Source organism: Populus nigra, chromosome 2 (assembly GCF_951802175.1).
Source record: "Populus nigra chromosome 2, ddPopNigr1.1, whole genome shotgun sequence".
Taxonomy (NCBI): Eukaryota; Viridiplantae; Streptophyta; class Magnoliopsida; order Malpighiales; family Salicaceae; genus Populus; species Populus nigra.
In genome coordinates this window covers 24243445-24312342 of record NC_084853.1, presented here as the reverse complement: position 1 = coordinate 24312342, position 68898 = coordinate 24243445, and the positions used below count along the sequence as shown (strand labels likewise).

General features: G+C 35.9%; 2 protein-coding genes and 2 pseudogenes across 3 annotated transcripts; 2 read left to right on the top strand and 2 right to left on the bottom strand.

Annotated features, from left to right (window-relative positions):
• Window positions 1–21809: 21809 nt before the first annotated feature.
• Window positions 21810–25881, bottom strand: LOC133682417 (uncharacterized). 2 transcript variants are annotated; one of them, XM_062105762.1, is made up of 5 exons: window positions 25607–25881; window positions 23646–25225; window positions 23422–23447; window positions 22686–22899; window positions 21810–22598 (listed from the first exon to the last, which is right to left on the bottom strand). In XM_062105762.1, the coding sequence occupies exons 2-5, from the start codon at window positions 25063–25065 to the stop codon at window positions 22300–22302; spliced, it is 1959 nt and encodes a 652-aa protein (XP_061961746.1). In that variant the 5' UTR covers window positions 25066–25225; window positions 25607–25881; the 3' UTR covers window positions 21810–22299. The 2 variants fall into 2 exon arrangements, with proteins under 2 accessions (XP_061961746.1, XP_061961747.1); XM_062105763.1 differs by having other exon boundaries at window positions 25619–25881.
• A 2328-nt stretch (window positions 25882–28209) lies between these two features.
• LOC133683147 (3-ketoacyl-CoA thiolase 2, peroxisomal-like) lies at window positions 28210–30601 on the top strand. Its single transcript, XM_062106679.1, has 9 exons — window positions 28210–28312; window positions 28399–28497; window positions 28592–28659; window positions 28769–28876; window positions 28994–29071; window positions 29170–29302; window positions 29384–29480; window positions 30059–30182; window positions 30269–30601. Exons 1-9 carry the CDS (start codon window positions 28285–28287, stop codon window positions 30401–30403), a joined length of 870 nt encoding a protein of 289 aa, XP_061962663.1. The 5' UTR covers window positions 28210–28284; the 3' UTR covers window positions 30404–30601.
• Window positions 30602–32002: 1401 nt separating this feature from the next.
• On the top strand, window positions 32003–52672 carry LOC133682890 (dynamin-related protein 3A-like; annotated as a pseudogene).
• Window positions 52673–55460: 2788 nt separating this feature from the next.
• LOC133681996 (probable voltage-gated potassium channel subunit beta) lies at window positions 55461–58858 on the bottom strand (annotated as a pseudogene).
• Window positions 58859–68898: the final 10040 nt, after the last annotated feature.

Genomic DNA, 68898 nt, shown 5'->3' with positions numbered 1-68898 from the left:
GCCAATCAGAAGCTCCCACCCAGCCAAATTAAAAGAAAGACCATGCAGAGACCATGCAGAAACGAGGAACCATGAACGTGCAGCCCTCACCATGCAAGGCCAAAAAGAGATACCAAGCACGGATCAAGAAAAAAGAACGAGAAAACTTCAGCATGCCAATGAGGAACCAGGCAAGAGCAACAGCCAGCATGGACTCTTTAATGAAGAGACGTGGACCCATCCAAGCAGAAAATAGAGCAACCCCAACTTCTCCAATCAGAGGACGCCAAGACATCCATGCGGAGGCTCTACTAGGCAAGATCATGCAGTCCCATGCAGAACACAAAGAAGCAAATAACTTCAGCCAAAGAGACCATAACCAACAACGTGCATGGTCAGCGGCCAACATGGAGAGAAAAATGATCACTGTCGTGGAAATGGAAAACCATGAAAAACAGAGTCTGGAATTTGCGAAAGAGAGAAGCAATGGAGCTGCATGTGCTGTCGAAAATTCTTTTGTTCCTCTCCTCCCAGATAATGTAAACAAGGATACCAAGAGAGACATGCCTCATTCTGCCATCAGCATTGTTGCCGCCCTACACAGCCCCCGAATGGCACTTCTGATGGTGGACATGCGCCTAGTGATGCGCAGCCAGGATCTAATCAACTGCCAGAGGAGAGAGGTCCAGTGGCAGCTAAAGAATAGGTGGCTGTGGGACTCCTCATCCACCTGGCAGAAAACACACGTTGGGTCTGTTTGAAGGAAATGAAGTCGATCTCTGGTACGCAACCTACCCAGAACCGCCAACCATAAAGTAAAACTGTATCTAGGCATGGACCATGACTCCCATACAACCCTTTTCCAAGGCACTAGAGGGCTTCGAGACCGTAAGAAATCATAAGCATGAGCTGTGAAAGGGCCAACAGAGGTGCTCCAGCTGTCCAACAACGAGAGAGCTTGAGACCGGCTGCCCCCCTTATCAACAAGAGTGTCCCGAAAGGTAAGAATGGATTTCCACAAAGGAGATGAGCATGGGTGAACTATAGAGTCCCAAATGGACTGAGTGTGTAAGTAGAAGTGATGTACCCATTGAATCTAAACGGAGTCTGTTTTAAGATGAATATTCCAGAGTTGTATAGCAAGAAAGCTGTTATTACGAGCTCTAATGTCAAAAAGACCCAACCCATCTTCAGTCTTAGGAAGACAAACCATGTGCCAAGCAACCAGTGCAGATTTGTTCCTAGAGACAGAACCAGACCACAGGAAATTACGACATATACAAATGATTTGTTTGAGGGCAGTATCAGGAACAGGGAAAATGTTTAGCCAGAATTGAACCATGCCATATAGAACAAACTTAAGCAGCTCCACTCTGCCAGCATAGCTGAGGTGCTTCCCTAACCAACCTAATTCTCATACATAATACTCATATTCTCAAAAACCAATGGGAGTTCAAAAGATCAAACATAATTTTTTTTTATTTTGAAAAATAACAAAGAAAACCAAAATTAGAAAACCAACATTCTCCCAATACCCCCACACTTAAAACATAACATTGTCCTCAATGTTGAAATAAAAGAAAAAGGAATATTGGAGAATGACAAAAATAAAGTAAAATGCGAAAAATAAAGGACAAGGGAAAAAGAAAGCAAATCTGTTTTTTTTTTTTTTTGTGTGCTGGGTTGCCTCCCAGTAAGCGCTTTTGTTTTATGTCATTGGCTCGACATGTTGCATGCTTATTCTTCATAGATTGGTTCAGCTAACTCCGCAGAAGCGATGAGTTCTGTCGTCCAACCTTCATAAAAAGGTTTCAAGCGATGCCCATTGACCTTGAGTACTTTGTTGGTTTCTAAACTTGTAATTTCAACTGCACCATAAGAAAAACCATTAGAAACAACAAATGGTCCAATCCAACGAGAGCGTAACTTTCCAGGAAAAAGTTTCAAACGCGAATGATAAAGAAGGACTTTGTCTCCAACATTAAACTCTTTTCTTGTAATCATTCGGTCATGGAGACTCTTAGTCTTTTCTTTATAAATCCTTGCATTCTCGTAAGCATCATTTCGAATCTCTTCCAACTCTTGCAATTGCAACTTTCTTGCAATCCCAGCAGCATCATAATCCATGTTACATTTTTTAATGGCCCAAAAAGCTTTGTGTTCAAGCTCCACCGGTAGATGACATGCTTTTCCATAAATCATCCTATAAGGTGACATTCCTATAGGTGATTTGTAAGCAATCCGATAAGCCCAAAGTGCATCACCAAGTCGTAGACTCCAATCTCGCCGGTTAGGTTGCACTGTCTTCTCCAAAATGGACTTGATTTCTCGATTTGAAATTTCAGCTTGGCCATTCGTTTGAGGATGGTATGCTGTGGAAGTTCGATGAGTCACATGATATTGGCGTAACAATGCTTCCATTGAACGATTGCAAAAATGAGTGCCACGATCACTAATGATAGCTTTAGGGATTCCAAACCTGTCAAATATGTGAGTCCTGACAAAATCTAAAACAACCTTAGCATCGTTAGTTCGTGTGGCTTTCGCCTCAATCCATTTGGACACATAATCAACAGCAAGAAGGATATAAAGATTGCCAAAAGAAGAAGGAAATGGACCCATAAAATCAATACCCCAAACATCAAAAATTTCACTCACAAGAATATTCGTTAAAGGCATTTGATTCTTATGAGTGATATTACCTGTTTTTTGGCATTTTTCACATGATTTGCAAAAATGATATGCATCCTTAAAAATAGAAGGCCAATAAAAACCACTTTCAAGTACCTTGTGGGCCGTTCTTTTTGCTCCAAAATGCCCACCACAAGAATGAGAATGACAAAAGGTAAGAATGGAATGAAATTCATCTTGTGGTACACATCTCCTAACTACTTGATCCACACAAAATTTCCATAGATAAGGAGTATCCCAAAAATAATATTTAGCATCAGCTCGTAACTTGTCTTTTTGGGATGTAGACAAACCTGGAGGGAATTCTTTGGTGACTAAATAGTTCACCAAATCAGCATACCATGGTCTTGTAGAGGAATGTAACACATACAACTGCTCATCGGGGAATGTCTCTCTTATTGTTTCGGTTTGTATATCCTCAGTCCTTAGTCGGCTCAAGTGATCAGCCACATGATTTTCGGCACCTTTTTTGTCTTTGATCTCAAGATCAAATTCTTGTAAAAGCAAGATCCACCTAATCAATCTTGGTTTGGACTCCTTTTTCTTCAAAAGATACCTTAAAGCTGCATGATCAGTAAAAACAATGACTTTTGTACCAAGTAGATATGACCTAAATTTTTCAAGAGCAAACACCACTGCAAAAAGTTCCTTTTCAGTTGTATGGTAATTGCATTGTGCACCGTCCAACATGCGGGAAGCATAGGCGATAACATGCAAATTCTTCCCAATTCTTTGCCCAAGGACAGCCCCTACCGCATAGTCACTTGCATCACACATTATCTCAAAAGGCTCATCCCAATTTGGTGGTTGGATGATAGGGGCAGATGTGACACGCCTCTTAAGCTCATCATGGGCATCTTTACATGCTTGATCAAACACAAAATCCACTTCTTTGGCTAATAGTTTGCACAAGGGTGCTGTAATCTTTGAGAAATCTTTAATAAAGCGTCGATAGAAACCTGCATGGCCAAGAAAAGAACGAATTTCCCTCACGCAGGAGGGGTAAGGCAATGATGAAATAACGTCTATTTTAGCTTTATCAACCTTTAATCCACGTGAAGACACAACATGCCCAAGAACTATTCCTTGTTCTACCATAAAATAACACTTCTCATAGTTTAAGACAAGGTTAGTTTCAATGCACCTTTTCAAGATCAAAGATAAATTTTCTAGACATTTATCAAAAGAATCACCATACACCGTGAAATCATCCATGAAAACCTCAATTATTCTTTCAACATAGTCAGAAAAAATACTCATCATGCATCTTTGAAAAGTTGCAGGTGCATTACAGAGACCAAAGGGCATTCTCCTATATGCATATGTACCAAATGGACATGTAAATGTAGTCTTTTCTTGATCCTCAGGATTAATAACAATCTGATTGTATCCACTATATCCATCAAGAAAGCAATAAAAAGACTTACCTGCTAGGCGTTCAAGCATTTGATCCATGAATGGTAATGGAAAATGATCTTTGCGTGTAGCAAGATTTAGCTTTCTGTAATCAACACACATTCTCCATCCACTCGAGATGCGAGTAGGAATGAGCTCATCATTTTTGTACCAACGTGATTCCGGTCTTTTTAGGCACCACATGGATTGGCGCAACCCATTTACTGTCCGTGATGGGATAAATGACTCCTGCATCTAACAGTTTTAAAATTTCAGCTTTCACTACCTCCATCATAGGCGGGTTCAACCTCCTTTGCATTTCCCTTGTTGGTTTCACATTGTCCTCCAATAGTATGTGATGCATACACATTGAGGGACTAATGCCCTTGATGTCAGCTAAAGTCCATCCAATGGCCGTCTTGTGATCACAGAACAATTTCACAAGTTTTTCCTCTTGCGTATTTGTCAAACCTGATGCTATAATAACGGGAAGTGTATTGTTGTCGCCAATGAATACATACTTCAAATTATCGGGCAAAGGTTTCAATTCTAACTCGGGTGCCTGTAAAATAGATGGCAAAAGCTTTTTATGTGAGAGTACTAAATCAACAAAGACATTACCATGGGGAACAGTTTGCAATGATTGCAAAGCCAATGCTGATTCGTGCACGTTTTGGGGAACACATATGTGCCTCTCCATCTCTTCTATCTCGGTAAAATCATAGCCATAGCTCAAAGCTACGCTTAATCCATCCTCACAATCAAAATCAAAAACTTGTTGCACACACTTATCAACTTGGTCATAGCATGTGATAGAATAAACATTGCTATAAGGATATTTCATTGCATCATGAAAATTAAATTCAATCTTTTCATCTCCTACTTCCATAGACAAAGTATCCTTGTATTGGCAGTTTTCAAGAATGGTCTCCCAAACAATATAGGAGTGCTGTTTGATGAATCACAAGAATCATGTTCCATATCAAGAATATAAAAGTCGCATGGAATGACCAAACTATCAATCTTAACTAGGACATCTTCTATCACACCAAGTGGGTAAACAAAACTACGATCCGCAAGTTGTATTACAATGCTAGTTTTATTCAAAGGCTCAAGACTAAGAGAATCATAAACATGTTTGGGCATAACACTAATGGATGCACCTAAATCGCATAAAGCTCTTTTAAAACTAGCATTACCAATAACACATGGGATAGTAAACGCACCTGGGTCTTTTTGTTTCAAAGGCAGATTTTTTTGAACAACGGCAGATACAACTTCACCCATACTTACCGTTTCATGACCTTTCAGTTTGAAAGCTCTCTTAGTAGTACACAACTCCTTCAAGAATTTTGCATACTTGGGAATTTGCTTGATAGCATCAAGCAAAGGAATGTTGAGTTCTACTTTCTTGAAAACCTCTAAAATCTCTTTTTCTTTGTCCTCTTTCTTTGACCTAGAAGAACTCACAGGAAAGGGTGGAATTGTTTTAAAACTGGAAGTCATTGATTGAGGACTTACCTTTAGAGTGTTGGTCGTGGTTTCAATTTGTGAAGGAGAAGGATGTTTCTTTTTTGTACTCAATTCAGTTTCTATCTCTTCTTCTTCCTCCATCTCAATTTGTTTCGACCTTTTCTCTTCAAGTTCTTTCCCACTTCGCAGCATGATCGCACTAACATTCTCTTTTGGATTCAATGCTTGGGAGGGCAATTTTCCATTCATTTGTGCTTCCAATTTCCCCACACTTGAAGCTACTTGCCCCATTTGCTTCTCCAAGTTGTGAATACTTGACCTTGTTTCCTGTTGAAAAGACATGACATTTTGTTGCAAGGTCACAGTGTTAGAAGCCAAAGTTTTCATCATCTCACGAAGATCATCACTGGATGACGACCCCATAACATTGGAGTTTGTGAATGAAGGGGGTTGTCTTGCTTGATAATTCTGTTGGGGCTGAAATCCATGGGGATGGAATTGTCGGCCTTGATTGCCTTGTTGAGGCTGGTTCCCATACCGTAGGTTGGGATGATCTCTCCATCCAGGATTGCACGTGTGGGAAAAAGGATCATACTTACGCTGAGGTTGTCCATTGAATGCTCCATCAACTGCATTAGCTTGTTCAATGTAATCTTCTTGCATTGTTGGGCACATATCTGAAGCATGTCCTTGTAAGGAGCATATGCTACAAACTTTCACCTGCTGTACATTGCCACAAGCCAAAGAACGCACAAGAGAAGTAAGATCATTAACTTTATTCTCAAGGTTAGAAATACTTATCTCATTTACTCGTTTATTTGCAAAGTCTCCACGAGTGCCAAACTGTTTCGAGTTGGCTGCCATGTTTGAGATCAATTGGCGTGCAGCCTCGGGTGTCTTATCTACCAATGCCCCTCCACTTGCAGCATCAATGATACTACGGTCAGTAGGCATCAATCCTTCATAGAAATATTGAATGAGCAGCTGATCGGGTATTTGATGATGAGGGCATTGAATGCACAGTTGCTCAAATCTTTCCCAATACTCGGAAAGTGTCTCTCCATGAGATTGTCGAATCCCACATATTTCTTTCCTTATGTTGGCAACTCGAGATGCTGGGAAATACTTCTCAAGGAAGATCTTCTTCTTGCCATTCCACGTTCCAATTGAACCTGGGAGAATGGAGAAAAGCCATACCTTTGCTGGCCCTTTTAAAGAGAAAGGGAAAGCTTTCAAATTAACCTGTTCTTCATCAACTCCATTCGGTTTCATGCCAACGCAAACCATATGGAATTCCTTGAGATGAGTATGAGGATCTTCTCCTGCAAGACCATTGAAAGTTGGTAGCAAATGTATAAAACCAGGTTTGAGCTCAAAGTTTACATTATTGTCGATGTTTATGCACAATGGCTGATTTTCCATGTTAGGAGCAGCAAGCTCCTTGAGTGTTTGTTGTCGTGCAACAGCCATGGTGTTAAGGCGAGCTTCCTTTCGTAACCTGCGTAAAGTTTTTTCTATTTCGAGATCCAAATGCACTTGACTTTGATTAGTTGAACGGGTTACTGGCATAAATCATCAAGAAAATTCAAAATAAACCAACCACACAAGAGATCGAAAACAATGCAAATTGTACGAAAATCCTACGATAGAAAACAAAAACTGCCTAAAAACCCTAGAAAACAGCGGAATTTGGCCTCGATAGGGTGGGGCTAGTGGTATACCACTAGTCCTGTTTAGAACGTCGTTTCCCTTCAGGAAACAAATGGCCGATACCTAATTCCACCAAAAAATCTGTTTTGAATAGTACCACTGCCGTAATGAACAGTACCGCAGCAAACAAAAATTCTGTTTTTTTTTTTCAGAAAAAGAAATAACAATCACAGCAAATAAAAATAATAGCACAAGAATCAACTAAAATTACTTCCCTGGCAACGGCGCCAAAATTTGTTGCGATGTCGCGGTCGCACAAATTAATTACCCTAGCTTCAAACACAACACACAAGATAGTATAGAGCAAGCAAGGGGTCGATCCCACGAGGAAGATTCAAGTCAGATTTTTATGCTAGATGATATGTAATTTGGGGGGGTTTGGACGTTATCTAGGCTAAAGCAAAAGAAAACAGAAAACTATCAAACTAAATTTAATAAAATCAGAAAATTATCAAGAGAACAAACCTTGGTCACAAGCACACATCCACCTACAGAAATCAGAACTGATCATGGAAACGAAACATCAATTTATATTCTGAATATTTATCTCTTCTTAACATTGGTTAGTTAACGGATCCGCCGTATAACTAACCCTAACCATCAAACAACCACAGTGTCCGCACTAGTAATTTAATTTAATGGCAGCCTTAAGAACTAGATAAGTTGATTAATCAAGAAAACATAACTGTCCGCAGTCTATGTTTGATTTGATTGAATGTTCTCCCTAAGATTAATAACGTAGATCCGCCACAATTATTAAACTCAGTTGCTTCACAAGTTCTTATACCACAACTCCGGTTTTGATATCAAACTTAGCAATAGATTGTCTACAATAATAACTTAGAGTCCGCTCTAGCAATTAAAATAAACAATCATAGGAAAAATAAGCATAGGAGAACAAACATATTCATCATATAAACTGAAAAGAAAAGGTAAAATAAATCTCACAGTTCTTGAAATCCGAAGGTTTCCATGTCCTTGCAACCAAGAAAAAGTGTTTAGCCTTGCATGTTTGTTGAACAACTAATCAAAAAGAAGGAAGAATGCATAATTTAGGGTTTCTTAGAGGAGGGGGGGCGTTTTTCTCCTCTTGGCTGGCTGCTCCCCTTCTCTTCTCTCATTCTTTTTATATCCTAGGAAACCCTAGGTCTCTATTTTACAAAATAGTCCTCCATTAAGTAGACTGTTTACATTTAAGTACTTCAATAACTATTTTCCTAAAAAGGAGAAATAGCCTTGCATGAAATCTTCAAGCTTTGATTTAGAGGAGCTAAATTGCTGAAATAAAAACTTGGATATCGGTTTAAATGCTTCGGAATGTCATTTGGACTCGTTTCTTCACGAAACCTGTTTGCTGGCAGAATTCAGATGTCATCTTTGAAAAATCATATCTCCCTCATATGACATCGTTTTTTGCTGCAATTTTGAGCGTTTATATACCTTTGAGTCATGAATCCAAAAAAATTGAGTTTGCATCAATTTGACTTCTGTAGCTCCAGATATTCAAGTTGGAATGGCCGAAGGTCAACACTGGCAGATTGCGAGATTTGACTTTGAAGGCTGCGATTTCCATGCTCTTCCTTATTTTATTTTCTTGCCTTAGATGTCCAGAAAGGTATGGATGTTACCTTTTTAATTCCACTGGAATCACTTCATTTCAACCTCTAGAGCTCACGCTCTGCACAAAACATCGACTGAAGGTCAAATCTGCCAATTATCTCCAATTTACTCCTTTTTGCATCTTTCATCCAAAAGTGCCTTCAAAACATAAAACAAAGAATATCAAGGCATTTTATATATAAAACATAGGCAAAACACTAGTTAAATGTGGGTGAAACTATTAAATAATATGGTTGCATCATCTGTCCTGTAATATACAACCTAACCCTTCTCTAGTGTTTTATCTACATTTGGAGTTCTATAACTCCAAATGGGGTAAGGTTTGTTTCCTGCAAAAACTAACATCACTAACCACATTTTCCATGAGACACTTACCCTAAATTTCCTCATTTGTAAGTCTTAATTTTTGGTTTAAGGTCTGATGTACATTATGTCCAATAGTTCCCAGCCTAACCTGTCTTCGGGTTTTTATCTATATATAGAGTTCTATAACTATGATTTGGGCAACTCCATTCCAATAAAAAAAAATAACACCCAAATCTACAACTTTCATGAAGGATAACATCTCAAATGTTGCCTTCAACTAGTCACATTTCTGGTCAAAAGTTAGTTAAAAATATTATCCAGATTTTTGGTTTTGTAGGTCTAACACATAACCAATCATTTTCATGCATTTTTTCCCTTATTTTTATCATCTTTTGTATACAAATCATGTTATTTCCACATAAATGATTATTCTTGAGATTTTACACATTCAAAATTAAACTTCACAAGAGCATGCACCACATGAATTTGTTTATTGTTTATGTTTTCAACACACTATGCATACATAATTTAACATAAAAAAGTTCCCCCCTCGTCATTTTGTTCATATCTGACCGAAGGCTTTAAGTTTTCTCTTACTCGTCTTATTCTTCAATATTTTTAAAACATTGTCAAGTCTTCTTCACCTCCCCCTTTACACTCTATCATTATTTTCTATCTACCCTAGAAAAAATCCCTCCAGAATCCTGATCTAAGAGTTAGTATTTTTGTATAAAACTTACCCAAGGTATTAGAAATTAGTTTAAAAAGGTTTTAGGTTTGTCCTAGCTGTGTTTTTTGCTATTCAAAGCTCTTTCTCCCTTAAATCTTTTGGCTTTTCTTCATCTCAGTCTCCTCACTTCTTCTCCCTCAATTTATTTTGTTTTTGGTGTTTAAATCTTCACTCAAACCCCTTATTTTCTCTCATGGATTTATTTACATGTGTTTTCTCTACTTGTTCTTTGAGAGAATGTGCTAAAGAGAATAATGACTCCTTCTTTGTCCTCCTTCTCTTTTTGGTGTCGGCCTTTCTCTTCTTCCTAGGACTAACAGGTTTTTCTCCTTTTTTTTATTCTTCACTTGTTCATGTTTTTTTCAATTTAGTCCTCTCATCCCTTGTTTTTCCTATATTAGGCCCTAATTTCTCCTTATTCACTTATGTGTATTTCATACTTTAAGCTAAAAGTTTTGTATTTCACTAATGAGTTCTTCTTTATTTACTTAATTTCATACATTTATTTTCTAGGGGCTTACACAACTACTGAAGAAGATTTTAGGCTTGATGAAAAGAATCACTTCTAGTCTGTGTTTTTAAAAAGATAAAGATGCAAAGGGTAAAAAGAAAGTGTTTTTTGAACAACCAACAGTCATTAAGGCAAACGATGTAATAATTACAACTCGAAATAAGCATTAGTAAAGGATTGGTGTCATATCTGTATAGGAGTTTGGTGCTACTTTAATGGCTGGCAGTTAGTCAGACAGAATAGACTGGAAAGCCTCTGAGGAAGATAGAAGAGATTCTTTTAGAAGAAAAACATAAGCTATTTTAGTGGGACGAGACCTTGAAAGAAGAAGAGAAAAGAAATAAGTTGATGGTGGAGTAAGCTTCCTATATCCTCTCTCTTCCAGTCGATCTGGAGTATAACCAGTATTGTAGCATATTAAGTGCCTATAATCATACCTATAAGCAAAGGCAGAGACAATAGCATAGGCAACCATTAACTTTCAATCTAAAAATTCCCACCAAACAGATTCCTTTGCTTTATAGCAGGAATAATAGGATAATTAGAGGGCTTGTCTTTAAGCAGTGAGGGAAAAAAGCAGGGTTTCAAACCACATACTAAAAGAAAGGATCAAAAGACTGATTGAAGCTGAGAGAGATGGGTCCCGTGTCAATCAAGTGGAGGTTGAAGTCCCATAAAGAGACCGTTATGCAGGAAAAGATGATAGCAAAGATTACCTTCACTCATGACAATATACTTATGGAAGGGAAGCCAGTAGCCAGAAGGTATGTTGGTTGCAACATGGCTTTCATAACCTTTCTCCTTTTATCATGTGTTTCCATGTTATTAGGGCATCTATTAGTAACCGTGTGCTTGTCCAGAACGTGGATTTCTTCTCGAAAGTTTTCTTTATGTAAACCCTTTCATTAAGGGTTTTTCTCCAAAACCCTTCCATTTCAATCAGAGGGCCAAGATTGATCAATTTTTAATTGAATCTAGCAAAAAAAAACCTAGTAAAACCCTATGAATAACCCCTGAAAATCAGAGTCAAGGAAGAGAAAAAAAAAGGAGAAAAGGAGGGAAATATTGAGAAAATACCCTAGTTGTGAGGGTTTATAAGCCTAACACAAGGGTTTATTCAGTTTTGAAAAAGCATTAAGTTTATGGAAGCAAAACTTTACAAAGAAGAGCAAAGAAGGCAATAGTTATTCTAGGGTTTTAAAAGTATATTTTCTAACCTAAAAATGGAGTTCATGTGGCCTACTTAAGGAGGTTTTGGTTATCATTTGGTCTGCATTTATGTTTGTGAATAGGGTGATGCTTAAATAGTAAGGGTTGTGTTTGTTTTTTTTTATTGTTGTGATTTTGATTCTCCGGTTTAATGTTTGTTTTTAGGGTGCATTTGATGTTTTTAACATGACAAAAGCTTTCTAGTTAGGTTAGTTTGAATAAAACAATGTTTGTTTTGTTTTGTTTTGTTTTGTTTGATTAATGTATTGTGAAGCAATATTGTTGATCCTAGGTTTATAAGGCTTGTCATGAACAAAATATATTTAGGAAAACAATTTTGGAATCCAAATTGCATTGATATATAAGCTAGATAAGATTTGGCAATTTTACAAATTGAAACTTTATGCATGTTATTAATGATTTAATGTTATTTGTTAGTTTTTTGGATTCAACTATGTTTGGTATTGATAATGTGATTTGTGAGGATAAAAAATAGTGTGTTTAGAGGCCTAAATACCAAATCTTGGTTTTAGCAGTAGTTCTTCAATTTATGGAAATTTTCCAGATTCTGGGTTTATGTTCTTCACTTAAACTTTGTCTTAGCTTTTTGTTTTAGAGTTGTTTTGGGCTAATTCTTGGAATATACATGCCAACTTATCATCTTTAGCAAATAATTTAGGGTTAAAATGCATCCATAACATATATTCATGTATTTAGATTCTAGGGTTCTTTTGACTGCCCAAATATATTTTGATCAAATTATGACTTTTGAGTATTAATCAAAGAAAATTAATGCTTGATTATTGATCTATGCATGATTACAAACAAAACATTGTCCTTGATTGCATGAAAACTTGTATGGTTTGTGATTTGTGTTTGCTGGATTTGGTTTGAATGTTCATTGTGTTCTTTCATGTTCTTAGTGTTTGATTTGTTTTTTGTATAAATGATGGACCTACAAGTAGGCTGGAATAAATAGGAGTTAACTGAAATAAATAGGCTAGAATTTAAATATCAAAAGTTAACTTGAAAATTCCCAAAATTATTTCGGGTATTCATCAATTTTAATTGGGAGTATTTTGCACCACATCATATAAGTTATGGAAAACTCTTTCGTCTTCTAGGATGGATGAACCCTGTCAAGACACCTACATGGATTCTTCCCACAAGAATTTATTTAGGCATACGAGCCCATAATAAATTCAAAACACCGGATTTATTCATGAGAATAAACCTTTATTCTAAGCCATAGACGAACCATTAGTTAAGAACCCATCAATACCTTTAAGCCACATATAGACCACACAATGTAGGTTACCTCAAGTAAGGTGCACTAGGGGTGTTAATACATTCCATAGCCATAATCAGTCCCTTACTCTAGAATTTTATATAAAACCAGGCTACCAGGGTCTCATAGTGACCCTGAACCAAACAATTAGGTGGTGACTCCTTGATCCCGACATCACAATGTTGTGCATACACGTGCGATAGAATAGTGACACCACTGGGAATTTTATGTTTTTGACAGTTTTAGACTAGGATTTGTGTGTTTTATGTGGTTTATGTGACTTAGAGGCCATTTGGTAATGCGGCTGGACCTGAGGTGAAGGCAAAACGCAATGTAAAAGTGTTTTGTTATGTTTTAAACATGGGTTGAAATTGGTGGGACCCATCATCACTAGTGGCCAAACATGTGGTTACCAAAAAGTTGGATGCAGCTGCTGCTAACCAGCAACAACCTCAACTTTTGTCATCCATCGACACTCTCCACGCAAAAAAAAAAAGCTGTTGGATAATTACTCCTCTCCCAGCAAAAATCAAATAAAAAAAACCGTTGGATAATTACTCACTCTCCCAGCAAATCAATTCTTCACTCATCCACTGTCAAAAAATTCAATGAAGCACACGTTTCCATCCAACCTAGCAGATCCCTCCTTCCTCTCAGAAGTTTTTCCCTTCTGTTTTTCTACCCGAGACGCCTTGCCAAGCTCCTGATCTTGTGAGGTTGCTGTAAAATTTAATTGTAGTCGTTTCTTCGCACTATGTTTATCCCTTCTCTGTCTCACATAAAAAAAATTTCAGCTCACAAACACACTCACTGCAAAAAAAGTTCTCTCCTCTACTGTCAAAAATAATTTCCCCTTTTGTTTTTCTACCTGAAACGCCTTGCCAAGCGCCTGATGTTGTAGATCTGCTTAATATAAAGGTCTATTGTCATTTGTATCATTTTTTTGTTCATCTGCATCAGCTTAAAATAATTTCCCCTTTTGTATTTCTTCTCACAATTTGTTCAGGATTGTTGATGTTATGCCTGCAAAGCCGAGTTCGTGTGAGAGGCAAAAGAACAAGGGGACACTGAGAAATTATTTGGACAAAAAAGGAGACGGTGTTGCAGTAAAGAGTATATGTTTCTGTTAACCAATTACGCCTCCCTGAAGATAATTATATAGATGTATATATGTTTAGGTGTTGGGTATTGTTCTGAGTTACAATATTATGAATATATTGTGCTGTGAGGATTGTGAATTAAGCACACCAATTTTCTTGCATAGATGCCGATATGGAACAAAAATTAGGTGTTGTGATAATAGGTTAATTAACCATTTGTTTGTTTTAAAAAAAAATTCATTGCTGTGTAGACAATACCGCTTTGCAGAAGTTGATGTAGTGTTAATTTGGATACTACTGTTGCCATTTGAGTCCAAATCTGTGTTGCTTCATGTGATATTGTTTTTATAACTTGATCCTACACGATACCTGCTTATACTTATTTCTTTTGGGGTTTGAGAACTGGGAGGCGATGGTTTATGAGAACGAATCCACAATTTCACTGTCTAACAGAAAAAAAAAATGTTTAGAATCTGTTTGATATGTTCAGGATTTCGGATGATGAAAGAAATTGAGCTGACTGTAATGTTTTTGAACTACCTTGATGAAACACCACTGCAATTACCTCATGTATTATATGACAATAATATAAGACAACTGCCTGTTTCATCAATTACTATACACAGAAAGTATACTATAAGACAGCTATGTTTCATGAAGATGTGCAGTATTGATGGGTGCTATTTGTAGGACACATGCATGTTGTATGGAAGGGCTAGAATTGTTATAGAATGGTAATCACTTGTTGGACACAGTATAATTCAAAACTTGCTACAGACAAACAGCTTTGAATTTAATTGTTCTTTACGGTACTGATTGTAGTACATCCTTGCATGTCATCTACACTTCCATCCAATATTACGCAAATTATTAGCAGATTACAATTCATAATGTTTGCTTGCAAATATGTTATCCAAATAAGAATGGATAATCCTGAAACTATTGATAAAGCTGCTTGGAATAAAGAAATATTGCATGTCTTTTATGACCTTTGCATCAAGGCCATCGACATGGGAATGAGACCGAATACTCATTTCGACAAGGCTGGTTGGAAATATTTGCTGACATCTTTCAAAGAACAAACCGGTCATGCATTTACGAAGACACAATTGAAGAACAAATGGGATGGCTGCAAAAAGGATTGGAGGATATGGACGAAGCTCATTTCAGAAACTGGTGTGGGCTGGAGTAATGAATTAGGGACAATTTCTGCAAGTGATGAGTGGTGGAAAGCAAAAATTCAGGTTATTTGTCTGTTTCCTTAATTTTTAATTTGGTTAAATCTCAGTTTAGTAATTACCAAAATATTTAGGCAAGCTGCATTCCATTTGTTCTGTGTAAGAAATAAGAGGAGTAAAAAAATTTAGGCAAGCTGCTATCGAACCGTCTTTACGTTTAAAGTTCGACAGAATGTTCTCCAACATTGTAACTACTGGAGAGTATGCATGGGCACCATCGGCTGGAGTCCTCCGTGATGATAATATTGGTGTTGTTGAGGATTCAAATGACAATGATGAACAACCTAATTTGGAAGAAGGAAGCGGTGATTCAGAAGAGGATGGAATTCCAAATTTCACCGATGATATGTGCAACATGGTTAGAGGGGTTAATATGTCAAGCAGTAGTAACACACGCAGCAGTGAAAAGAGAAAAGCAAGAGAACGTCTTGACATTCAAGCAGGGAAAAAAAAAGAAGTTCTGGAATTGGGATGCAACTACTGTCACGGTTTGATCAAATGGTTCACAACATGTCAAACAATAGTGATTCCACATCTATACATAGAGTTAAGAAAGGGTGTAGTATTCATGAGGTTATGACTGAGCTGCACTTAATAGAAGGAGTTCATATTGGTAATGATTTTCATGTGTATGCTACTGAGTTCTTAGGTATGAGAAGGAATAGAGAAATGTGGTCAACTATGGGTAGTCTTGAAAACAAGATGAAATGGTTGCAGAAAATGTTTACACGGCGTAAAGCACCTTAGACGGAGAGGTATATATTGATCCCGAATGCCCTGTAATTTATTTATTTGTTGCTAATATTATTATCTAAATTGTTATGTAACATGTTTTAAAAGGTCTTATCAATTATTTATATTTGCAAAGATCTGAAGATGATAATCGACCAGAATTGTTCGGGACTCTATTTGTAATTTTAACAATTCTCATCTGACATGGAGAGACTGTTTGCAAGTTCTAGTTTTCGGTTATGGAGCATTAATATTTGTTATTTTCATGCTAAGGACTGTATATTAAAGTGTCGAAAAGTTGTAGTGTTATTCGATACTTGCTAAGTATTATGAATTGCAATCCGGAAAATTTCTATCATACAATGCAAGGAACTTGTGATAAAAACTTGTCATGTGTACTATCATGCAATGCAAGGAACTTGTGATAAAAACTTGATGTTGTAAACAAAAGGTTGTTAACTAATTAATTTTTATTTCCCATTACAAATGTGATGTGGATTAACGGGAAGGAAAAAAAACAATATACAAAATGTGAAACATATTAAAAAAGGTGAAAAGAAAAAAATGCAAGGATTCGAAATACAAGTCGCATGCAAAAACTAGCTAACTGGTACACTGCGATAGAACTGCTCCCGACCTTGCACTTTGGTTACAAAAGATAAAAAGAAAAAAGAAAAAAATGCAAGGATTCAAAATACAAGTCACATGCAAAAACTAGCTAACTGGTACACTGTGATAGAACTACTCCCGACCTTGCACTTTGGTTATAGAAGATAAAAGTAATGAACACGGGTTGTTAAATACCGAACCTGTGTGACAAGGATGAACCAAAACAAAAGGGAAAATAAAAGGCAACCTCACTTGTACACAAAGCACTGTTATCTGCAATGCTTTAAGAAGAGAAAACAAGGCAGCAGAGACAGAAAGGCAGGGGAACGAAATCATAGGATAGCAGAGGCAACCACGGGATAAACAGAGGGCCGCCACCACCACCAACCTTCCTCGTCGTCGCCACAACAACCATCTGCCCTCATTGTTGTCAACAGCAGCACCACCAACAGCGGGGATAGAAGCGACCACAGTAGGGGAAAACACAACAGAGGCAGTGAGAAGGAAGCAGAGCAGCTTCAGGCGAAAAAACAGGGCCACCGCGGGATAAACACCAGGCCACCACCGCCAACCTTCCTCGTCTCCACAACAGCAACTGTCTGCCCTCATCGTCGTCAACAACAGCACCAGAAAGAGTGGGGATAGAAGCGACCACAGCAGGGAAAAACGCAGCAGAGGCAGTGAGAAGGAAGCAGAGCAGCTTCAGACGAAAAAATAGGGTCACCGCAGGATAAAAACCAGGCCACCCCGCCAACCTTCCTCGTCTCCACCATATCAACAGTCTGGCGACATTACATCAACTGTAGCAGCACCATCAGCGGGGAAAGGAGCAAGCAAAATATAGTGGAGAGTGAGAAGAGCAGGAACAGAGGAACACCATCACTGAAGTTCACCACCGTTCCCCACCGTTCCCACCGCCAACCAGACTTCACCGCCGCCAAAGGTAACCTCCTCTGCCCTTCTCCTTCTCCTTCATTCAACAGTGAAGAGTGTATAATACACTCTCCACTGTTCCCGGCAAGCAGAAAATTTTTATTCGGGTAAAAATGTGTTTCAATATTTTTGTTAGTGTGGAGACGTAGACTATAATAGTTGTGTGGTGTAAAATTAAATGATAAAGTATTATATCAGATATTATGTTTTATTTGGAAAAAAAATTGTTTAACATGATTCAATTGTTTATTTATCTAGGATTATACATGTAGAAGAAGCACGTTTAAATGCAATATTCAATAAAGCTCATGATGATGATTATGATAACATAATGGATAGTGTTGTTGATCACATTAATTATCGTGGTGATGATGACAATGGTGGATCGGGAGGGGATGGTGATGATGGCGCAAATGATGATGACGATAATGATGACGACGATGATGATAGTGATGATGATGAAGAATCGTTTTGGAAGCGAGAATTTGATATTCAAAAGTTAGCTTTGTGCACAGCTAGGGCTTGCTACATGTATTATGTTAATTATATGCATAAAAAACCATGCATGGTTTCATACAATACAGGCATGTGTTGGTTAACTAAAGTTTTACGAGGACATTGGCAACGATGTGTCAACATGTTTAGAATGGACACATCAACTTTGTTGAGCCTGTGCAGTGATTTAGAAACAACGTATGGGTTAAAGCCTTCAAGAAGGATGAGTGTGATTGAAAAAGTTGCTATATTTCTATATACAATAGCACTAGGAGCATCAAACAGGGAGGTTCAAGAGCGATTTCAACTTTCGGGGGAAACTGTTAGTAGATGCATTAAAGAAGTCCTCGCAGCCATATGTTTGTTTGCAGTCGATGTCAGAAAACCAAATGACTCGAGTTTTACAAGCACCCCACGAGAAATTGCAATGAATCCAAGATATATGCCTCATTTCAAGGTAAGAAAATTTTTTTATTAGTATTGTCAGTATTTAATACAAAAATTCTTTTATGCATTTTAGTAAGTAACGTCATCATATTATCGATGGTTTTTTTTATCAGAATTGTATTGGTGCAATTGATGGAACACATGTGCGGGCTTGCATATCAACCATAAATCAAATTCCATTTATTGGAAGAAAAGGTGTACCGACTTAAAACATAATGGTTGGTTGTAGTTTTGACATGCAATTCACGTTTGTGTGGGCAGGATGGGAAGGCAATGCCCACGATACATGTATTTTTCATGAGACTATTGAGAATATAAATATAAAATTCCCTAAACCACCAGAAGGTAATACAACATAACTTGTTATGTACTTATACATATAAAATTTGTTTTTTATTTACTAATTACATGATGAATGTTGATGTTGTTTCTAATTATAGGAAAATACTATTTGGTTGATGATGGATATCCAAATGAGTATGGTTATTTAGGTCCATATAAAGGTGAGAGATATCACTTACAAGATTTTAGGCGTCGTGGACAACCTAGAAATCGGCAAGAAGTTTTTAATCGTGCACATTCATCGCTACGTAATGTCATAGAATGATCTTTTGGGGTATGGAAACAAAGGTGGAGGATTTTACAAAACATGTCTGCTTATCCATACAAAAAACAAGTTGAATTTGTAATGGCATCCATGGCACTATATAATTACATTAGAAGAAGATCGCATGATGATGTTGCATTTGCAGAATTTGATCGCAATCCCAATTATGTTCCTGATGATATTTTACCAGATGTTGTTACACCTTCTGAAATCAATGGAAACAGTAGTCAAGGCAGGATGAATTTCGTACGTGATGGGATTGCAGATAGTTTAATAGAACAATAAAACATAATTTATATGAAGATTGTTTGTTTAATGATGTAATAGCAGTAGTTAACTCTACAATATTTCAATTACAAAACAAGAATATTAATATATGTCTTTTATAGTTATTTTAGTACCTCAATTTGAAAAGTTTGCCTGTTTGGGATTATGGTAGCAGTGGCGGTTCATAGTGCTTTTCATTAACGAAGAATCAATATAATATTTTTTTCATGTTGTAAAAAATTAATTTTGAGACCGGCACACGAAAACGATCTGAAATAGTAAAAAAATCAAATTACAAAATTTTATTCTGAAAAAAAAAAAATTAAATTTTTGGGAACACGGTTTGCACCGCATAAACAGTTACCAAACACATTAAACTGTTTTTTGTTCAACCTCAATTTCAACCACAGTTTTAACCAAATATATATTTTTCCAAACCAACCTCAACTAAAAGTGTTTTTTATAAAACAATTTTTTTCAAACCCCAACCACAACAACAACCTCAATACCAAACACATTAATGTGTTTAAATTGTTTCATTTGACCTAATTCTTTTTTTACATAGTTACACTTTAGTGTGTTTTATCTTGCTCATGCATGCATGTTGAATATTGATGAATATCTTCGTGCATCACTAGTTTATTTATGATATATCGCTCTGGAATGCATACATATGAAAACTTGAGGTTAGGTAGGGGAGTAATGATACCCTATAACTTTCATTCAGAGTTTAAGTTCATGAAACCATCTGGCTCTTTGTTAAGTGATTGATATACATACCATTTCACCACCTACTAAGCCTTCATATTACTTTCATAAGGGTAATCATTGGGATAGTAAAAGACTCTTTTGAGACTACATAGTGTCTACCTTAATGTCTTACGTAAAAAGATATAGAACCTGCCTATAAGCTATTTGTTCCATAAATAAACATTGTTGCATTAATACATGCTTAACCCTAAAAAGCATCTTGAATTGCGGGACTTAAGGCTAATAACATAGCCAGCATTAAAGAGATGACCTCTATTGAATATGGGTTGGATTCTGAAACCCTATAGTTGTTAGAAGAGGGAATTGCCTGAGATTGGTTGATATTAAATTACTATCCATAAAAAATGTGAGTTGCTCTGAAAATAACTTGAAGAAGCTCATCTCACACATGAAAAGCATTCGCGGGGATGAGTTTTTGAAGAAATATGGGAGGAAATTATGAAGGCGTCCGTGCAGAATTCAGCAATTAAAGCCTTGATGCATTTTGGAACCTCGAGTACCGGTGCTTCACTTTTAGAAATATAGACATGTGTTCTACTTTAAAAGAGTATGGTTTATTGATTGAATTCCTTCAAAATCTATACAAAGTTTACTTCCACCAAATACATGACAAAATGCTAACTGAATTGGCCGAATTGATCAAAATTTCAGATCTCCATAAGATATTGAAGAAAAATGCTACTAGCATAAAATGAAAGATGATCAAAGCGGTATTTAAAAGAATGAAGAATAAATCTAGCTTTATTGAAGAAAATAGCAGAATACGGCTTTAAGAATCTTAAGATTGATGTTATTTCCAAATCTTACATGAATAATCAATTTAGAAATGAATGCAACTTTTGTTATATAAAAACACTAGGATAAATCCATGATCTCTCATTCCATGTTAGTTGAGGAATAATCAAGAATATATTATAGTCTTGTATTGATACATTATAAAACGAATTTTGAATTTTCTTGTAACTCTTTTTTTTATCCTGATCTCTCATTCCATTGTGAGAGAGCAACTCCATCCAACTTGGTATTAATTGTGCACAATATTTCTTTTATTAGAATGCTCAAACAGTAACTTGGATTAGGAGACAGTAGAAAAGAATTACATCTAAAGGGAAAGGTTCACTCATGAACCTTTCTGTCGCTAGCTTTGTCAGACCAAACACATTTTCATTCTCCTTTTTAACAGAGGGAGATTGGTAGATCTTGGCAGATGTTAACCACCGCTTGTTGACGACTGACAAGGTAAAAATGACACCGGGACAGCACAATAAAGAACAAACCTAAATGTCAGACATGACTGCCTCTTAGAAGATGAACTCTGAGAAACGCAATTGTATATCAAAGCTCAGGAATGAAAAACACTGTTCTGAGAGAATATGGAAGGAAAATTGGAACACCCAAGTTGTTCTTCTCTCTTCTAGCCATGCATTATTCTTCCATTTTCAGCCTAATGCAGGATATGACAGACCCACGTCATTCCCCTCATAACAAGCCACCAGGGAGACCAAATGCATGGTTCTACTGTCTTTTTCAAGCATAATGTCAGGATATAGTTTGATTGCCATCATAAATGTCAAACCACTCAAATTGATCGCATTAAAATATCAAAAGCCAAAGACCAAACTTGTGTATACATGACAAGTAAAGCTGATGTGAGGTCTGATGATGTATTTCTGCATGTAACTGTATGTGTGTAAATAATTATTAAGCATCTAAGTTTGAAGAAGTATAATCCCCTCCAGTTAAATCTTTTATTTTTAGCTTCTGATTCCAGATATTACAGCATTACTCCAGTTTGCATGGCACTACATATGGAGGATCAATAGGGGCATGCTGGAGTGTGGTCAAGTCCTCTCAGATTTGCACTCCGAAAAGCAGCAGAGGCTGGGCTGCCCCTTTCTCAACCTAAACAAGACCTCTGTCAAATCTCTCACACAAGTTCCATCCACAATACCTATTCTGATCATAGGAGGAAAGCAGGCAATGTAAACAATTTCAGGCAGGATAAATACCAAAGCAACATTCAGGCTATACAAAATTCGTCTGCAGTCCATTGATCTGATGGAGGATTGATCGTCAAAGATTTCAACTTGCTGCACTAATGTCAACCAGTAAGATAACCAGCACATCCTGCGCACTGCCTATCTCACTTTCCATTCCTAGCATTTTCTCAAGAAAGCTTGTCCCTGAATCACTTGGTATTCCAGACTACAGAAGACCCACTTTTTCTGAATTCACATGGACAAAAACCATTCATGGCCTTCCCCATCAGAGCCATGGCAGCAGTGCTAGGAAACTGCTTCTTCTGGAAGTCTAGTGCTGCCTCTGAACTCTCTGGCTTGGAAACTACCACAGCTCCAAGATTCTTTTTCGGAGATGCAGATGGATTATGAAACCACCTCTGAACCCAAACATGAGACAGTGTTATTTCTTGAATTTTCCTTTCTGGGTCAGTTGAATAGGATTCAGCATTCCTCTGTAACTCTGCATCTGACATAGACACTTTACCATCAGACTCGCTTGTCTTTGGTTCTGAAATAGTCTTACTATGTCTTAGCATTTTGTTGAACAACTTACTAAGTTTCTGGTGGGATGATGCTTCTTCAACTTTGGAAGCACTTGCTTTGAGACGCTTAAACCATCTGCTGCAGGGGTCCAGTCTCACAGGAGTGTCGGGGCAATCACTAGATTTTGAATTTGTGGAGTGCTCGGCATGGGGAAGGAAGCATGGCATCCAAACTCTGGCTTCTTGAGGTGCTTGTCTCCATGTTTTCTGGTGACCTTGCCAAACCTGGAAGTACAATAAGTTCATGGTTTATATCAGGTAATTCGGTGTTCATCTGTCTGACTGAAGGCATTCCAGCTTGAGAAGCTGGCAACTTCTGGACCTCGTTGATGTCCTACAAAGTTTATAACTAATCATGTGAACAAATGAGGCGACGGCCTTGTAAGCCTTTGACTCTGGAAGTTTTTACAGAGTTATGAGCTCTTACATAAATTCCTTGGCCTAAACCAAAGAGAAAAACTAACAAAACAAGGCAAAACACTAGTAGAATATAACTATTATTTGTGGTGGCATGATTTCAAAGCCTAAAGGTAAAAATCCACCAAATTCCTGGGTGGCAATGGCAACTAAAACAGCTGTGTGAAATGCTGACCTAACAAAAGTAAATGAGTAGATCAAATACGTTGTCTATAAACAATGTGCATAAGACAATGTTTTTACCTTCACTAGTTTTTGTAAATGCCAGTGACCTTAGAAAATCACTAGAGGGGACACTATAGCTTAGAGATCAGAAAGGAGTAAAGTTACCTTATCTGACTGCAATGAAGCCACACCTGTAACACAAGAGAAAAAAACTCACTAATTTGCAAACTAGGACTACACTAAAAAGATACAAAACTCATGAACACTGTTCAGATTAGGTAATTATATTTAGCATCTTCATCTGAGGGCTGTGCTCCAAAGCATAGATTGTCAACACTACAGTCTAAGGTTTAACTAAACCATCCATATAAGATATGGACCATACATACCAGATAGATGGTTCTCACAGAAAGCATCCATGTCCATGGTGTCAGTTTCAGCAGATGAATCACTCTCTTCATTGACAGCAGAAGTATTGGCATTCTTAGTGTTTTCTTTTCCTTCAGCTAATGAATCATTCTCCTTAACAACTGCAGAAGTCTTAACATTTCCAGTGCTCTCTTTTCCTTCACTCCCTGTGGAGCTGTCCAGAGGTAGCAGCTTCACTCCTTGCTTGACATGGAAACCAAAATCCGGAGATATTGCAAGGAGTTCAGTCACCATTTTTCCCTTAATTTCAGTGGATATTGCTGACTCTCTAAACATCTGAGCACTATCAGGTAAGTTCACGTCAGTCTTTTTTTTTATGAAAAAGCGATGAGTGGTCTGAGTGTACGTCGGAGGACCTCTAGAAAATTCTTCAATGGAGTCTATTGTAGCACGTATTCTCATTGTCTCCCCATCATGAACGGAGGGCAGTGTTGATAGTGCATATGATCCATTATATAATTTTTCTAATTGGCTATCACCTCTGGTACTGATCTGCCTAGGAAGTAATTCAAAGTCAGAACGATTTGGCATCATGTGAAATGACTCTCTTCGCTGATAATTGCTTGTTGAGGGATCACGAAAGAGAAGACCTGCATTTTTATTCATTTTCATCTCATGAACCAAAGATGTAGAGCCTGGTTCATTAATGTGATCTAACCTAGAGAAAAAGGGGTGAATTGGAGCCCTTCCAACTTCAAATTCATATGGCACAATATCTGGGGTTGACCTTACAAAATCATCCTGAACATGTGCAGAAACAACTCTGCTACTCCTTTCTAGAAAACTATTAGACTTGACCCGCTGCTCTGGAACCAAGTTGAGATCTTCAGCCTGAAACTGAGATTTTCTTTCTTGAATTTCCACCTCAGGAAGAGCCTGTGCCGGTATTGAGGGTAGGTGATCCTCATTTCTCCCGAGGGAAACATCATATTCAGAATTGGTACCAATTCGTGACTTTAAGACTCCTTCACGATTGCCAGAGGACACATCATTCTCCGGATATAAAACACTCTCCCTATCTTGAGAAGGTTTGAACATCGCAAAAGAAGACTGTCCCTCAAACATTTCATTCCTCAACCTTTTCGGACTCATTGTAAGGTTATCGTTCATGACGTTGATCCTTTTCCCCATGTTTACTTCTCCAAGTCCCGTGACAAATTTAGAACTACCAGTTTCCATCTCTGGCCCACTAAGTAAGCTGTGATATTTGTTACCATTACCAACTTCCGGAGGATCATGACCTAATTGTTTTGAAGCTTCATTTGCTTTCCTGCAACTCGCGCGCGTCCAATGAGAAATCCAAATAGACTGGCACTGCTTCGTGGACTTTACGGGAATATCATCCCTATCTTGATATGACTGTAGCACGCGATCAGACATGATGAAGTGGGATTTACAGAAGAATGCTTCAAAGTGTCACAGAATTCCTCCAAGGCTATTCACGTGAAGATGCAGTCAACCAAGTTAAAGTTCCAGGCTTTTTGATGGCCTGCTTCAACCGGGCTATGGACCTAGCCACCACACCAGCAATCATAACCACCTGACGGTAATTAAAATGAATATAAGAAAATAAACCCAATTTGTCAAAATTATCTCAAATTTGCAAACTTTAAAGGTAGCAGCGTCACAACATGTGAATCGTCTCATTTTCATTTTTTTTCTAACTTTTTATTCAAAAAGCAAATAACAAAAACAAGATTTCACTGCAAGCATCTAACTTTAGTACATGTTAACCAAGAACAAAATAAATCCCACTAGAGGAAATAATAATAATTAAAAAAAAAAAAGATCTCCACTTAAAACAAACTTACACTGCGAAGTACAAACCTAAAGGTCGAAAAAGAAATATTACTTTATCTATATTACTTACACGCTCATTCATGAACACATAAAAAGGGGTAGAATGTGTAAGCAAGCTTACAGTTTTATCAACCTCTTCTCTGATTCCCTCTGTAATCACAGATCCATGGATGAAAACATCACTGGGGTGAAGATCAACTTCTTATTAACTTGAAGCCCTTTTCGGAGGGTCTGTAGAAGAGAGGAGAAATGTATGAAGCGGATGAAGAAGAAGAAAGAATCTAAGGAGGGGTTGGTTGGTGCTTGAGTTGCTTCGAGTCTCTGCCTTCTTTTTGCTTTCTTTCTTCTTGCTTAGCCACAGACTCATAAGCCGACGACATAAAACTGACCCCACTTACCTGCACTTTTCAATTCCTCTTTCCTCTATTCTTTTTTATTTTAATATTTTGGCATCGGATTTGCTTTATTTAAAAATAAATAAATAAATAAGCAACAACCATAAATCACATGACAATTACGTTTTTTTTTTCATGTCATTCCTAAATTATAAGCAAAGACCACAAGATTTAGCGTAATAAAGCTTTTACCACAACTAAAGTTTTATTAAGTGGATATTAAAATCCTCAGAAAGCTGCAGCCATATTAGTTAGTGTTCTAGAATTCAATCTTACGTGCCAAACACCATTTAATTAGGGGTATCATCTCCATTGTTTGAAAACAATGGATGTATGTATTGATACTTTAATGCATTGTAACTTACTGTGTAAAATAATTAATTGTTTCAAACATGGCTGGAGTGCCAGCGGCGATGCCTCAAAAGTATGGTTTTTGCATCAACGAACCATGCACAACCTTTATATAATCTATTATTGAAGACAATAAAACACAATTCAAGTTTTGTGCTTCTAGTTATCGTTTGATTTGCTGTCGTTAACAAGAAAGTTATTTGGGTTCATCAACAGCCAGACAACCGCATAATTTTTTTATTGTTTTTGTTCTATGCATGAGCATGATTTTTGGGCTGACATGATCTATATAAACATCAGCACAAATGGGTGGAGGCGGAGGGAGGGTCTTCATAGTTTGGAGATGGTAGAGGGTTTTCTGTCTCATCGAAGATGTGAGACACAAACAGATCATATTCTCTTTCTGCGTAGACGTAAGACTTAAGGTATTCTTGTTGATTGGTTTGATTTAGTTCTCGTAGCATTGTGTCAGGTACTATGTACTTGTCGAAACAGTTTTCAGCAGTGGACTTGTATGTATCCATTGCCGGTCCGTGGCAACACTATAACACGTTGAACATGCAAGGCACCGCCATCTTTTGAGAGCGTTTATGCTCACAATTTTCTCCTTCACTGTATAATAATTGCTCTGCATGAACAACAAAAACAAATGAATAGCTTTTGTGAGGTGTTTATTTCAGTAAATACAATTTACTACAGCCAAACCCTTCCATCCAGCGGCAGCAGGAGCAAATCTCGCAACGCGCTCCTGTGTTCGTTTATGAGATCCGCGGTGTCCATGGGCATGTTATTGTATAAGTCCTCAGGGGGGTAGTGTAGTGGCAAAGAGCTTAAAATCTGCATAGCAGGTCTCGAGTTCGAGTCAGGGCGTGCACCTTTTGTAAGAGCATGGGATAGCCGGGGTTTTACTCACTTACCTGGGCCCACAAAATACGCTTTCCAGGAAGTGTAGTTTCCTCGAAATCCAAAAAAACAAATGTTATTGTATAAGAACCAAAAGAAAGGCATCACTGAACAAAACCCACCAGCTAGCAAACAAACAAATTATGAGCAGCCATGTTGAAGAATAATTATTCACATCCAATTGGAGCACAGCTCAGGTAATCCATGAATATAACAGTTGTCCATCACTATAAATTAAGAGCTTAAAAATCAGACAAGTATCCATGCTTACTTTCTGAATGAGCTCAAAATTAGAACCCACCCGTCCCTCCCATTCATTTGCCAGATTAAAACCAGACCCATCAAGAACGGCTACAAAAACCAAAAGAGACTGAGACAACACATACAATCTGGTCAAGACGAGCTAAAACTTTGAAAACCCATCACTTCCTACACCCAAAGAGTTGGGTAAGAGGTCCCCGGAAAATTATGAGAGGAGGTCAAAAAATGCTGCAATTCCAAGAGAAAAGAGAAGCGAGTGGCTTTGATAGATCAGAGCATTTACTGCCGTTAAATGCGCAATGATAATAGGCTGTGTAATAACCCAAAAACTACCAAACAACCGGTGAACAAAGATGGGTGCAGAAAAGCAAAAGAAAAAACACAAAGTCCAAATTTAAGCTACCCAGGTAGACCTCGCATAGGATAAAAATGTCCCAAGCAGATAACAAACAACTCTCGCATAAAGGCATGAGCATGTGAGAAAACTGTTCATCTACAGTGCTTCTGCCCCATGACAAACAACTCTCAGTAAAGCTGCTTATCTACAGTGTTTCTGTGCCATAACAACAATAATAAATAGTAAAAAAGGATGTCTTTTAGTTTTTAGTTTTTTTTTTATTTTTGTTTGATAATTGATAGTTAATAATTAGCTTCATGCAGAAGCATATGCAATATCAAACCTGATTTGGAGTGAAGTTTAAGTTCCGGATAAGGGGAATAATTCGGGTTAATTGATTTTTAAAATAAAAATAAAAAAGTTATCATTTTTAAAAATTAAAAGGTATGTTTCTAAGTTTGATTTTTTTAAAATTTAGATCCAAGAGAAGTTGGGGATATTGTTGTGGGTTCAGTATTGGCTCCAGGATCTCAAAGAGCAAGTGAATGCAGGATGGCTGCATTCTATGCTGGTTTCCCTGGTATGTTTCTTAAATTGCATCTTTCAAGGGCTATTGGTTGCATTACTACTTTATGTTTGCTTGAATGGATTTTGAATCTGGTCCAGAAACTGTGCCGATAAGGACTGTCAACAGGCAATGTTCGTCTGGGCTTCAGGCAGTTGCTGATGTGGCTGCTTCTATCAAAGCAGGGTTCTATGAAATTGGTAAGAAAAATCCCTTGAACTGCCTTTTCAATAGTGTATTATCTCGATGTCATGTTAATTATTAGGCTTTACAAATTTTATCATTTCATTTTAGGCATTGGAGCTGGGCTGGAATCCATGACAATTAATCAAATATCATGGGATGGAGATGTGAATCCAAAGGTATATCTGCTCCTCTTCATTTAATTTGTTTCAGAAGGTTTGTTGATGATTTTTTTTAGGGTTATTTATTATCTGGATTGGATTTTTAAGGTTATATTGATTATGGCATCTAAAGAATTTTCAAAAAGCCCAAGATTGCCTTCTACCCATGGGTATTACTTCAGAGAATGTTGCACATCGTTTCGGTGTGACAAGGCAGGAGCAGGATCAGGCAGCAGTAAGTGCCATCGTTCTGCTATGCAGTATATTGCAACGTGATTTGTTTTATTAATATTCTTAAATTGTTGTTTATAGGTTGATTCTCATAGGAGTACTGTTAAATTGTTGTTGTTAGGTTGATTCTCATAGGAAGGCTGCTGCTGCTACTGCTTCTGGCAGATTCAAGGATGAAATCATCCCTGTCGCTACAAAGGTATATCTAGTTGAATGTATTGAGTAAAAAATTAGTCATTTTTGGCTAAAGAATTGAAAATGTAATCTGTTTTTTTGTTGGCATTTTTGTGTTTGAAGATTGTCGACCCTAAAACTGGTGATGAGAAGCCCATTGTAGTATCTGTTGAAGATGGGATTCACCCAGAGACATCAGTAGCAGGTCTGGGAAAATTAAAGACCGTGTTTAAGAAAGATGGGACCACCACTGCTGGTATACCTCGCGGGCCTTTTCTTTTTTCATAGTTGGTCAGTTTATTTCGATCCATTTGATCATGTGGTGGCTCTTCTTCAGGAAATTCTAGCCAAATCAGTGATGGTGCTGGGGCTGTGTTGCTCATGAAAAGAAGTGTTGCTGTGCAAAAAGGACTACCCATTCTTGGTGTATTCAGGTATATAATTCCTAGAAACCCAGTGTATCTCTATCATAATGTGCAATAAATCGAATGGTAGCTGCACATGGATGTGGTGGACAACAACATTATAAATCCAACAAATCACAGCAAGAATTCTAGAACCATTTTTTTTCCGTTTTATTTTGCATTCCTTAACAGGGAGAATGTGGTTGTTGGATGAATTTGCTTCGTATTTCCCGATAATAATCATTTTATGAGGAAATGTTAACCAATAACCAGTTGGCATGGAATCTTCCTTTTCCTTTGATCTGTTTATGTTTGTTCAGAACTTTTTAACACCCGATGAAAGGGGTATTGAACTTTTGAGTTGAAGGTATACGACCTCATTCAGAGCCAAGGATTTTGCTTCATCCATTCCCCCACAGCTCGTTTGTTCTGAAGTTTAGGGAGATGGCATTCTGCAAATGCATATCTTTTTATTTTGCTCGAGACAACAATGTTTAGTAGTTCCTTGCCATCTATTTTGTTGGATTTCATATATAACAATCAATGATGAGAATAAATTAAAGAATTCTCCTTATTTTTCCCATATAAAATCTATTTTGGTCATGCAGGACATTTGCAACTGTTGGTGTGGATCCTGCCATCATGGGTGTAGGCCCAGCTGTTGCAATTCCAGCTGCAGTGAAGGCTGCTGGTTTAGAACTTGAGGATATTGATCTTTTTGAAATAAATGAGGTTAAAAGAAAATGAATACTTTACAGTTATATTCAGAATCAAACACTCCTTCCAGTTTTAACTAAAATTTGTTGTTTCTCGTCCAGGCATTTGCTTCCCAGTTTGTATATTGTCGTAAGAAGTTGGAGCTTGATCCACAAAAGATCAATGTCAACGGGGGTGCAATGGCCATTGGACATCCTCTAGGTGCAACAAGATCAATTTTCCTTGTGGAAAATTGAAGTTAAAATAAATACACTCTAATTTCTGGTGATAAGCTAACAATCCTGTAATAGATTATAGATTGGAGGCAATTTCTTTTGCTTGGGTCTGGTGGGAGGAGGACATTTTTTTGTAGCCGAAGTATCTACGGGTTACGGGTTCCTTGGGAAAATATGTCGGTCAGGCAATTTACCAAATAAATTGTTAAGTCGTTGGTTTCCATAGGAGCAAGCTAGAAAGATTGTGAAACAGAACAGATCGATTATAGATTGGAGGCAATTTTGTTTTCGGGGAGGGGAACACTTTTTCATAGCCGAAGTAGCTACTTATTATCCGAGAAAACATGTTGGTAAGCAGTTGATAGGATAAATTGTTCAAGCCCATTGGTTCAATAGGAGGAAGTCAGTAAGATTGAGAAATAGAACAAATTGATTTTCGACAGAATAAAAAATGCATATATGAACCATGGAATACAAACCCTATGACATGCTCGAGATGGGACAGGGCATTGAAATCTATTTTTAGCTAGTTGAGCTGTAACATGCACATCTATTAGTTGGGTGTTTTGAGTTTGAGGGTTTATAGTACCATTTATGTAGGATTTATATTGCCAAATAAACTGTCTAAAGATATATTAAAACAAATTTTTTTAGGAAATAAATGACTCCATGATTAAGTCATCATTTTACCAAATTGAACCATTCTCTTCTCTATAGTTGACATGATGTATAGATTTTCGAAGGACAATGGATTTAGTGATATAGGACCATAGGTGCAAGATTATATATATAGAGTCTTACAAGAGCATTGGGCATTAGTCTTTTAAAATCTCGGGAGGGGATAAAAAGAGAGAGGTAGGGCTCGGACTCGGTGGTTAATTTGTACTCTTGGGCTGGCATGAGGTGCTCCTCCTGATACTATGTATGTTGGATTCTAGGCTATACATGGGCCTTGGCTATTTCATTCTCTCGTGCTTTAATTAGCCCCGAAAAATAAAATATTGCTTATGACGAAAGGTAAAATTTGTGGGTGAGCCACCTGCCGTGTTTGAGAAAGCACATGTGGTGGTCATTATTAGTGATTATTTTTTATGATGTTAGATTCGTTTTATTAAGATTTGTTTTTACGGTACGGGGGTGCTGTCATTGGATTTTTTTGTGTGGTTCATGATCATGATCATATTCATTTCTCTCTCTCTTTGTTTTTTGTTATTCTCTTCATTGGAATTTATGCCGACTAATTTTCAATGTTTGTTTTTAAATGCCGCACTTTTTTACCGTGATTTTTATCAAACCATGTTATGTTTTTTTTTTCCTTCAAAGCTAGTTTTTCGAGCAACGTTGGAAAGGAAAAACACCCCTTCGTTTAGTCACTAGTTTTTTTTCCCACACTATGAAGGGGTTAAATAACTCTTTTCCAAACTTAAAAAAAATATAGATGTTATGAAGTCAAAAACTTGGTGTGTATTGGACAATTTTTATAAAAAAAATACTGAAATACTGATATATTAAACGACATAGTATTTTTTTGTTTGTTCTAGTTACACATTAGATAAACTTGGATTTACCGTAGTTAAACTGCGAAACTCGTGATACAAGGCATGAGAACATGATAACCCCATGGAATCTATACCAAAACAAACCAAGAAGATCCATCATGATGAACCAGGTATTGAAGGTCAAAAAATATAAAAAAATATCAAATCTAAAAAGCTGTATTCTTTCTTTTCGGACATTGGATGAATTTCCTTTGGAAGCTGAAACTGTTGAAAGAGGATACAGTTTGAGTTCTGATTCCATAGGATTGCCAAAGATCCATGGACTGCCAACATCAACAATGTATAGCAGTGGTTCCAGTGATTCCTACACAGCTTCTCCTAAGAACCCGAAGTACCGGAAGTCATCCCACCCAGGGGAGCTACAACCACATCTATATGCTGATTCTAATGGAAGTGGACATGCTTACATGCCAGGTCTCTATCCAACATTAGACTTTTAAGCCATTTGATCGAGCATATTGGTCAATTTCTAAAAGTGTCCAGGCATATTATATTTCTTTGAATTTCTAAGTCACCTTACGCACGCAACTTCCAGATTATTGAAATCCCAACTTTCAAAGATGGCTTAGAAAGGCATAAGCAAACCGGAAGTTGTGTTGCTCCCCTCCATATCTCTGTTTCTCTGATATAGTATAGGGTTATAATTGCATTTTTTTACGAGGCTCCATGAAGAATAACAGGGGGGGCGCTTCTATCAGCAGCAGCCCTTAATATATATATATTTTTGACCTATGTGCTATTATGAAAATTGATGTCCGATTTCCAGTCAGGATTGTCGGTCCGTATCATTTTGATCAAATAAAACTTTCAAGGAGCGCTGAGAGTGTCCCGTGGTGCTTTGCTAATCGTCAGCATTATTGAGCTTTCAAACACTTGTATTATCTATAAGAATACTAACAAAAAGATTTGTTCATTTAAGTTTCATCTCTCAATTTTCATTATTTAAAATGCTTGACTTCAGGACATCATCTCAACAATTTCATAACAATTCAGGTCAAACACATTAATAACATTGTTCTATGATTATCTTATATAATTATACAACTATCTAAGCTTCAACAAATTTACTTGTTACTAAATTCCACATAGCTAATTCATATTTAATTTCTAACTTTGGTAGTTCATTTAACATAAAATTAAGATTATCATAGCAAATTTACCCTTACATAACTCATATTCTAGTTGAACTTTCTTGTCTTTTAACATTGAATAGAACAATTGGAAACCACTGGTCATAAATAGACATTGCCACTGCTAATAGAATTTCATTCCACTATTGTAATTGTCATCAAATTCATAACATATCAAGAATCATGTCAACCCATTTTTTTTGACATAATTACATTACATGAAACAACTAATATGACATTTTACAATTATACAATAGGTTCTCAAAGTATTAATTATATTTTATCAAAATAATTTGAAATACAATATACATACATCATTAATACCCTCAACTATATTATATCACAATGGTCAATGAACTTTTATTTTTATAATTTCTAATCTAAATTTTGAACTATACCATTATCCTTTTTGTCATGAAAGCCATCTTCCATTTCACCACTTGGATTTATCAGTTCATGTATTCTTCCTAGCTAATACAAACTTTGTCTTCACCCTTTACGAGGATTAGGTTTTCATTAATTCAATTTTATTGATCCAACGTTTAGTATCATTAACACGATTACACCACATTAGTTTATATTAACTGTTAAATATTAAACAACGCCTCCTTAATAATATGACGAATAATCTGACGAGTCAATGATTTAGGCATTAATGGTTACATACGGGACCACTAATCAACTCATAATCTTGGTCTTGAAGTTAATACATATCATAACCAAAACCTTGTAATCAATCCTACAGAACATCATTTTATTTTTCAATAATATATCATGATCATAAATCAAATTTTCAATCAATCATATGGCACAATGGAACCATCTTACCAAATCAATTATCCTAGACATCAATCAATTCATGCCCTTAGCCCATTTACGAGTCACTAGTTCTAATAGCCCATCATCAGTCACTAATATCTCCATATATATATATATTCCTGCATTTACACAACAACTGTATATACAATAAAAATCACTTTATTAATCAAGAATTTGATATTTTATTCATAAAACACAAATTTCACTTTGAGGCAACAACTATCACATTATATCTTAGTTATACTATCATTAACCCGATAGTTAGGATACTAACGCCTCTAGCTCTATTTAGGGAAGCTAGTTGATCACTTTTTTTCCTTGTTATACACAATCACACACACACACACACACACACATAGACACACGCATGCAAACACATTTAAAGAAATGACAATAAACTAACTCTTAAAGATTTTACAAAATAAAAAGATTAAGGTGCAAGGCACCTACCATAGGTTAGTGTGTGTATTTCTGCTATCTTATCTCTGCAGCCTCTCCTATACCACAACAAGATTCAATTTCACAATCAATAGCTCTTGTTCATACTAAAATTCCATCTACGGTATTCATTTATATCAAAATCTTTAGTTGTTAAGAAGGAAGAGAAATCAAATTCAATTATTAGCATATCCTAAATTACTCATTTCACACCCATATACAATTTGTTTATTGCATGACTTGTTTGTGTTGTTTGGTCCCTAACTGGAGTTTTGTAGCTCTAAATCAAGCAAGGTTAGTTTCTAATGAAAATTAAAATCTTCAAGTACAAATTTCATGAAGGAACATTTCCAAAATTATGTCATTATCTAGTCTCAAATCTATCTAAATCAGGAAAATTTGTCAAGTGGTATACAACCTGACCCTTCTTTAGTATTTCATCCATAAATGGAGTTCCATAACTCCAAATAAATTAAAACTTGTCTAAACTGAAATGTAACACATTTATTTACAACTTTAATGCAGGAGAAAGTTCCAAAGTTTATCAATATCAAGTCCCAAACCCAACCAGAAGTTAAACAACAAATCTGTCAAGTAAGATTTAGTTCGGTTTGGGCCTTTACTTATTGTTTAGCTTATATATAAAATTATATAATTTTGATTTAATCAAGTAAAAATTAATTTGAAATATAACATTCATATATACAACTTTAATAAATAAACTAACTCCAAACTCCATCATTTTCAAGTTTAAAATCGACAATTACAGTGGCATCAGAAATCTATCTAGGAGTTAGTTCAGTTTAGATATTTTCTCGATTTGTAGCTCATATCTAGAGTTATATCACTCCAAATTAATCAAGGCCAATTTTATTTGAAAGATAACATCCATATTTATAACTTTCCTGAAGAAACCAGCTCTAATTTCTATCGTTTTAAAGTTTTAACTTTGATATATATATTCTAACATTTCCTACTAAGAAGTTCCATAATCTTTCCCACCCATTATTGTTAAACGCATTCATATAAAAACAAAACTCCTAATCAATTAAACTAATTGCATAACCATAAATCATTTATCTCATTAGGGTCTCCATAATTCGATCTTTAATTACTCATAAATTCCTCCTTAAACATATTTATCCAACTCAATTTATAAATCTTAACCCATTAATACAATCCTTCAACATTTTACATATATTCAAATTCATAATATACTAGCAAGAAAATCAATTGAAATTTGATAATTTATTTAATCTAATTCTAACCATCATCAACACACCATTATATACTAAATAGATGCAAAACTTAAACACACTCTAGTTCCATAATTCTCCCCCTTTTTTTATCTATTTTGGCTACGTACTCTCTAAAATCTTTTCATCTCCTATAATTTTATTTTTCTTTAACAACACCATTTAAACCCATCATCATAATCATTTATCACAAGAAACACATCTAAAACATAATTAAATATGAAATTCTTGTATAAAAATAACTTACCTATATGTTTTGAACCCAAATCATATGTCATTGCATTAGCCAATTTACTATTCATCATTTTCCTTCTTAAGATTCTTCACTTTCTCTCACTAAAACCTCACTTTAAATTACTATCTCTCTTGCTCTCTCTTATTTCATTTGTTTCTTTTAGTATTTTTAGTTAGAATCACTCATTCACTCCCCACTTCCATGTTTTTTCCTTCAATTTTCTCTCCTCCTCTCATTTTTTTTCTAGCAGACCCGTCACTTATAAAGAGAGAAAGAACTAAATTTTTCCATATATTTACGAAAATACCATTATTAAGTCTACATGGTATTATTTTCTTTAATATTTTGTTCGACTACTATCTGAAAGTTTTACCCAAGGTTGAACATGTCAGGATGTTACTCATAAACTTTCAGCCCGATCCAACAGTCAAATCGAGAGTTATGTTCAATATCGTAAAACTTGTTGGGAGTTGATTTTACGCAAAATTCTAATTTTTCTTGTTTAATCCTTACATAAATCATATCAATTATTCCTCTAAAATCTTGGGGTCATTTTACCATTTTTTAAAAATATAATTCTTTTATATTATTTTTTATTTCTTTACGTGGCTTATTACTGTTTCATAGTAACATTACTGATTTTTTTTAACTGATATTTGTACCATCACTGTTGCCCTTTTTCTTTGTATTATATTTTCTTATAGATTACCATTTATCACCACACTAATTCCTTGGGATAATTTCATCATTTTCCTTATTATTTATTACCCACCGAAACTCATTACCAATTACGCTAACGTTATGAATTTTAAGCTAAAAATCAAAATCCTTATTTTTAACCTAAAAATTTATTTTAATAAAAAATTTAGCAAGCACAACTAGGTGAATATCCTGTCTTTCGAGATTAAATATCTTGATTTATATATGTGTCTTAATTTTTCAAGTTCTATTTTTAGGTATCGTTAATGATTTTTTATTTATTTATTTATTTACATATATAGTTCTTGTTTATTTGATTATATGTATGCATAAATGTTTTTATTAACTTAATTTTTTTTAAATATAGAAGTGGGTTGAAAAAACCATTATATATAATTATTTAAAAATAAATAAAAATATACAACCCGGAATAAAATACGGTCGGATAGGTCATATAACTATTTTCAAAACTAATGCCAAACGTTTTCCCTTTCTGTGTATGAACCAAGAAGATCATAGCACCAAGCAACGCAATTAGTCAAATTAGTTTTGATAGACCTATGGGACAAGCAATTTAGATTCTACTTCTACAAATAATTATTCAATTTGCTCGAAGTTGTAGGTCTATATCTCCACCATATATGGGGTTTATAAATTATTTTCATGGTAGTTCTTATATTTTTGTGAGAGGAAGAAGTAGAATTATTGATATACCCAATAATTAGTCGCATGTCCCATATTGCAAGGGTGATAGGTTTTGATTTTTCAAGTATTCATGTATAATCAAATGTTTAATGATTTAATTATATTATTATAAATTTATTTTTGTGTTGTCATATTTATTATAATTATGTTTATTAGTATTATTTGTGTATTTATTGTGTTTAAACAATAATAGTATTAGGTCTCTTCTTATTAAAAATATTTAAACCAAAAGTTGTATAATTTTATTATTTTTCCAACCCGGTATCAATGCTTAATTTTTATAAGAAATTAATGAAATTTAAAATATATAGAATATATCAATTTAAATGCTTAAGCACTATCAATTTTTAAAATAAATATCACTTGTTTCATAATTATATTAAGAAATTAAAGTGATTTAATTAAAAAATAATAAGGATTCAAATGATATGTAATTCAACTTCTATAACATCATAAGCTTATGAACAACCTGATGGATCTTGATGTGCATTGATATCAAGTATATGCATCTTAAATCAAATCTTATGATTGGTATAACTAAAAATAGTTTATAATTAACCTGTACAAGAAATTTCTATTTTTGAATTTGTTTTATATTTTCTAACTTGGTTTGAATGTTTTAATTTTTATTTTATATTTTACTTACTTATGTGACGAGATAAACTTAATGTATTTTTTATTAATTAGAAAAGTATTATTGATCAAGATTTAAATATATTAATACATGACCATAAAATATACTTTATGACTATTTTTTTTATTAATGTACGTGGGTTTTCATGTTAGTTTACGCATACGTACCTCGACTAATTTTATAAGTTTAAAAGTTAATGATTATATAAATCTTTATTAATTTTAAATTTATAAACGTCTATAAATACCTTAGTTTTATTATATATGAAGAGAGAAGATTGCTTGATATTTGCCACATTAATATACAAAGATCGATAATTTTTTTCAAGGTTTGGTGTAATTATATCTTGAATTCATCTACATGATTATTACCCTACAAATGTTGTCCCACGCCTACCTTAATTTCATGGGACATTTTCAGAAACTAGTTAGCTATATATAACATTATACATGGAAAAGTTATTGGTCATTATATATAAAATGAAGTTATAAAAATTACTACTTAATTTGGTGTGGTAGGCAAGTCATGACTCTGTGGTTCTAGCTTCTGTTCTACGTATATAAACTAGAATTAGGTACCGGCCTCACTACATGAAGTTAGTTTCTAGCTGACTGAATGATAATGATGGGTTAATTTAATAATACAGTTAAAAAATATTAATAGTAAATAAATTTAAAAAAACAGCAATAATTAACTATAAAATATAATTTGGCAATATTATATTTGGGAGGAGAAGGAATAAAAGCCTATTAGAAACTCATTGTCATTCTGCTGTGGATGCTGCCTCACCATCAAAATAAGATCACCGAGATGGTTCTAACATCATTACAAAGGTTGCATGACGACACCGAAATAGATCGCACATGTCGTCAAAGCCGCAACTCAGAAAGCAAACCAAGCAAAGTATCATGAAATGGGCATTTCGTGCTTATATTTAATTGATTATTTTAATTCAAAAAAAAAAACAAAAACTCTTTTAAAAAAACTAAATCTAACAAAAAGCGACAACAAAAACAACATGAGATAACTCAGGTCATTTTCAAAATTAGTAAGAAATCCTTTAGAAAGCAAAAAAAGAAGCAACATGGACTAAACTCCAATGAACTAAATATTAAAGGATAAAATTGAACAATATGAGCTTAAAAAAAGGGAAAAAAACAAGTAATGCCGGATAAATCTCTTAAACCTTGGTTAATCTTCAAAACTTGTGACCTGTGAAATCTTAGACTTAGGTTTAACCAAGAAGCTCATTTCCCAACCAATTTAATGTTCAAGGATAAAATATAAAAATTATTTAAATCTATTTTTTTTCCAAAGTAATACAAATACCAATCAAAATAATAATGACAAAATTTGATATAAAATAAAATATTAAGGGATGAAATTCAAAAATAAATTCAATTAAAACAATTATTCAAAAGAAAATAAATAGTAATAAAAAAATGATAACCAAATTTGACAGATGGAAAGTTAAAGGATGATGAAATTGAAATAAAAATTCAATTCTATAAATAATTTCAAATAAAACAAATAGTAATCAAATAAACATGGACTAAATTTGAAGAAAAAAAACATTGAATTGCTGCTTTGAAAATTTGGATTTCAAGTGTGAAAATTGAGGAGAAGAGAGAAAATAAAAGGAAAATGAGAGGTTTGTTTGCGTCAAACCGGATGTCCTTTTACCACACGAAACCGGATGGACTGCTGAGACTATTCAAACACCACCATGAAAGCCATCATTTGGTCATCAGACCACCACACATGTAAAGCCCAACAAAAAATTAAGCAAAAGGCTAGCCTATACTAATAAAAAAGCTAAAAGCTAGGGGGACAAACAAGACAACCTAAAGAAAACCTAGAGGAGGGGGATCGGCCTATCCTAGCGAAGAATTTAAATAGAAACCAGTCTCAAAATAACCCAAAAGAGAGATAAAGACATTCTTGACCAACATCCAAACACCCTCACCTCATTAAAGAGGGAGTATAAATGCAAGGGATAGAGAGAAGGTTGTAACAACCCGGTTTATATATATATATATATATATATATATATATATATATATATATAATCAACGAACTTGATCCCTCACATCATCAAAATACAATCCATACAATCAACATTTCATTTAAAAGTGAATCTTACATAAACACGTAATATTATGGCTGCATGATTAAAATTTCATATTAAAAAATATACACACATAGACATGAGTTTGCATTCCTATCCTACTAATAGCCATTACAAACTTAAACAAAAAGGATCTAATAAAAGTTATATATTCAGTACATTGATTCATACAAAATACAATTGTGATTTAGAATGCATCTACATGATCCCTTGCAAAAGTAGGTCCCCGTGTATCGGGTTCCCTAGACATCTCGTGGGTGTGACGTCCCTGCAGCAGTACAAAACATTTAAGAGAATGTAATTACTAAATAATAATAATGGTAACTAAACAGTCTGGCAGTTAAGTGAAGCATTGTCATTTATAATTTCTTCATGTACTTGGTATAAACAGCTTGTAGTGTATATAAATGCACCAATTTTTGCAATCAACCATAATCTTAAACCCGGTTATCCTCTTAAGGCGTCATTTGCTGAGGTTAACCATTCACTCACCCCCGTCATCCTCTTCGGATGCCATTAGCCGAAGCTAAGCATTCATTTGTCCCGACCATCCATTCGGATGCCATTAGCCGAAGCTAATCATTCATTTGTCCCGGCCATCCCATCGGATGCCATTAGCCGAAGCTAATCATTCTTTGTCCCGGCCATCCATTCGGATGCCATTAGCCGAAGCTAATCATTCATTTGTCTCGACCATCCCTTAGGATGCCATTAGCTGAAGCTAATCATTCTTTGTCTCGGCCATCCATTCGGATGCCATTAGCCGAAGCTAATCATTCATTTATCCTGGCCATCCCTTCGGATGCCATTAGCTGAAGCTAATCATTCTTTGTCCCGGTCATCCATTCGGATGCCATTAGCCGAAGCTAATCAACCATTTGTCAACATTTAAGAGTTCGACGATCTAATATCAATTCTAACACAATATGGTAATAATCATGTTAAAGTATTTCATTAATCAGCGTATGAAAAAAAAGAAAGGTGCAAGTCACCTACCTGCTCCACCTGTGGGTTGTTCTTGTCTTGACGATGGTCCAATCCCGACCGCACCACCTAAGACATCAACGGTCATAAATCAGCACATTTATATTTTTGAATCACATTCGTCACCTCACTTATTTCAAGAGTTCATATGTTCACATTCAAGTGTTCCACATTTTACACCATCATACTATGAAATTGTTACTAGCATTTAAGTCATTTTTGCCTAGGAGGCTTATTTTAGAAATCGGCAGCGAAAACTTGTTCGCTGCAGGCTGCCCAATTCGGCAACGAAAACTGTTTCGCTGCCGACAGCCAGTTCAGCAGCGAAAACTATTTCGCTGCTGGCGCCACAGTTTCAGCAGCGAATCACAATTTCGCTGCAGCCAACACGGTTTCGGCAGCGAATCAGAGTTTTGCTGCACAACACACAATTCGGCAGCGAATGCTAGTTCGCTGCAGAAGACTCAGTTTCGGCAGCGAATCACAAATTCGCTGCAGTTGACACAGTTTCGGCAGCGAATCAGAGTCTCGCTGCACAACACACAATTCGGCAGCGAATGCTAGTTTGCTGCAGAAGACTCAGTTTCGGCAGCGAATCACAAATTCGCTGCAGCTGACACAGTTTCGGCAGCGAATCAGAGTCTCACTGCATAACACACAATTCGGCAGCGAACGCTAGTTCGCTGCAGAAGACTTAGTTTCGGCAGCGAATCACAAATTCGCTGCAGCTGACACAGTTTCGGCAGCGAATCAGAGTCTCGCTGCATAACACACAATTCAGAAGTGAACGCTAGTTCGCTGCAGAAGACTCAGTTTCGGCAGCGAATCACAAATTCGTTGCAGCTGACACAGTTTCGACAGCGAATCAGAGTCTCGCTGCATAACACACAATTCGGCAGCGAACGCTAGTTCGCTGCAGAAGACTCAGTTTCGGCAGCGAATCACAAATTCGCTGCAGCTGACACAGTTTCGGCAGCGAATCAGAGTTTCGCTGCATAACACACAATTTGGCAGCGAACGCTAGTTCGTTGCAGAAGACTCAGTTTCGGCAGCGAATCACAAATTCGCTGCAGCTGACACAGTTTCGGCAGCAAATCAGAGTTTCGCTGCATAACACACAATTCGGCAGCGAACGCTACTTCGTTGCAGAAGACTCAGTTTCGGCAGTGAATCACAAATTCGCTGCAGCTGACACAGTTTCGGCAGCGAATCAGAGTTTCGCTGCACAACACACAATTCGGCATGAACACACACACAACACATGCTTTAACAACCCCAGCATATACACTGTCACTAAGTTCCAGCAGAATACACACATTGAAACCATCAATTTCTGCACCTAATCCTTCAACAAAATCCCAGCAAAACACACACATTGAAAACCATCAATTTCAGCATATAATCTTTCAATAAATTCCAGCAGAACACACACACACCGAAACCATCAATTTCAGCACATAATCCTTCAACAAATCCCAACAGAACACACACATGTATGCTGGCCAACCCCCTAGTTAAAGTCAGCCCTCTACCATGATTTGTTATTTCCATTTTATTCATATTTCTTTGTTAGATGTTCTGAAATTGGCTTCATTTCATTTCAGTTTCCTTGTTCTCTTAGTTAATTTCAGTTTACTTCACAGCTAGCTTAGGTCTTAGGTCTTAGGTCAATTTCCTTAGGGTTTTTCTTCTTTATTTCCATTTTTTGGTCTTAAGGGGAAGAGGAAGGGAGTTTCATGACCCATACCTTTCGAAACTAACTAAGTTTGAGGAAGGTTTGACACTATTCTTTCTCTTCTCTTGCTGGTTCTCCTCCTTCTTCTTCCTCTCACGTTTTCCAGCCCTCTTCTTCCTCTCCTCTAGGCAGCTGTCCAGTCTTCTCTCAAGGTCTCATCTTACCCTCACATGTTCACAAAGCCCTCTATACTGGTTTGGTTTAGATTTCTGTTGTGAAAGAGGAAGGGAAGAATGACATGCAGCTGCTATTCTGGGAAGAGGATGGATCATCCTCTCTCTCTCCTCCTTGTATTTATACTCCCCATGAAATGAGGTGGGTTGTTTGGGGGTTGGTTTAGATGTGTTCTTATCCTTGTTTTGGTTTATCTAAAACCGGTTTCACCCCTCCCTCCCAGCTCTTTAAGTTAATTTATTTTATTTTATTTTATTTTTGAACAGTGACTGCGTCACTGCCGATGCAGAAATCGGCAGCGAAAACTGCGTCGCTGCCGATGCAGGAATCGGCAGTGAAAACTGCGTCGCATCCGATCCTGAAATCGGCAGCGAAAACTGAGATCGGCAGCGAAAACTGCGTCGCTGCCGATCATGAAATCGGCAGCGAAAACTAAGATCGGCAGCGAAAACTGCATCATCCATTTATATATATACCTATATTTTCTCTTGGGTGTTGACAAGGTGGCCTTTTTTCTTCTAAAAAACCGGTTGCACTGCGTCGCTGCCAATCATGAAATCAGCAACAAAAACTAAGATCGGCAGCGAAAACTGCATCATCCATTTATATATATACCTATATTTTCTCTTGGGTGTTGACAAGGTGGCCTTTTTTCTTCTAAAAAACCGGTTGCAGCAGCTGCATGCTCTTATTACTCTTCCTCCTTCCCAAAGACAACTTGATTAAACCTCAGCTGCATTCAAACCTCCTGGGTACTGAATGAGAAGAGAGTTAGAGGGAAGTAGTGACAAAAAACAAAGAGGAAGAGGGAACCTAGACCTTTCCCAGGACCGGCAGCAGCCATTGTTGTAGCGCACACACCCCTTCTCAATGAGGAAACCGAATCCAACCAACCAGCATGCCAGGAGGTTTTAGAAGCACTTGTTGGGAGAGATTTCTTGCCACGTGGAAACGAGATTTGTACTCGGTGACCGCTGGTTTTGCAGTTATTGCAGACTAAAAGGAAAGGTGACGGTAGTGGTGAAGATGAGTGGGGAGAGTTTCTGCATTTGCCTGGGAAACGGTTTTATGATTTTTCCGAGATCCGGAACGAAATTCAGGTGCGGAGTTGTTGGATTATGACTTTTTGTCGTAGATTTTGTGTGTTTGTGAATTCAGTTTTCGAGTTTTATTTTGTGGTGTTTCTGTAATTTGTGATTGTTGAAGATATTTTATAGAAAATAAGGCCCTACAACTCCCAAGCAATCAAAATTACTGTTCATTTCACTAGCGAAATTATATCATGAAATTCGTTTGCTGTCAGGATAGGTTATTATAACCATTTAAGAGTTTAATAGTAATTTCTGAGATGTTTGTGTGTTCGGAACCGTTGATGATTGGAGAGAGTTTTGAGAAATTAAAGAATGGTTTTGTTGAATGAGGAGGTGTATGTATATATCATGGAGTGCGTGTTGTTTTTATTAGTAATAGTTGAACAAAAACATGGAGAAATTAAGGTCTGGATTGCATGAAATAGTATTTGTGTTTTGTTCCTGTATTGTAAATGTCTTAAGAGATCAATTTTGATTTTTTTTTATTATTTCTCTGTGTGTGGGCTTGCAGGTCTTCTGTTTTGTAATAGTTGAACTGAGGTGTAAAAAATTGGGAGAATTTCAAGGTGTAGTTAAGTTCAGAGTTTCTTTTAGCAATTCAATTGCTAATAGTTTAAGGAAAAGTGTAAAGGAAAAAAATTGACGAAGTTTTTAGTTGGTGTTTAGGAATGTATGAATGGGGAGGTAATTTGAATTAATTAATAGTTATACTGTGATTTGTTTTGGTTTGTTAGTGTAATTTTGCTTGAGTGATTTTATTGAGTGTACTAAATGATGTATTTAGTTGATTTTGGTAGTTGAATGGTTAAGTGATTTTGTTATTGGGAACCATTGAAAACCTTTTTTTTTTGAATTTTTGGAGAGGTAGGGAGGGTGGTTATAAATAAATTCCAACTGATTAGATTGTTTCAGATTGGACATTTTGCTTGGATGGTTCTATGGGGAGTGATTAACTTATAATGGTAGGTTTTTTGAAAATTTCTTAATGAAATTGAGTGAGGAAAAAATATTGCATGTTTTCTGGAAATTATCGTTTTTGTTTCACATGTTTGTTAAATTTATAATTTGTTTACTTTTGAAGTGATATTGGAGTTATTTCACATTGTTTATGCTGTCGGAGTTGCGGAACTAGCACTTAGGGATTAGGCATGTGGATTTTTCTCTAAGTACTTGAAGAGCCTTGTTTACATTAGAGGCAAAAACCCTTATTTTGAAAAGTTTTTACTTGTTTATCAGAACAAAACTTGTTTGGCTGTACTTTGGGTAGCATTTTGATATAGATATTGCAATGTAAAAATGGAAGTGATAAAGTCCAATTAATATAAAAGAACAGTCTTCTTGTTAATTGCTAAGTACCAACACAATTTATTGACTATGCAGGGTTTTTTTTAACTGCTCTTTTAGCTTTGTATTGAATAGGGTAATATTCATGTTTAATCAAGTCTTTGTTACATGCGTGGCTCTAATAGATTTTCTCAACTTAGAAATATTTTACTGTACATAAGGGTTTGGTTAATTGATTCTTGATATCCACTTAATAAATTTCACTTTCAATAACCAGTCAGCTCATTATTCAATAATATTGATTTGATTGCAGGCTGAGACTGCTAAGGAAGCAAGAGGCAACAAAGGTGTCTCTGACAAGCAAATTCGTTTGAAGATTTTTTCACCAAATGTTCTTAATACTACACTTGTCGATCTACATGGTATAACAAAGGTTCCTGTGGGTGATCAACCCTCCGATATTGAAGCACGAATTAGAACTACCAAGCTGTCTGATTCTAGCTGTTACAGCAGCAAATTCAGATTTAGCAAACTCAGATGCTCTTCAGATTGCAGGAATTGCAGATCCTGATGGTAAGTGTGCCTTTGATATCCTGCCTGGGTGACTTTGTCATGCTTATCTTGTTTAACTTATGCTAATCTTTTTTGACAGGTTATAGAACCATTGGAATAATCACGAAGGTGAGCTTGCAACTTTAACATCATGTTTTTTGTGTGTTTTAACATCTACAGCATCTTGGTTGCTCCTTAGAAGGATTTTCATGTTTTTTCTTTTGACTCAGTTGGACATTATTGACAGAGGCACTAATGCTCGTAATCCTTTGCTTGGAAAAGTGATTCCCCTTAGACTTGGTTATGTTGGTGTTGTGAATCGTAGTCAAGAGGTAATCATGTAACTACATAGGAATAGTGCATGATAGTGGTTTAATGGCGCGTCCTTCTGCATCTTATTTTTCTGGGCCCTGCCTTGTTACCTCATTCTTTTTCTTTTTTTTTTATTCCTCCTTTTATGTTATTGCTTTGCTGATACTTGGTGAAGTGGTTGATAAATTATTTTGGCAGTTGTTTTTGTTTTTTAATATGCTTTACTTGTTTTGCTCATTGCACCTGTTTTTCCCATAAGAAATTGTGTTGGTATTGTTTTTTTTTTCTGACGCTTTACTGGTTGAATGTAGAAACTAATATCCAGTACTGGTAATCATTAAAAATAAGAATTTTCTATATGGTTTGTTTTCCTTTTCAGTATTTTAAAATCTTTTCTTGTTCTTGATCTTTTGATTTTCAATATTCTTATGTCATGGGATACATTTTGAAGACATATCAACCTATCTGGCAAGCCTTTTCAACTTATATGAAATTTTCCTGGCTGTGCATGTTAGGACCATAATATATTGCACATGATGTGACTTCCTGTTGAAATACGAACCATGACATTCTAGACCACTCATGGACTAATCTTTCGAATGGCTATCCTGGTGCTGATGCAGGATATCATACTCAATCGGAGCATCAAGGATGCACTTGCTGCGGAGGAGTTGTTCTTCCGTAGTCGTCCAGTATGACTGCCTTATCTCCTTATTGTTATACCTAATTTGTTGCAAAATCAATTACAGTAATCTATTGCTTTATTTACTCACATGTTGTTCTATAGGTATATAATGGTCTAGCTGATCGCTGTGGCGTTCCTCAGCTGGCGAAGAAGCTGAATCAGGTAGAATTTTTGCAGCATTATTTCCTTGGACTTTCATAGGATTTTTTCCCCTCTGAATGAACCTTATTTTGTTACTTTTCCCTCCAGATTCTAGTGCAGCATATAAAATCAATACTTCCAGGGCTGAAATCACGCATAAGTTCTGCTTTGGTTTCTGTAGCAAAAGAACATGCAAGCTATGGAGAAATTACGGAATCAAAGGCATGTATTGTTTACTTAATTTTTTTTTCTGAGTGTCCCTGCAACTTGATTGAGATTATTTTCAAATAATTTTATGATTTCTGGTATCCGACTATATTACTTGTCTGAGCTAATGCTTTGCCTTGACAATTGTCCTTTTTTTTTGTAGTGTTATTGGTTTTTAATGCTTGACATTCATAATTTTATTACACTTGAGTTCTTATTTTGTGACTGTTCCTTGTGTTTTCAGAAGGTTCTAGTCGTCCACTCTTGTCAAAGTATGTTTTTATATTATTGTTTTAATTAACTTGTTATACTACTTTTTGTAAATAATAGGGTGGACAAGGAACTCTTATTCTGAACATTCTTTCAAAATATTCTGAAGGTAATTCTTGTTATTCTTTTCACTCACATTTTGAATTATGTCTTCTTCATAGATATTCGATCGTTTCTTATTCATGCTTAAGATCATTAATGTGTGCCAATTTCTTGTTGGAAACAGCATTTTCTTCAATGATAGAGGGCAAAAATGAAGAAATGTCAACATCTGAGCTTGCCGGAGGAGCACGAATTCACTATATTTTCCAATCAATCTTTGTGAAGAGTTTAGAGGTGTGTATATTAACATTTTCATGTTCTTCCTTGTCAACAGTGGTCATTTAATAGGATTGATGTAACAAATTTCTATCAGTTCCATGTGCATGCTTGGCATTTTCTCCTTCATGAGAGTAATGTTCCATCTGGTTCATTTGAATAGAGTGAAAGCCTGATTACCTATTGTAAATCTAGTAAAACAAGCCCTTTTTTCAGGGATAATAATTTTTTTTGGGGAGGGGATTTGGATGTGGGCACTCCAAGTTGTAGAGCCTTATGTTTGAATCTTTAACCTCTGGACCAATGCCACATTGGTTTGTTAAATCAGCTTTAACTTTCTTGGTTCTTCTCACAGAAATTAAATGGAACTATTCATTTGTGGTGCAAACCTGAGTATCACTTTTTACATGGAATGGGGTTTCTAGGATGTCATGAAACCATGAAGATAGAGACGGTTGTTTACAAGTGTTTTTGTGCATCTGTTTTTGTAGTTAAGAATTTTTACTCTGTGGTGCCATAGAAACTATAATGTAACTAGACTATGGAAAGTTGTACAAAAGTCCACATGGCTATGCTTGTATGCGCTCTGCTATCCTGCCATTATGGCATTTTACACTTATCTGCCAAGAGATCTGCTCTGTTCTTTCACCCATTAAAGTTAGTGAATTCATTTAAATGATAGTAAAAAAATTGTTACTCTCATGTTTATGGTTCCTTTGTATATTTTATCATGTCTTTTATCTTATCTTTTTTATTCATGGAGTTCCAAAATAAGTAGTTTCTATGGTTTTAATTTACAATTTCCAAAAATTTAGCTACTCTCAATTTCCAAAAATTTAGCTACTCTCATACTTAAATGATTTATTTAAGGTATGGTCATACCATTCTGCTACTTTTGTGCTTTTAAATAACTAATATTTTTAGATCTTTGAATGATAGTCACCAGTTACAGGTTTAAAAAGCCTTTGCTTCTTTCATTTTAAACAATGAGAGGTTAAAATGATATTTCTAGTACAATAAGCTTGTTTTGTTCAATAAAATTCAGTTGCTTGGGTGACTTAGCTACCAGCCTGCGGACAGCGTGACAAGTGCTTTTGGGCAAAAAATGACTGTAATTTGCTGCTCATTACTGAATTGACTGAATCTGATGTTACATAATTTGCTATGCAGGAGGTCGATCCTTGTGAGGACCTGACTGATGGTGACATTCAAACTATCATTCAGAATGCCACTGGTCCTAGAACTCCATTGTTTGTACCAGAGGTTGGAATCTTTTTTTTTTTTTTTTGTGTTTTAACTTTTGTATCTTATAAAGGCTTCTATTTCTAAGCAAGCAGTGTAATGATTTTGGTTTTCATTTATATAGGTGCCATTTGAAGTTCTAATCAGGAAGCAAATAGCTCGTTTACTAGATCCAAGCCTTCAGTGTGCCAGGTTTATATACAATGAATTAATAAGGGTACGGATGTTGTGATTGAGGCTGTTTTAGAATTAGCATTTGCACTGTTAAATCTTCAAATGAAATTTCTCTCCAGATTAGCCATTATTGTCTAGTGAATGAACTTCAGCGGTTTCCTGTTCTAAGAAAGCGCATGGATGAAGTTATTGGAAACTTTTTGTGAGATGGTCTTGAACCATCAGAGACAATGATTGGACATATTATTGAAATGGAGGTATGTTCATACCAATATTTTTCAAAATCTTATTGGTAAAGTTTTCTGGTTAATAATGCTTTGTATCTCCATTCTCCTTTCAATCCTTGTGCCTTCATTTTGTTTACTTGTTTTCTGTTGTATTTTTTTTTTCCAAACTTTCTGTTGGCATTGAGAGTTGTAGACTATTCTACCTTTGAGGATTTTCTTTCCCTACCTTTCCTGCCAACTTTGTAATTTTTAGACCTTGAACCTGCAACTCTTTGGTCACTTCCCAAATGATGGCCCTTTTTACTGTCCTATGTGGTTGAAAGTTCTTCCTGGATAGCGAAAAGATAGTTACGCATATGCCTTGCAATTCCAAACCTGTTTGCTTTCTCTGTTCTTTGGTTTCTTTACCATGTCAGTATGAGCAATTGTGTTGTTGAGCCCATCTCTGATATTGCATAACATTTACATCCCTTCGCAGATGGACTACATAAATACTTCCCACCCAAATTTTATTGGTGGGAGTAAGGCTGTGGAGATTGCACAGCAGTAGATCAAGTCGTCAAAGGGTTCTCTTGCTATGCCCAGGCAAAAGGTATGCCTGCTATGCAAATGATCCTCAACACTGTTGTATCCACTATTTGATTTCTTACTTGTTGGCAGTGTTGTCAAGAGGCACTTGCATAGGCACTCCAGGCGAGGTGAGGTGAGGCCACATCGCCTTTATTAGCCTTAGGCGTTGGGTTTCAATGAAGCGCCGCCTAGGCGAGCGTCTTGAGTGTGGGTGGAAGGTGTTAAGGCTAGCGCCTGCTTGAAGTTCTTTTTTTTTGTTGGATTTTTTTTTAACTGATTTATGTTTTGACCTATTTATCTTTTTTTTTTAATTGATATTTAATTTTGCTTTTTAATCTATTTGGCTACTTACTACTTTAAATTATCTTTTTTTTTAAAGGTGAAAAATATAACTTTATATAACTATGTTATGGTATTTTATATTTTCTTTTGATTTTCTAATGATCTAATCTTAATTGGAAAGATATATATTAGATTTATATAATATAATATAATATTACATTTGTTTTTAATTTATAGCATATTGCCTTGGTTCATTCGGGCAAGCGCCTCGCACCTCAAACATTTTACAAGCTTGGTGTCTTTTAGCGCCTTTCACCTTTGACAGCACTGCTTGTTAGATCCCATATTCTTTTCTTTTGGTCCCTATTCTTTTCATTTTTATTGTCAATTAGGATGGCATAGAGCTTGAAAAGGCACCTGCTTCTGAAAGGAGTATGAAGACTCGTGGTATTCTGGCCAGACAAGTAAATGGGATCGTGCCTGATCAGGCATGACATTTTTTGCTTTCTAGTTTATTCTTAAATCTTTAATTTTATTGTAGTGCATACTGTTATGGAGCCTGTCTAATTAGACAAACTGGTCTTTGTATGACTTACAGGGAGTACGTCCGGTGGTAGAAGTTGAAAAGGTCCCACCTGCTGGTAATTTTCTACTCAGAAATTCCATTGGATATACACATCCATTTTTAGACGTTGCTGCTTAAATTGTTTTATCAGGCAATACAAATGTTTCAAGTTGGGGTATCTCATCAATATTTGGTGGAGGTGATCATTCTCGAATGTATGCTAAAGAAAATTCAACAAGCAAGTCATACAACGAACCTGCTCAGAGCATAGAACCCTTGGAACAAAGCTTGTCTCTGATTCATTTAAGAGAGGTATGTTGTCTCTAATACTAGTCCTGATTAGCTTATAAGCATAATCTGATTTCCTTTTTTTTTTAATTCTCAATGCATTTTATCCTAACAAGAAAATTTTTGTGGTTTTTTAGCCCCCAACTATCTTGAGGCCTTCAGAAAACCATTCAGAGCATGAGTCTATAGAAATTGTAGTCACAAAATTGCTGTTGAGATCATACTATGACATTGTTCGGAAAAATATTGAGGACTCCATACCAAAAGCAATTATGCACTTTCTGGTAATTCTTAACCAATGTCGGTTTACCTGTTACTTTCTTGTGGCCTTTGTATAATTACTATTACACTTACACATGGCTGTTATGTGTTCTCATCTTATTTTGGGCCTTTCTATTGGTTTTTCACTATTTTGTTTCTTGTTTTTATTCATATCTGCTCTCTTTTTGGGTATGTTATCTACCATCTTTATGGTCATCTTGTTCTTCTGTAATTTTTGCTGTTAATAACATGAAGTTCTGTTCACCAAAATAAAAGAAAAAAAATTATACTTGCAAGATTTTTTGTAACTCTTTTCTCTTAAAAAGTTCAACTAAAGAAACAAGAGTTATTGGGTATGGCAGCATGGTCTATAGAACTAGTATCAATCTTATCCTAACATTGTCTGCAACTGCATAATGTTTATATTTTCAAAATGTTCCAAAACTCTCTTGTTTCCACCACCACCACCACTAGAAAAACTACCATGATGGAATGGCAATTTGGACAGGTTCTCTAATGTTTTAAGTATTGTACTACTAAAATTCAAAATGAAAGAACATTTGGGGTCATCTCGGCTAGGATAGTTGGATGTAATTTGTCATATTCTTTTAGTTCTGATGTCACTTGGATTCATCATGTAGGTAAACCATACAAAGCATGAACTGCACAATGTCTTCATTAGAAAACTTTACAGGTACGATAATGTTTTACATTGATTTTAGTCATTGGTCCTGATTTCTTCTGTGTCTTCCTGAAACAGGGAGAATTTGTTTGAGGAGATGTTGCAGGAACCTGATGAGATAGCAATAAAGGGAAAGCAGACACGAGAACAACTTAGAGTTCTCCAACAGGCATTTAAGGTAGGCTTTTCATGACTCTCCAATTAGCAAAGACCATACATAAATTCCCTTTCTTCACTACCAGCTAACAATTGTCATAAAAAATGTGTATCTACAATTAATTCCACTTGATGTTACAAATCTTGCTAAATCCACAAGAAAATCAATGTGCCACAATTCACATTGATCTTTCATGCATAATCATCCATTAAACAATATTAAAATTCAACTATTCTAATACGATGAATCAATCAATCAAACAAAGAACCAATTCAATCAAACAATCAATATATATCATCAATAATGAATGCATGTATAATTCACATAGATAAATAAAGGGAAATGAACAAAAAAAGATTAAGAATATTTCCTACAAGATTTAAATGTGCTGAAAATATTAATTAAACTGTACATGAAAGAGAAGAATAGTACTGAAATGGGTACCTTCTTATTTGTTGAAATTTGCAGTTTTATGTGAACATGTAAAGCAATGGAGATTGTTCCATTGAAGAACAGGAGAAAGGCAGAAGAGAAAAAATGGAGTATGAAATTGAGTTGTGAGGATATGAAGGAGAAAGAGAGAGCATTGCATGAGAGACGGAGTTTAAAAAGGAAACTAAGACAGAGAGCTTAAAATAACGTGGACAAAAAATATAGGGAGGGAGAGCGCCAACCTAACTGTAAACTATTAAATTAATTAAATTATTAAAAGAGAAACAGGTTTTCATGTAACAAATTACTATTCATTCGGATAGTAATTTAACAAAATTGCCTCTGATCCTAAAAAAAACCTTTGAACTAGACATAAGAGTAAGATGATTTTTTTTACTATAATACAATTGTTTTTAATAATTTGTGCAAGGTTATATTAATAATTTTATTTTTTTATACAGTAAAATTACTAATTTAACCTCAAAATAAAAAAAATTAGAATGCCTTTCAATCAGGGACGTTATGGTCTTCTAATTTTTTTTCTTGAAATAGTAAAATTACTTTGTTGTTCTTAAAGACAAAATCAACATAACTCTTTTACAAGGAATTTTTTTTGTCATTTTACATTGGTTTTATTATTAATATAAAGGTTACTCAAGGGCATTATTGTATTTGACCATATAATAAAATACTATTTAGAAAAAACATGTTGATGGTGTGTAGTAGGCGCTAGCGGCTGGGCGACCCTTGTGCCTTTTGGGCAACGCATGCGGGACCGTCTGGTTACCAAATGCAGCCTTCCATAATAGTGTTTGGAAGGTCTCAGCATCCTCTTTGCGATGGGGTAGCACGTGCGCCAAATGCTCTTCTGGTTTGGTCCGACAACCATTTATGTTCTTCTTCTTCTTTTTTTCTCTCTCATCCTCGAATTCTGCACCAAACCCTTTAAAATTTCAGACCAGCTCCTTCAATTTCTTTTTCCTCCACATTTGGTCCATATCCTTTTGATTACTATTTTTTTTTATTTTGAATAATTTATAGAATTATAAATGTTTTTCAATTTCATCCCTTTCTATTTTTAATTCTTTCAAACTTAGGCCCCATTCTTTTAATTGATAGTTGTTTTGTTTGAGATACTTTTTTACTCTTTATTTTTTCAATTTCATTGGTTTTTTTTTTTTTTATAATCAAATTTGATCTCCATTCTTTTTTATTGTTATCTTTTTTGTTTTGGCAAGTTTTTTAAATTGATATTATTTTTTTCATGATTTTATTTTTTAAAATTAATTTGGTAGGGAATCAAGCTTCTTGATTGAACTTGAGTTGATAATTTAATAGGCTTGAGTTGATAATTTAATAGATTGTGAATTTTAGAGATTAGAATAGATTTATGAGGTTTGCCTTTTTTTTTCCTTTTTTTAACTAATGTTTTTTTTCCTTTTTTTTAGTTTTTCTTTGTTATTTTTTACGGCTTACCTTCTATAGGTTAATCTCAAATTCATGATCAAAGTCACTAGTTTCAAAGATTAACGTAGGTTGACTTTAAATTTTTTTGTTCCTTTTTTTTAAAAAAATATTTATTTCAATTTCAGCATTCAATATTTGATTTATTGAAAATTGATCTTCGTGATTTTTTTCCTTTCCTTTCTATTTGGTTATCCAGATCCTGTAGTCATGGTTGCTAGGTTGGCGGGTTAACTCAGATTATATTACATTGAATCTGATTTTTTTATTGCTTTTTCTTAATTTGTTTTTTGTGCTTCAACATTGAATTGTCCAATACTTGAGTTTTATGATTTTATTTTTTTTGCTTTCAAATATAATTACTATGGTATTATGATCGAGTCAAAGATTTTGCATCTTGACCGTGCAAGGTCGAATCATTTTTGTCTATTCACACAACTTCATCATATCAAATTGACAAATCCCAAAATTATAAAAGAATTTTGATATAATTACGATATTGCCATCCATCACCTTAAACCTTGCCAGCGTTCATTCCAAGCATCTTTTCTATCTAACCAAACGCTACCGGAAGTGTACCGATAGCACCACCCTGGTCTTTAATCAATTCTACAAAAAAACGATTCTTGAAAACAGATTAGTGAATCACATAAAGGAAAAAGTAGCGAAACCCCACATAACGCAGACTAGTCGAGCAGTCATCGCTTTACCAAATTAAGCAGGGACAAGAGCTTGAGCTTTGTGAAATTATGCTTCTTGATGGTTGCTTTATTTCTACCCATTGTGTTGCCATTGAAGAGGCTCAACGAAGAAGTCAAATAAAAACAACACAAACCGACAAGGTTCCGGTTTCTTGCAAGCAGCGAACATGATCATTGGAAATCTATGAAAGGGGTTAAACAGCCAGAAATGATAATATCAAAACTAGAAATATTAAGAACAACATCATTAATCAAGGCGGGAGCAAGAACAAGGGCAAGTTGCATCAATCTTTTGCCCCGTGTCCCCCCAAACTGAGAAGTTGTTATCGCTTCTTCATCCATCTAAAGGTTTTGTGGCTGCATATGTTATGCACATGTAAAGTTCTACTTGCAGGAACCTACTACGTTGAATCAGGTTGCCACTGTTTGGCATTAAACAAACTTGCAAGTTTTGGCTCAGGTTCAATCAGGCTTGAGATTGTTATCACAGGTTAACTTGGCCGGAAGCTCAAAACTTCCTACAAAAACTGGGGTTCACAAAGTAAGCAACAAGCTGCTGACCACGCTATTATTTGCCTCACCATTATATATGTATATATTTCATCATTTTAATCTGGTCATTGAAATTAAATTGAGGGGGGGGGGGGGGGGGGGCAGGAACAACTGAAAGAGCAAAATATAACAACACAAAACAGTACTAAAATCTCTTAAGGCTACAAGTTCATACTTGCCAATTCTCATCAATTCAGCACCCTCCAATCCACCAACAAACGCAACCATTCCATGAACGAGAATCCAATGCGGATTTCAGATCAACAGAAAAAACTAAATGTAAAAGTACATTATAATAACTAGTACCAAACCAAAGGAATAGAACTTCCAGACATGTTGATTTAGCTCCATGATGCATGCGCGCACAACAGAATGGTAACATCCAGATTCAGAGTTTACCTAAATGAATCTGGACGTTTCGGCTTGCTCTGAACAACAGCCTCAATCTTTTCCATCACAGCTGGAGTCAGTAATGGGATCACATCAACAGCTTTCATGTTTTCTTGAATCTACATAAAGAAGAAAGAATATTGAATTGGCAAAGTCACTAATAAAGCAATGATCTTGTACAATGCATAGATGATGGAAGCCCACGACTACAAGCTGCTAGTGTGCACAAAAACCTACAAAAGAGTGTTGTAGTCCAAAGCACTTGGTATGTTTCATAAGTTGAGCATCTGGTGCTTCAACACACCAACCATGCTTTTTTTCTATGAGACTTTATCCATGTCCAGTAAGCACATTATCAGTTAAGCATTATGTAATGAATTATAACAATAAATCAGCTGAAAAATAAATATAGCCACGAAGCATAATAGAGAAATACTTTTCTTGCATGTAAAACAGGATGAGCTTTCCCTCTTCAATGAAATTGACTGATAATCAGATAAACACAAATGAAAAATGGAAAATTACTTGAATAAATGCACATGTTTCAAGAGATACAATTTTAAAGCTATGTTCCAAGGATCACTGTTTCCAAACAAACCTGAGATTCCTTTGTAGCACCAGTGATAACTGACGAGACATTTGGATTTGCAGCACACCATGCAATTGCAAGTTGAGATAAAGGCACGCCTAGTTCATCAGCAATCGGCTTCAATCCATTAACCTTCTTTAGCACATCATCAACCAATGACCTGCTAGCAAGATTCTGGAAGCCATAATACACAGTTTAGAATTGTACCCAAAAAAATTAGATAAAAACAAAGAAGCATCTTCATCAAGACAGTTGCTTCATTTTAAGAAGAAAGTTAGACACAGAGACATTATAATTTATGCGTACAGAATTTTGAAAATTAAGTTCTTATTTGGACATGTATCCAACTAATAAGTATGTCATTATAGTTTAAGACAACACAAACTAACTAGAAAATTCAGTAATAAAATAACAAAAAGCAAACAAGTCTTACTTTGTAATTTTCCAAAGCAAATCAACTATCAGAAGGCACGCCTCCTTTGTTGTATTTTCCAGTGAGCACCCCAGATGCAAGTGGACTCCATGTGGTGAGACCAAGGCCATAGGTGGTATACAATGGGACGTACTCAGACTCAACCTATAGACATACATGATATAATCAAATCATGTTGAAAGCCTGATTTAACTCATAAAATGTGTGTGAATTCGCAAACAGCAAAATTAAGTTTGTATACATTATGAGCAATAGCCATTAAAGTCAAATACTCATTAACATAACCACTTGATGGTACAGCATTGTAGCAAGAAATGTTCCAAATAAAGTGATGAGATGATCAATCACTGGGTGTGTGTGTGTGTTGGGGGGGGGGGGGGGGGAGTTGCAAGGAAAGATGCTACAAGACCCAAAAACAACCACGAGTAGGCTTCAGTTAAGTTTTTTATTTAGGAAAGCTTTCATATCACCTCTTAAGCACTATTAAACTCCATGACATATGGGGCCCAACTACTTAAGGGGCGGTGGGTTAGTTTAAACATATCTAAATCTTCCTTCAAACTTCAGATAAACTTCATTCGAAAGAGAACCAGCAAAAAAGCCAAGACACAATGTGATTCTGTCTTGGACACGGATACACTTTGCTCTTTTGTACCTAATAAACAAGCTGTCTAGCAAACCATGGCCCCCAAAACCATTATTTCCATTACATTCAACAAGAAATCATATTAACACGAGGAAACCATGTAAATGATATTTTCATTTTTCACTTCAAAAATAAAAACCAAACTTTTCACATCTGGATACACGGAGAAATTTCTCACCTTGTGCCTGGAGAGCATATTGTACTCTGGCTGCTCAACAATTGGCCCCACCAAGTCCAACCTCTCTGCAATGCCCCAAGCCTCAGTGATCTGCTGTGCTGACCATTCGCTAGTCCCCCAGTAAAATGCCCAACCTTTGTCAATCACGTAATTCATTGCCCTCATTGTCTCTTCAATTGGCGTGAACGTGTCCGGGCTGTGACAGTAAATCATATTGACATCACATGAGACCACTTCAACAAATCCCTTGTAGAGAACAAATTATACTCAATAAAGCAATAGCAAAACCAAGACTGATCAAAATAAATGAAAAATCTCATATTAAACATAAATAAAGAGCAAAAAGCCCCAAAACCTAAACTATCAAGAAAAAACTTCCCCTTGCAGGACAATAAGATAATCTCATCAGTCTCGAACAATAAGCTTTTAGACAAGTACTGGTATAGAAAGAGCACAAATTCCATGAAACAAACAGCACAGCTATCCATATTGGCTTCTTTCACTAATTTGCATCAGCAGATTCTTTACCAGTATCCCTTTAGTGATAGAACTAAAGCCAACAGCCCAGTGCTTCACATTTTACAAAACATCAAACAATCCAACAAATCACAAGTTAACAAGAGAAAGCAAGCACTAACACCAGAAACAACAATAATCCATGTCACATCAAATCACATCCACATAATCGGTTCTGAAATCTCAAAAAAAAGGAAAAGATCCGTTACAGCCAAACACAAATCAGCCCACAAGTCAAATAAAGAGATGTCAATTAACCAAAAATGAAAAAAAGAAAAGAAAACCCACATACCGATGACAATAAATGACATCAACATAATCCATATCCAATCTCTTAAGAGAAGCCTTAGTACCCTCAAGAATATGTTTTCTAGACAAGCCTTTATCATTAGGACCAGAACCTCCCCAAAAGATCTTAGTAGAGACAACTATATCTGATCTCTTCCAACCCAGTTCACGGATGGCTTGACCCATGATTTCCTCAGCTCTTCCATTAGCATAAACCTCAGCGTTATCAAAGAAATTGACACCATGGTCTCTGCAACACTGCAAAAATGATTTGGCTTCTTTGACATCTAGCTGGTTCCCAAAACTTACCCAAGCTCCATAAGAGAGCTGGCTCACCTTCAGGCTTCAGCCCTGATCTCCCTAGATTCTTGTATTGCATGTTCTTTTTTTTTTTTTTTTGGTGTTTTGAGAGAAAAGCTTGTTGCTTTGTGGATGGAATAGAGAGAGAGAGAGAGAGAGAGCGAGAGAGAGAGAGGGAGTCTAGAAGTGTTGGGAAGTGAAGTGGAAATAGTGGATTGGAAGTGAAGTAGAATGGTTACATGTCTCAAAATTGAAAATAAATGTGTTACTGTTATCATTTTTTTTTATATATATATTTTAAAATATTTTAAAAAAATTATAGATTTTTTATTTTTTATTTTAAATTATTATTTTTACTGTTATTATATTATTTTGATATGCTGATATCAAAAATAATTTTTAAAAAATAAAAAAATATTATTTTGATGCATTTTAAAGTAAAAAACAATTTAAAAAGCAACAACTATCATTTTTATTTTTCATCTTTTCTTTTTTTTCCCACTCAATAAAGATATTATTGCAACAGTTTAGAATAAAAAAAATAAAAATAAAAAGAGATTTTATGTATTTGATATTACGGTATACAATGCTTTTTAAAATATTTTTTGTTTAAAAATATTTTTTTCAAATTTTTATTTTATTTTTAATTTTAATATTTATAAAAAGTACTAAAAAATATCAATTTAAAAAATAGAAGCTACAACATTATATTTATATTTTTGATGATGTTTGATTTAGAAAATAACTTGGGAGCACTTGTGACTATATGATTTTTAAAAAATATTTTTAACTATTTATGTTGACATGTAATCATTTTCTTGTGAATTGTTTTTAAAGAAAATAATTATAGAATAAGCACAAAACCAATAAATTCACACACAAATACTGTATTTGCAAATAGAAGTAATAAAGGATAAATTTCCATTTCATTAAGAAGTTAAGGCATCTTAATAAGCATAATGACAATTCACAAAACACGTTTAATATTATTCTTTTAATAAATAGTATAACACATTTAATATTAATATTTTAATAAAATACTATTTCTTAAGAAACAAGCAATAATTTCTCAAATAAATAAAATTGTTGATATAAAATCAAGAAATGGAATATTTATATATGGTTTTATATTCTAGTCCTGTGGTTGCTTATATGATGGTCATTAGAGGCTTATATGATCGTTAACTTCAGGGTCCATAGGATTAATCGAGATACACGCAAGTTGGCCCGAACATCCACATTAAAAAAAAAAGAATTTTTAAAGATTGCATGATCGAAGACCGGAAAGGAATAGGAAGGGAAGGCAAAAGCAGGAGTGCAACAAGTAAAATGGCATTTTAGTTTTACTAGGAGCACCTACTGAGGTAGGTGACACACCTGTGAATCAGAAGTCAAGTTTGAAACAGAATTAGGTAGTCCCAGAGAGGCAGCCACCCAGAATATAAAAAAGAGCAGATTGTTCTGTTTGTCACGTGAGGACATAAGATTTGCATTTATGATGCTCTCTGGCTATTGCCACTCTATCCAAGTCCCAACTCCCTCGAGGCACGTGTTAGAGTTAGGTGGATTGTTGCTTTGGATCCCATAAAAATTAAAAATCTTTGGAGATCTTGTCTGAGGAGCTTACATCAACCCAGCCTATGCAACTGACAAATCTATTATTTAAATCTTTCTTCTTCTTTTTTCTTATTTTTTATTTTCAAAATAATTATTACTTTGAATTCATAATATTTTTTTATTTTTAAAATATAAAATTATTTTGGATTAAAAAATCATGAGAATGATTTTGGCAATCACAATATTGAGTAACCAATAGTTTATTGGCTCGCGTTACGCTGCAAGTTAGAGTAATTTTTTTTTAAAATGAAAAACAAATGTAGGTATTGCTAGAGTATTTTAAAAAAAAATTATCAATGAATTTAAAACTAACTGCATATTAGATGATATTTTTATCTAATATTGAGATGAAAACACATTAAATCAACTTAGATCATTTTGAGTTGACATATGAGAATTGCTGGGATAATCTTGAAAAAAACAAATTGAAAACCGAAATCTCAAATTAATTCAACATTGATGGAAAAAATCAAATGACAGGCAAAGAGATCAGCACCATTAATTTAATGAGAGTGGTTTGAATTTTGAAATCCAACCAATCAGCTTGCTCTACAAGCAGAAAAATCTTTCCCCTGTTGGCTGTACGATCTCATCAGTATTCTATCCATTAAAATATCGCAATTGATGCATTAGTTCCAAGAACTCCTGCACCGTTCTGCGCCTTTTTGAATGAAGCGCCTAGTTTCACCGCTTTCTTCTTACCCACGCGAGATTGGTATTGAGTCTGCCAAAACGAAACTAAAAAAGGGGTCTTTCTAATTTCGTATATAAATGTAGATGTGGGTTGTCAGGTTTGGATCGAAATAGAATCCCCAAAAACTGGTGCATCCGTTTTCTACTTGTTCTGCTTCGATGGAGGGGCTGTAAGTAGAATAAGAATCGTTATTCTTTCCCCCACGCAGTCTCTCATTAGCTTCCCTCCCTTCCCTCCCTCAACTTTTATCTCCTTCCATTTCCATCAGCTACAGTAAATGGAAGTGATAGGTAATAGAATCTTCCAGTTTTCAAAGCCCATCGTTGTATAAAAGAAAGTGCCATCGTTGTATAAAAAAAAGTGTCATTAGAAAATAACAGGCAGAGAGATCAACACCATTAATTTAATGAGAGTGGTTTGAATTTTGAAATCCAACCAATCAGCTTGCTCTAGAAGCAAAAAAATCTTTCCCCTGGTGGCTGTACGTTCTCATCAGTATTTTATCCATTAAAATATCGCAATTGATGCACCAGTTTCAAGAACTCCTGCACCGTTCCGCGCCTTTTTGAATGAAGCGCCTAGTTTCACTGCTTTCTTCTTACCCACGCGAGATTGGTATTCAGTTGCCAAAACGAAACTAAAAAAGGGGTCTTTCTAATTTCGTCTATAAATGTAGATGTGGGTTGTCGGGTTTGGATCGAAATAGAATGCCCAAAAACTGGTGCATCCGTTTTCTACTTGTTATGCTTCGATGGAGGGGCTGTAAGTAGAATAAGAATCGTTATTCTTTCCCCCACGCAGTCTCTCATTAGCTTCCCTCCCTTCCCTCCCTCAACTTTTATCTCCTTCCATTTCCATCAGCTACAGTAAATGGAAGTGATGGGAAATAGAATCATCCAGTTTTCAAAGCCCATCGTTGTATAAAAGAAAGTGCCATCGTTGTATAAAAAAAAGTGTCATTAGAAAATGACAGGCAGAGAGATCAGCACCATTAATTTAATGAGAGTGGTTTGAATTTTGAAATCCAACCAATCAGCTTGCTCTAGAAGCAAAAAAATCTTTCCCCTGGTGGCTGTACGTTCTCATTAGTATTGTATGCATTAAAATATCGCAATTGATGCATCAGTTCCAACAACTCCTGCACCGTTCTGCGCCTTTTTGAATGAAGCGCCTAGTGTCACCGCTTTCTTCTTACCCACGCGAGATTGGTATTGAGTCTGCCAAAACGAAACTAAAAAAGGGGTTTTTCTAATTTCGTATATAAATATAGATGTGGGTTGTCGGGTTTGGATCGAAATAGAATGCCCAAAAACTAGTACATCCGTTTTCTACTTGTTCTGCTTCGATGGAGGGGCTGTAAGTAGAATAAGAATCGTTATTCTTTCCCCCACGCAGTCTCTCATTAGCTTCCCTCCCTTCCCTCCCTCAGCTTTTATCTCCTTCCATTTCCATCAGCTACAGTAAATGGAAGTGATGGGTAATAGAATCTTCCAGTTTTCAAAGCCCATCGTTGTATAAAAGAAAGTGCCATCGTTGTATAAAAAAAAGTGTCATTAGAAAATGACAGGCAGAGAGATCAGCACCATTAATTTAATGAGAGTGGTTTGAATTTTGAAATCCAACCAATCAGCTTGCTCTAGAAGCAAAAAAATCTTTCCCCTGGTGGCTGTACGTTCTCATCAGTATTTTATCCATTAAAATATCGCAATTGATGCATCAGTTCCAAGAACTCCTGCACCGTTCTGCGTCTTTTTGAATGAAGCGCCTAGTGTCACCGCTTTCTTCTTACCCACGCGAGATTGGTATTGAGTCTGCCAAAACGAAACTAAAAAAGGGGTCTTTCTAATTTCGTATATAAATGTAGATGTGGGTTGTCGGGTTTGGATCGAAATAGAATGCCCAAAAACTGGTGCATCTGTTTTCTACTTGTTCTGCTTCGATGGAGGGTCTGTAAGTAGAATAAGAATCGTTATTCTTTCCCCCACGCAGTCTCTCATTAGCTTCCCTCCCTTCCCTCCCTCAACTTTTATCTCCTTCCATTTCCATCAGCTACAGTAAATGGAAGTGATGGGAAATAGAATCTTCCTGTTTTCAAAGCCCATCGTTGTATACAAGAAAGTGCCATCGTTGTATAAAAAAAAGTGTCATTAGAAAATGACAGGCAGAGATATCAGCACCATTAATTTAATGAGAGTGGTTTGAATTTTAGAATCCAACCAATCAGCTTGCTCTACAAGCAGAAAAATATTTCCACTGTTGGCTGTACGATCTCATTAGTATTCTATCCATTAAAATATCGCAATTGATGCATCAGTTCCAAGAACTCCTGCACCGTTCTGCGCCTTTTTGAATGAAGCGCCTAGTTTCACCGCTTTCTTCTTACCCACGCGAGATTGGTATTGAGTCTGCCAAAACGAAACTAAAAAAGGGGTCTTTCTAATTTCGTATATAAATGTAGATGTGGGTTGTCGGGTTTGGATCGAAATAGAATCCCCAAAAACTGGTGCATCTGTTTTCTACTTGTTCTGCTTCGATGGAGGGGCTGTAAGTAGAATAAGAATCGTTATTCTTTCCCCCACGCAGTCTCTCATTAGCTTCCCTCCCTTCCCTCCCTCAACTTTTATCTCCTTCCATTTCCATCAGCTACAGTAAATGGAAGTGATGGGTAATAGAATCTTCCAGTTTTCAAAGCCCATCGTTGTATAAAAGAAAGTGCCATCGTTGTATAAAAAAAAGTGTCATTAGAAAATGACAGGCAGAGAGATCAGCACCATTAATTTAATGAGAGTGGTTTGAATTTTGAAATCCAACCAATCAGCTTGCTCTAGAAGCAAAAAAATCTTTCCCCTGGTGGCTGTACGTTCTCATCAGTATTTTATCCATTAAAATATCGCAATTGATGCATCAGTTCCAAGAACTCCTGCACCGTTCTGCGCCTTTTTGAATGAAGCGCCTAGTTTCACCGCTTTCTTCTTACCCACGCGAGATTGGTATTGAGTCTGCCAAAACGAAACTAAAAAAGGGGTCTTTCTAATTTCGTATATAAATATAGATGTGGGTTGTCGGGTTTGGATCGAAATAGAATGCCCAAAAACTAGTACATCCGTTTTCTACTTGTTCTGCTTCGATGGAGGGGCTGTAAGTAGAATAAGAATCGTTATTCTTTCCCCCACGCAGTCTCTCATTAGCTTCCCTCCCTTCCCTCCCTCAGCTTTTATCTCCTTCCATTTCCATCAGCTACAGTAAATGGAAGTGATGGGTAATAGAATCTTCCAGTTTTCAAAGCCCATCGTTGTATAAAAGAAAGTGCCATCGTTGTATAAAAAAAAGTGTCATTAGAAAATGACAGGCAGAGAGATCAGCACCATTAATTTAATGAGAGTGGTTTGAATTTTGAAATCCAACCAATCAGCTTGCTCTAGAAGCAAAAAAATCTTTCCCCTGGTGGCTGTACGTTCTCATCAGTATTTTATCCATTAAAATATCGCAATTGATGCATCAGTTCCAAGAACTCCTGCACCGTTCTGCGTCTTTTTGAATGAAGCGCCTAGTGTCACCGCTTTCTTCTTACCCACGCGAGATTGGTATTGAGTCTGCCAAAACGAAACTAAAAAAGGGGTCTTTCTAATTTCGTATATAAATGTAGATGTGGGTTGTCGGGTTTGGATCGAAATAGAATGCCCAAAAACTGGTGCATCTGTTTTCTACTTGTTCTGCTTCGATGGAGGGGCTGTAAGTAGAATAAGAATCGTTATTCTTTCCCCCACGCAGTCTCTCATTAGCTTCCCTCCCTTCCCTCCCTCAACTTTTATCTCCTTCCATTTCCATCAGCTACAGTAAATGGAAGTGATGGGAAATAGAATCTTCCTGTTTTCAAAGCCCATCGTTGTATACAAGAAAGTGCCATCGTTGTATAAAAAAAAGTGTCATTAGAAAATGACAGGCAGAGATATCAGCACCATTAATTTAATGAGAGTGGTTTGAATTTTAGAATCCAACCAATCAGCTTGCTCTACAAGCAGAAAAATATTTCCACTGTTGGCTGTACGATCTCATTAGTATTCTATCCATTAAAATATCGTAATTGATGCATCAGTTCCAAGAACTCCTGCACCGTTCTGCGCCTTTTTGAATGAAGCGCCTAGTTTCACCGCTTTCTTCTTACCCACGCGAGATTGGTATTGAGTCTGCCAAAACGAAACTAAAAAAGGGGTCTTTCTAATTTCGTATATAAATGTAGATGTGGGTTGTCGGGTTTGGATCGAAATAGAATCCCCAAAAACTGGTGCATCTGTTTTCTACTTGTTCTGCTTCGATGGAGGGGCTGTAAGTAGAATAAGAATCGTTATTCTTTCCCCCACGCAGTCTCTCATTAGCTTCCCTCCCTTCCCTCCCTCAACTTTTATCTCCTTCCATTTCCATCAGCTACAGTAAATGAAAGTGATGGGTAATAGAATCTTCCAGTTTTCAAAGCCCATCGTTGTATAAAAGAAAGTGCCATCGTTGTATAAAAAAAAGTGTCATTAGAAAATGACAGGCAGAGAGATCAGCACCATTAATTTAATGAGAGTGGTTTGAATTTTGAAATCCAACCAATCAGCTTGCTCTAGAAGCAAAAAAATCTTTCCCCTGGTGGTTATACGTTCTCATCAGTATTTTATCCATTAAAATATCGCAATTGATGCATCAGTTCCAAGAACTCCTGCACCGTTCTGCGCCTTTTTGAATGAAGCGCCTAGTTTCACCGCTTTCTTCTTACCCACGCGAGATTGGTATTGAGTCTGCCAAAACGAAACTAAAAAAGGGGTCTTTCTAATTTCGTATATAAATGTAGACGTGGGTTGTCGGGTTTGGATCGAAATAGAATCCCCAAAAACTGGTGCATCCGTTTTCTACTTGTTCTGCTTCGATGGAGGGGCTGTCAGTAGAATAAGAATCGTTATTCTTTCCCCCACGCAGTCTCTCATTAGCTTCCCTCCCTTCCCTCCCTCAGCTTTTATCTCCTTCCATTTCCATCAGCTACAGTAAATGGAAGTGATGGGTAATAGAATATTCCAGTTTTCAAAGCCCATCGTTGTATAAAAGAAAGTGCCATCGTTGTATAAAAAAAAGTGTCATTAGAAAATGACAGGCAGAGAGATCAGCACCATTAATTTAATGAGAGTGGTTTGAATTTTGAAATCCAACCAATCAGCTTGCTCTAGAAGCAAAAAAATCTTTCCCCTGGTGGCTGTACGTTCTCATCAGTATTTTATCCATTAAAATATCGCAATTGATGCATCAGTTCTGCGCCTTTTTGAATGAAGCGCCTAGTTTCACCGCTTTCTTCTTACCCACGCGAGATTGGTATTGAGTCTGCCAAAACGAAACTAAAAAAGGGGTCTTTCTAATTTCGTATATAAATGTAGATGTGGGTTGTCGGGTTTGGATCGAAATAGAATCCCCAAAAACTGGTGCATCTGTTTTCTACTTGTTCTGCTTCGATGGAGGGGCTATAAGTAGAATAAGAATCGTTATTCTTTCCCCCACGCAGTCTCTCATTAGCTTCCCTCCCTTCCCTCCCTCAACTTTTATCTCCTTCCATTTCCATCAGCTACAGTAAATGGAAGTGATGGGTAATAGAATCTTCCAGTTTTCAAAGCCCATCGTTGTATAAAAGAAAGTGCCATCGTTGTATAAAAAAAAGTGTCATTAGAAAATGACAGGCAGAGAGATCAGCACCATTAATTTAATGAGAGTGGTTTGAATTTTGAAATCCAACCAATCAGCTTGCTCTAGAAGCAAAAAAATCTTTCTCCTGGTGGTTATACGTTCTCATCAGTATTTTATCCATTAAAATATCGCAATTGATGCATCAGTTCCAAGAACTCCTGCACCGTTCTGCGCCTTTTTGAATGAAGCGCCTAGTTTCACCGCTTTCTTCTTACCCACGCGAGATTGGTATTGAGTCTGCCAAAACAAAACTAAAAAAGGGGTCTTTCTAATTTCGTATATAAATGTAGACGTGGGTTGTCGGGTTTGGATCGAAATAGAATCCCCAAAAACTGGTGCATCCGTTTTCTACTTGTTCTGCTTCGATGGAGGGGCTGTAAGTAGAATAAGAATCGTTATTCTTTCCCCCACGCAGTCTCTCATTAGCTTCCCTCCCTTCCCTCCCTCAGCTTTTATCTCATTCCATTTCCATCAGCTACAGTAAATGGAAGTGATGGGTAATAGAATCTTCCAGTTTTCAAAGCCCATCGTTGTATAAAAGAAAGTGCCATCGTTGTATAAAAAAAAGTGTCATTAGAAAATGACAGGCAGAGAGATCAGCACCATTAATTTAATGAGAGTGGTTTGAATTTTGAAATCCAACCAATCAGCTTGCTCTACAAGCAAAAAAATCTTTCCCCTGTTGGCTGTACGATCTCATCAGTATTCTATCCATTAAAATATCGCAATTGATGCATCAGTTCTGCGCCTTTTTGAATGAAGCGTCTAGTTTCACCGCTTTCTTCTTACCCACGCGAGATTGGTATTGAGTCTGCCAAAACGAAACTAAAAAAGGGTCTTTCTAATTTCGTATATAAATTTAGACGTGGGTTGTCGGGTTTGGATCGAAATAGAATGCCCAAAAACTGGTGCATCCGTTTTCTACTTGTTCTGCTTTGATGGAGGGGCTGTAAGTAGAATAAGAATCGTCATTCTTTCCCCCACGCAGTCTCTCATTAGCTTCCCTCCCTTCCCTCCCTCAACTTTTATCTCCTTCCATTTCCATCAGCTACAGTAAATGGAAGTGATGGGAAATAGAATCTTCCAGTTTTCAAAGCCCATCGTTGTATAAAAGAAAGTGTCATCGTTGTATAAAAAAAAGTGTCATTAGAAAATGACAGGCAGAGAGATCAGCACCATTAATTTAATGAGAGTGGTTTGAATTTTGAAATCCAACCAATCAGCTTGCTCTACAAGCAAAAAAATCTTTCCCCTGTTGGCTGTACGATCTCATCAGTATTCTATCCATTAAAATATCGCAATTGATGCATGACACGACCAAAAGATTGATGTCTTTTCCCAAGTGCATGAGTGTCGAAGTAATAAATAACCCGGCAAGATCGGGGTCGAACCACAGGGAGATTAATTGTATAAATTATAGATAACAATAATACAAAAGTAACAATAACAACAACAACAACAACAATAATAATAACAGTGAAGAAGAAGATGAAGAAGTCGATGAGAACTTTGAGATGGAAGATTAACGTAAGGATTAAACAATGATAACAACAAATGTCAAGGTTAGAGGATCCACTAATGGCACATCAAACAAGTATAGTATAAACTCTTATTATTCAACTGGAAACCACACACAAAGGAGGTTCCAATTGGATTATAAATTGTTAACATGATTACATTAGTTATCTTATTCGAACATACTTGTAAATGTTGTCAGGCATTCATGATTATAACTTATGTTAACAACAAATCAAGTTCCTTTCATAGCTCAGGTGTCGGTTATACCATACAGTATGGGCTATGAAAGTGCCAAGTATTTGTTGTACCAAATGTTATACAACATAAATCTAGATTAACCATTTAACAAGCAAAGTATTATAAGTGAACAAGATAGCAAATATAAAGCATGTTAGTATCCAACATTAAGATCCATGTTAAGTTTATATTATACTTATTCTTACACCATTAGTGTACCCTTTTCACCTTAACATAATTAACTTAGCTAGACATAATGAAAGAAAGAAACATAAATAAACAAGGAAAGGAAATGAAAAACATAAGCAAAAGATTAATATAAGCAAAACTTAAGTATTACAAAATATAAAGAGAGAAAGCAAGAGCATGATCTTGATCTGAAAACCAAGATGCCTAAATACATGGCAAATGCCTCCTTTTATAGGCCAAAATTCAGAACTATTGA

Coding starts and splice junctions, on each gene's coding strand:
- LOC133682417 (XM_062105762.1), bottom strand. CDS start 25,065: ATGTCTGATCGCGTGCTACAGTCATATCAAGATAGGGATGATATTCCC. Junction 22,900..23,421: donor CTTCATTGCAGTCAGATAAG/GTAACTTTACTC, acceptor TTGTACTTCCAG/GTTTGGCAAGGTCACCAGAA. Junction 22,599..22,685: donor ATCATCCCACCAGAAACTTA/GTAAGTTGTTCA, acceptor TGTCTATGTCAG/ATGCAGAGTTACAGAGGAAT.
- LOC133683147 (XM_062106679.1), top strand. CDS start 28,285: ATGGCTGCATTCTATGCTGGTTTCCCTG. Junction 29,481..30,058: donor CCCATTCTTGGTGTATTCAG/GTATATAATTCC, acceptor TTGGTCATGCAG/GACATTTGCAACTGTTGGTG. Junction 30,183..30,268: donor ATCTTTTTGAAATAAATGAG/GTTAAAAGAAAA, acceptor TTTCTCGTCCAG/GCATTTGCTTCCCAGTTTGT.